Raw genomic sequence first — 72,089 nt, forward strand, 5'->3', positions numbered from 1 at the left:
ACAAGTGGACAAGTAACAACTCATCGTATCGTGTTGTTTAAAATATATATACTTATTCTAAGTCAGATTGTCTAAAAATAACAGCATACTAGCATATATGATGAAAATTTGACTATAAATTCCAAAGACGAGCCATACAGTCTAAAGTTACAGTGCTTCTATAGATCTTTGCTAGGCTAGTGGAAAGGGTACAATGCTTCGGACAATGTCTTTAAAGGTGTGTTTATCCTTTTCTCAGTACTAAATGTCGAATTAGGATCGTGTGAAAGTTAAAATACATGTTGCCATATTTGACTATGAAACTGAAAAGGAGTTGACGGTAAAATATGCAGTCAATGGTATTGCAATGTTTTAATAGTACGAACAACTAATATCCAAATCCTGCAAAAGCTCCTTAGGATATACCATGGGTTGTAAAAAGTAAAAAACAATAATACCGAACTCCAAGAAAAAATCTAAATGGAAACTCCTTAATTAAATGGCAAAATAATAAAAAGCTCAAACACATCATACGAATGGAAAGCAACTGTCATATTCCTGATTGGGTACAGGCATTTTTTTGTGTGTACAAAATGGCGGAATAAACCTGGTTTTGAAGCTAGCTAAACCTCTCACTTGGATAACAGTCGCATAACTTTCCATTATATATGTAACAGGGTTAAATTTTGATTGTAATTTGTGCACTTTGATATCTGTAGTTGGTCAGTTTTCTGTAGTCTAGAACTTATATAAACACAAAAAGATGTGGTATGATTGCCACTGAGACAACTCTCCATTCAAGACACAGGCACTTGTCTCAGAATTTTTTTTTCCTATAAACCTTAACATTAAGGTATATAGGAAAAAATATTTTCTGAGAAAGTGCCTGTGATTCAAGACCCAAAGCAGTGAACATAAACAATTATAGGTCACAGTGCGGCCTTCAATGTGAAGCCTTGACTCGCACCACAATGTAAGCTATAGATGGCCTAAAAAATTACTAATGTGAAACAATTCAGACAGGACAAATTGACGGCCAGATTTATATATAAAAACAATAAACGAAGAACAAATAGTACACTCAGTAACAAGCGGCAACCACTTAAATTACAGGCTCCTGACTTGGGACAGGTACATATAGTATATATGCAGCGAGGTTAAACGTATTTGCTGACATATGCAGCGAGGTTAAACGTATTTGCTGGATCCAAACCCTCCCCCTAACCTGGGACAGTGGTGTTACAGCACAACAGAATAACAAACATTTAAAACTCTTTTGAAATGGGTTTAACTCATCAGACCTTTACCTTGTAACATAAAGTAACTAACCAATGAATACACAGGTAAGATAACACAATTAATCATAAAGGACATCACGAAGAAAATGATAAGGAATTAATAGTATCATCGGACAATTAAAACATAGACTTAACATCAATCAATATACATCCAAAGGAGTTAGATTATAGACGTCATAACAGCATGAAAAGACATGACATTGTACAATGCCAAAATAAAAGTAAGACAGGTTGTAGGACCGTATGGGTTCATAGTACTATAAATATATATATCTATAGCTATGTTTAAGTATAAATAGAACAAATTTTTAAATAGGCCTGTCTGTGTAATTATACATCCCAAAAAAGTTCATTAACAAAAAAAATATATCTAGTAGTGTTTTAATTTATTGATAACAAAATCGATATTAGTACCGATAAAAACAATGTTCAAAGATTTTATTACGATATTAATATGATAACCTTTAAGAATGAGTTTATGCAAAGGGTCAATAAGTTTATTACGGTCGTTTATAAATTTTCGTGCTCTAAAAACAATATTACCGTAAAAAGTAGGATGCGAAATCCCGTTTTTGATAAGTTTTCTACAGGTAAAGCCGAATTGTCTAACCAAATTTTTATATCAATGAAAGAATTTTGTGAATGATTTAAACAATTTGTGGTAACGAAACCCTTGACTCAAATTTACTAGTGATGCACTGATTACGTTCGTTGAAATCTATTACCTCACTACAGACACGGGCATAGCGAACGATTTGGGATATATAAACACCGTAAGATGGAGCCAACGGAGCATTGCCATCAAGAAAAGGAAAATTAACAATAGGGAATGAAAAATCGTCTCTTTTGTCGTAAATTTTAGTGTAAAGTTTACCTTGAGAAATAGAAATATCTAAATCTACGAATGAACAACTACTGCTGTTGACATTAGATTTATTTAAAGTAAGTTCCAGTATTTTTGGAAAATTCTTGATTATCAAACGAAAAAATATCATCAAGATAACGGTAAATGTTTCTATTAAATGTAATATGTACATATTACAAGGTTTGTATTAGCATATAGTGATTCAACGTGCTGTTGCCAGATTACAGATATCTAAATATAATGTATATGACTAGCTATGTATTTTTTTACAGGTAACATTCCTTGTGATGAATATCTGTCTTGCTTGGGGTATGCCCGGACCCTATGAGAAAAAATCTTTTAAAGGTCATCTTTTGTAAAACTATTTAGCCAGCTGGAACCAAACTCGGTAAATCCTTGGTTTGTCCCCTTTATTAAATGTGTCTGACATGTCCTATTTATCCAAGATGACCTCCAGAGTAGGACATAGTTTAACATTAAGCCACATGGGAAACATGCTGATGGTCATCTTTCTCACACTATTTTTCAAACTTGAACCAAACTTTGTAAAAAAAGTTCTTGGGTTGTTCCCTTTTGAAAGGTGTCTGACATGTCCGACCTTCATCCACGATGATCACAAGAACATGATATGTATTTAAATTTTGGCGATTTTTTTTATCAAATAAAACTAAACTTTACATGAATGATGTATGGAATGTCCTTTTCAAAGATTGCTCATTGTGTTCCAATCCGACAGAAAACATTGCCGTCAGCATAGAACATAGATTAATATTGAAACCTAAAAAATATGTAAATGGCCATCTTTTTTGAACCAAACTTTGTTGAAATAGTCCTAAGCTGGTCCTCTTTTCAAAATTTGACTGACATGTCCTACCTTCAACTAATATGGCCACCAGCGCAGGACATAGTTTATAAACATTGCACCCGATTGGAAAAAAATATTAATGATAATTTAAGTTCACCTGACCCAAAAGATAAGCCATCCGTCCGTTAACTTTTCACATTTTGATCAACTATGAAATGACTGAAGCAAATTGAACCAAACTTTATATTGTATAGAAGGTCTTTTTCAAAGATTGCTCATTTTGTTCCGTCAAGCAAAGAACATAGCCGCCAGCACAAACACAGTTCAACATTTGACCCTATGGGGAAAACATGTAAATAGTATTCTTTTCTAAAACTTTTTGGCCAAATAGTCCTTGGATGGTCGCCTGTATAAAATGTGCCATCGCAGGACATAGTTTAACAGTGGATCCTATGGGAAACATGTTAATGATAATTTATTTCAGAAACTGTTTTACCAATTCGAACCAAACTAGATACAAATAGTTCTTCGGTAGTCCCCTATACAAATTGTGTCTGACATGTCCAACCTTTGTCAAAGATGGCCACCAGTGCAGCTAGGATGTGTTTTAACATTGGACCATATGGAAAACATATTTTGATCAACTGCTCTTAAACTCTGAGGCAAATTGAACCAAACTTTACAGGAATAATGCATGGAAGATCCTGTACAAAATGCTCATTTTTTCCGATCTGCCCATAAAACATGACCGCCACCACAGAACATAGTTTAACACTGGACCCTATAGGCAAAACATGCTAATTAGGACAACAAACATGGCGGAGTAATTTTTTTTTTTCTGATTATATATCTGAACGCAGACAAGTCCTGAGTAATACCTTAATCATTTGTGTAGGTTTATCTTCCTATGGAAGTTTGCTTCAGAAGCATTTTGTCCAAGTGAGCGATAGAAGCTCAGCCATCTGAGCCTCTACTTATTTTTCAAGTGTCCTACTAATAAATGTAAAATTATGCATCAAAATATTGCCACGTCAATAATGATGAATGTCGACAAAGTCAAACAGCAAAAATGGAAAACGTGTACAAAACCCAACCAACTAAGAAAACGAAAATCAAGTAGTATAACTATAAATATTAAACTTGATTTTCGTTTGTCTTCGTTTGAATCTATGCAGTATATGGCTCCATCTATTAAAAAATGTAATTGATACTGAGGAAGGTGGACTCCCTGACTGAATAAGTTTCACATTATAATGTACTTATGTACTGTATTTCTTCATGTTGTTACTAAATAGATGTGTTTTGCTTAATTTTTAATGTTAAACGTGCTTTCAGTCCTTTGGGGCATAATTGTGCATTTGCGAATAAAGTAATAAATGTTAATTAAAAGCTTGAGGTAAGGCCCATAACCAAAAGATGGTTCTATTTGCACAAGATAATGAAACAAGACAGCAAAGCTTGTTTGTCTGTAATCCCGACAGCTGATTTTTACACCAAGCAAAGAACTGTACAGATTTTGTAATGTTAATATTACATATATACATTTTTGTACATAATTGTCAAAACCATTAATCATGCGTACAATGTATGTAAAGCAACCGACAGTCCTGTGAAATGGTGTCCATCTAATATGGCGATGTTATACCGAAGTAAGCAAAGCCAAGGCTATGTTGTGATGGGGGTATCCGTCAGTAATATGCCTTTGTGGCGCTCGACTTATTGTGTTGTAAAAGGTGGGCGGGTGGTCGAGCGGCCATATATATCGCTTTGTTTGAGCGAGACTGAAAAAAAAATACTGACGGTTTACTTCAACAATATCTAGCTCAAGTTCGAATTTGAAAAAAAGTTTTGGTACCTTACATGTACATTATTGAAGGTCATTGACAATTTAATTTAAAAAAAAATGTTTATTTGGCCAAGTTGAATGTAGCCTGCTGGCGTCTAGTTGTTATTGTACCATAAGAACAAATTTTGCGAACATTTGATTTTTTCTAAATGACACAAGTGGTAAGCTGCGAAACACGGTAAGGTCTGAACCGGCCTGGAACTAGATACGTTTGTCCACAGTCATTGGATGTACAAAGCATCTTATAAACGTTAACATCTACATAATATCTATTTATATGGTTCCGAAATGTATGAATTGGGGACCACCATAGAAAAACGCATACGAATATGTTAAAGAAAAAAAAATTGTTATCTTAAAACTACCTTAAGTTTGGTCCCCTCTTCACTGAAAATATATATACTTATTCTAAGTCAGATTGTCTAAAAATAACAGCATACTACATGTAGCATATATGATGAAAATTTGACTATAAATTCCAAAGACGAGCCATACAGTCTAAAGTTACAGTGTTTCTATAGATCTTTGCTAGGCTAGTGGAAAGGGTACAATGCTTCGGACAATGTCTTTAAAGGTGTTTATCCTTTTCTCAGTACTAAATGTCGAATTAGGATCGTGTGAAAGTTAAAATACATGTTGCCATATTTGACTATGAAACTGAAAAGGAGTTAACGGTAAAATATGCAGTCAATGGTATTGCAATGTTTTAATAGTACGAACAACTAATATCCAAATCCTGCAAAAGCTCCTTAGGATATACCATGGGTTGTAAAAAGTAAAAAACAATAATACCGAACTCCAAGAAAAAATCTAAATGGAAACTCCTTAATTAAATGGCAAAATAATAAAAAGCTCAAACACATCATACGAATGGAAAGCAACTGTCATATTCCTGATTGGGTACAGGCATTTTTTTGTGTGTACAAAATGGCGGAATAAACCTGGTTTTGAAGCTAGCTAAACCTCTCACTTGGATAACAGTCGCATAACTTTCCATTATATATGTAACAGGGTTAAATTTTGATTGTAATTTGTGCACTTTGATATCTGTAGTTGGTCAGTTTTCTGTAGTCTAGAACTTATATAAACACAAAAAGATGTGGTATGATTGCCAATGAGACAACTCTCCATTCAAGACACAGGCACTTGTCTCAGAATTTTTTTTCCTATAAACCTTAACATTAAGGTAACACCACTGTCCCAGGTTAGGGGGAGGGTTTGGATCCAGCAAATACGTTTAACCTCGCTGCATATGTCAGCAAATACGTTTAACCTCGCTGCATATATACTATATGTACCTGTCCCAAGTCAGGAGCCTGTAATTTAAGTGGTTGCCGCTTGTTACTGAGTGTACTATTTGTTCTTCGTTTATTGTTTTTATATATAAATCTGGCCGTCAATTTGTCCTGTCTGAATTGTTTCACATTAGTAATTTTTTAGGCCATCTATAGCTTACATTGTGGTGCGAGTCATCTAATATGGCGATGTTATACCGAAGTAAGCAAAGCCAAGGCTATGTTGTGATGGGGGTATCCGTCAGTAATATGCCTTTGTGGCGCTCGACTTATTGTGTTGTAAAAGGTGGGCGGGTGGTCGAGCGGCCATATATATCGCTTTGTTTGAGCGAGACTGAAAAAAAAATACTGACGGTTTACTTCAACAATATCTAGCTCAAGTTCGAATTTGAAAAAAAGTTTTGGTACCTTACATGTACATTATTGAAGGTCATTGACAATTTAATTTAAAAAAAAAATGTTTATTTGGCCAAGTTGAATGTAGCCTGCTGGCGTCTAGTTGTTATTGTACCATAAGAACAAATTTTGCGAACATTTGATTTTTTCTAAATGACACAAGTGGTAAGCTGCGAAACACGGTAAGGTCTGAACCGGCCTGGAACTAGATACGTTTGTCCACAGTCATTGGATGTACAAAGCATCTTATAAACGTTAACATCTACATAATATCTATTTATATGGTTCCGAAATGTATGAATTGGGGACCACCATAGAAAAACGCATACGAATATGTTAAAGAAAAAAAAAATTGTTATCTTAAAACTACCTTAAGTTTGGTCCCCTCTTCACTGAACAGGAATTTTAAATGACACATAGTAACATATTATGGGGCCCAATACATTTTTTCTTCCGTTGGTGTCACCACTGCGCTATCAGTTATTTACGCATTATTTATTTAACATTTTCCGGGAAACTCCATGCGATGCATAAAAAATATTGTTCCTTGTGCGTGGACCTTTCTGGATTCATAGCTTCACAGAAGAATGACCTTATAGTAAAGTGGCGGTATCAAACCATAGAAATAAGCCGGATGAACCCATTTGATAATCAATTTCAACATTTCATCTGTGTATCTCGGAAATCGAAGATGCAGCCTCAAGTTCATTACATCATCAAATATACAATTTTATAAGCAAGAATCTGAAACAAACTGTATCAAAATAAAATTAGAAATAAACCATCTAAAAAGCAACAATGCATTTCCTGGATTTTAAATTCGGCTTGAAAAGAAAAATATTTTCGTTATAGTCCTGCTTTAATTTGTTTACAATATTGATTTTTGTTTTTTGCTCAGTCGGGCTCATGCTTTCTTTGTAAACCAAATTTTAAAAACTCGGCTGAACAATTTCGAAGGAGAAATCAGACCAGATGTTCCGTGGAGCCTGTAGTTGTATTTGTGGTGGCACAATGATGCTGAACATCGCTTACACGGTACAACACATCATTACATGTATCATCCGTGTACTGTTTTACCGTAAATGTGGTGATTTGAGCTGGTTGTACTATTAAAAATGTTAACAAATCGCAAAAGTACTAGTAATCAAAATATGCACAAAATGGGAAACAAGTATTATATTTTAAAGAGGAAAAGAAGATTTATATTTATTATTTGATTTTCTCTATTATTAGGTAAGCTTAAAATTTGGATCTTTAACAAGTAATTTTTGTAACTTTCATATTAGAGCTTAAACTGTATTTTTCGTCACTCTTTAACCATCAATAAGCATAAAACTTCTATCAAGAAAGATATTGGTATATCAAACAACTGAAAACTGTTTAGTTTTTGTATTGAAAATCATAGTGGAAATCACTTTTTCCGTAATTTGGCTCTGTCCTCAATATGTGCTGGTGATTCCTGGTATTTTGCTGGTGATAAATAATTATATCACTATAATACCGTAAGAGCAAAATAAAATATTCCTGTAGTGACAAGGAAAGAAGCGTAAAGCGACTGTAAGTTTCTGAGATCCTCTGGATTTGATCTGCTTATTCGAGAATGTATATGGATTTTGTAATATTTAGTTTGTGAAATCCTTATGATGTGAAGATGTCTTTATAGTGATATAATTGCAAATGTTTCAATGTTATGCCGTTTATAAACATTGGCAATTCGCTCTCTGTTAAACCCTATTCTCTTATACTCCCCTGAAGTGGCTCTACATATATGATGGATCATCATAAGACATAGGCAGAGATGCATTTTTAACATGTTTAATGATATACAACAATTTGATTTCATTTTACTTTCTCGTGTGAATTTTTTCTACATTCACATTGGTCATTCGGGTTATTTAGAGAGTTGTCCGTTGATTTGACGTTATATAAAGTTACAGTCGAAGTTGATCAGTTGATCCGAGTAGGTATGGTCCCGGGTCCGTTGATCTGAATTTATCGAACTATCAACAGGAAGGTTATTCAATATTTGCTTTTTTACTAATTCATATGATTTTTTTCAAATTTATTTTTTAATATCTACCAAAATAAAGATGTATGGATATATGGTTATTACATCATTACAGCATTTTAGAAAAGCATGTTGCTCACGGTAACATTTCAATCTTTTCAAATGTAAAAAAAACCATCATTTTTGCATTTTCAAGAGATATACCTTGCAAACACACTTTGAAAAGTATGACAAAAGAAGATAAGAGTTAGTAGAATACACCACATAAACAACCGACGCCAATATCTTATATTTATGAAGATCATAAAAAATTGATAAAACCTGGGTCAGTTAATGAGTAGACTCTTTAAACTCAAGTCAGTTGAGTTGGTCCGTTGAGAGTAAATCAAATCTTAACAGTCTTAATAATTCCATTATGGAATGTATAAATCTATAGATGTTTTGTATGAATAGCCGTATTATACTATGAAAAAGAAATTTATATAACCCATTCATTGTTAAAGAAGGAAATCACACGCATATCCCGACAAATTGAATTGAATAAATATCAAAACAAGCAACTAATGTGTAAGTCAGTTTCCAACATGGCAATGTTTGAATATCATCAATGTTAGAAAATTCTATACTATCACTATATATCTACGTACACCGGACATGGTAGTTAGCTGGCTCACAGTTAATAATTAAGTAGAGGAAGTTCAGAAGACAAGTGTAGCACACCGACAGAAGGCGTCAAAATCAGAACCCACTGCTATGGCAATTCAAGTATAACTAAAGAAATAACCAAGCAAAATGAAGAACTAAAGCACGGACGACACGAACTCCATAAAAACCAGGAGTAACTAAATTCGGTGTTCCGTGATATAATCCACGGTTCTTTCTGTACTAAAAAGGTGAAAACAGATATTCGTAGTTTTAGGTAAAAAAGAAGTTTACTCTGATAAACATCATGTTGATATTTCTCCGCTAAGTAGCCGTAGAACATGTATATGTTTTCATCAACAACTGGATTAAGTTGACTTGTAACTTGTCCCCTTGTTGAGAAGTTTTGTCGTCAAAATGACATTTAAAAGTAAACAAGATGAAAACAAATCATATAATCCACACAGCTGAAGTCATGTTTTACCAATGATATTTAATGTATACTTTGATCACTCGACATGTATACAAAATTAAGTTGACTTGTTGATATTTAGAGAGATATCAACTCAACAAGAACCCATATTTAAGTTAACTTGTAGAAATTTTGTATAGATTTTGACTTAAATATGTCAATGTGATTTATAAACTTTTGACCCATTTAAGCTTCCATAATAGTTGTTCTGCTAGATATAGATACAATAAAATCAGTTATGTCGTCACAGATGATAAGTTTTGGACTTTTTAACACAGATTGTACATGACCAACTGTTTTGTCTTGATAACCATATTAAAGAAGTCTTGATAACCAGATTAAAGAAGTTTTGATAACCAGATTAAAGAAGTCTTAGTAAGCCTTGAAGAATTATACACATTAAATAACACTGTTACTGGTGAAGTCGACAAACAGGAAACTTGGTGCCTTGTCAATGGTAAAATAGAAGGCAAGACTTCATAATTAATTTAGAAGTCCCCGATGTTAATGAAATGTTTCAAAATTTTGTTTTACCCCTACCCCTTCACTCTACATAGCATTAGGAAGAAAAGGCTATTATTTTCTAGAAGAAATTTCATGTCACTACATTTGAAATCTTTTTATAGATATGAGATACAGATAGGGTCGAAAAAATAAGAGCACATAAGAACTATCCCCAACATTTCTTTAAATATATTCTAATAATTCCATCATGTTACAAACACTTAAGACTCCTTGGATTTTGAATATGAATATTTGATGATCAAACCAAAATGATCCGTCTATTAGATTACATTTACTCAGTCTCAGTGATTGGTTGATTGATTGAATGTTGGTTGATAAACGTTCAATGGCAAATATTTCATGCACGTTCTGGACGATGTGTGTATAGAGACCATAGAATTCCTGCAATTCAGTTGTATTTTTTATTTTATTCATGGCTTATTTTTTCGACATAGCTTTGTTATATGGTATGCCGTTATGTGCGTTTTATTTAAATTAATATGCAGTCCATCCGAATTTTTGGCCTTATGCATACGCAATCTATGATCCAAAAAATTATTTTAGTGTATCTTGATGCGGACTTGCTTCTCTAATTGCACGCAATTGTTTGTTTTGTCTCTGTATTACAACGATTTTGTCTGGCTAATTATTACAGTAAATTGCCCGTTTTTAAAAATATAAAAAAAAGAAATGTGATATGATTTCCGATTAGAAAACTATCCACCAGACTTCAAATTAAGTGAATATAAGCAGTGAATTATAGGCCACCGTACGGCCTTCAACAATGAGAAAAACCCATGCCGTATAGTCGGCTATAATAGGCCCCGAGATTTAAAATGTTAAATTATTCAAACGAGAAAACGGACGGCCTAATTTATAACAGAATTTACAACAACAAAAAAACAAATATGACGGACACGAACCAAAGACAATCACTGAACTATGGGCTCCTGACGGGCACATAAAGAATGTGGCAGGGTTAAACATGTTTGAAGGCACCAACAATCTCCCTAACCAGGGACTGACACAGCGGTGCAACAACACAACATAAGAACAAACTGTAAAAATCAGTTACAAATGGCTTTACTTAAAAGATCGTCACCAGGAACAAAAACAACAAACATAAAACAATAGACACAAAGTACCGATATAAGAGTACTATCAGTTACTGAACGCTAGCTATAATTCAAAGTCGTAACGGTAAATTGATATTTTTACGGTATAAGCTTATTCAAAGGGTCGTTTCTTAATTTACGAATTTACTGGCACTATAAACAACCAGGATGCGATATCCCGTTTTTAATATGAATTCTACAGGTACAGTTAAACATTCCAACGAAATCTTGGTATCTATGACAAAATTTGGTAATGATTTCGATTAATTTGTGGTAACGAAATCCCTGTCTTAATAATTTACCAGTTGTTCATAAATTACGTTCATTGAAATCTAAAACGAGACTACAAACAAGGGCATAGCGAACAAGTTGTGAAGTATACACACCGTAAGAAGGGTCCAAAGGAACATCGCCGTCCAAAAATAGAAAATTTACAATCGGGAACGAACTATTCTCTTTTATCGTGAAATTTGGTATAGAGTTTCACGTGTGCAACTGAAATATCTAAATCTAGAAAAGGACAATTATTGATGTCTGTACTAGAAATATTTCGAGTAAGTTTCTGTTGGAAAATTTCTGCAGTAAAATAAGAAATTATCGATTATTTAAATCAGAAATATCATGAAGGTAACGGTAAGTGTTTTGAAATTGATAAATTAGATATGATTTAAACGGATCTTTACTGAGTTGGGCAATAAACTGCCAAACAATATAGGAACAAGTGGGCCAATAAATGAACGCAATTGGTTCTCATAGAAATATCTGCAACCTGTCGATAATCTTTATTGTCGAAACATAGATGCCAAAGAGAAAATGTATAGCTTTAATCATCTCATCATATTTCCAGTAAGTACATCTAGTACTAGAATAGTTCCCTTTTTCTTCACAGAAGAAGGCTTTTAGTCTTAGATGCATGACTTTTTCATTAGTTGTTATTGGCTTTGAACTAGCTGTCAGTAACTGCGAGTACTCTAAGATCTGTACTTAGTGTTTTTTGTTGTTATGATGTATAAGTACCCACCCACGTCCACTCTGTTTTTGTGAGATGTATTTCTATTTGTATCCATCTGATGAGTTAAATCTTTTCAACTGATTTTTATAGTTAGTCTTAAGTTGTACTGTTACACCGCTGCCCCAGGTTAGGGCAGGGTTGGCGCCTTCAAACTAGTTTAAACCCGCTGCATTTGTATGTACCTGTCCTAAGTCAGGAGCCTGTTGTTCTGTGGTTGTCGTTTGTTGATGTGGTTCATAAGTGTTTTTCGTTTCTCGTTTTTTATATACTAGTAGATTAGATCGTTGGTTTTCCTGTTTGAATTGTTTTACACTAGTCATTTTGGGGCCCTTTATAGCTTGCTGTTCGGTGTGAGCCAAGGTTCCGTGTTGAAGGCCGTACTTTGACCTTTAATTGTTTATTTTTTACAGCGGATGACCTTGAGGGCATTCCGGTGTTATGTTGCCGCAGACATTTCTACCCACGTGACTTACGTTTTTGACTGATAACCGAACGTATTTCGTATAAATACGCGGATATTATCGAGTGCAAAATGACATTCCTTATCGCTTGTTATAAATTCATTTCTTCAATGAATACTCATGAAAATATTTTTAAGAACATAAATAAATAATATGAGAATGTTTTGTCGTGAGAAATATATATATTTAAGTAAAAAAATCATTAATATCTATGCAGACGTACTGAAAAATTGTGTTTGCGGATGAATATCTCTTATCGCTTGTTATATATTAATTTCATCAATACATATTCATTAGCAGGAGAAATATGAATGCCTACTCAAATCAAACCTATTAGATAATTGAATTATTACAGAAGAGTGTCCACCATGCACTTGCACTGCACTATCATTAGAATAGTAGAATAGAATGATGGTATATAAAATGGATGACAATTTGTCGGTAGAGTTATTAAGATGATCTGCTATATTTATAACTGTTGTACAAATATTAATATAATATATAACAACAAACCAGATTATACTGATAACAAATGGTTGTCCCATGATTATATCACTTCAATATAATAATTATTACGGTGAGGTTGAATTCTCTGTCATGTATTCATCATCCACACAGGAACTTGTCTAAGAAAAAAAATCTATGTACCTTAACCTAACTCTCAGGTATAGAGATACTTTATTTTTTCTGAAACAAGTGCCTGTGACTATCCATCAGAACTTGCGGTCATCCGATGTTCAGTACTTCAGTACTTTGATTACACATTGTGACTTAGGTGGAGAGTTGTCTCATTGGCACTCGTACCACATCTTCTTATTTATATTTATATGAGTTGCAGCAAACAAATCTGCATCCAGATTTTGCAAGACTATTTATTAAGATAAGATAATATTGTGTATTTAGTGTACAGAGTCGAAAAAATTATAGCTGTCATCCGACTTGAACGGACCATCAAAAGCACGTAATTTCTCCTAAACATCATAGAGATTTTTACACTCCATAAATAGTTAATTCAATTACTTTTATATGCTTTATTACAAAAATTAATAACAAAATGAAATAAACAACGTAATTAAGCCTAATTCACGGGTGTCATTCGATTTATCGAGAAAAATTATCGTGAAAGAATAACTAACGGTCAAGCATTGCGATCGGGTCGTGAAAGATCTTGTATCAGATCGTAAATTCAATGAAGTCTAATTCAAGTTCAAAATCTGTGAAAAATCTGCTGTATTTTCAAAAGGTGGAACAAGTCAGAAAAAAAAAGAATTATGTCTGTCAAAATGATTCAACTTCCTTACTGATAATGTGCACTACGTTAAAGGAAAAATGCAGTACATTTTTGTACTTTTAAGAAAACACAAAAGGCGACACACGATCCTATGAGATTTATTAAGAAAAAAATCAGTTTTTTTTTTATCTATAATTGTCACATTCCAAAATATCCAGTGGCGGATCCAGAGGGGGGCGTACAGGGCGTACGCCCCCTCCCCCATTTACTTTTTTTATTTTAATTTTTTTTTATTTAAGACTATAAAATGATTAATCAGACTAGATTTCGTTAACTTTGCAATTTCCCGTATATTTTATCCGAAAATTCGTTCCTTATAAAGAGATTTGGTCGCAATTACCATGATTACGTGTAATATATTATTGATTATGTCAAAATGACGTGATTCGCTACCGTGTAGTTGATCAGTACGTCGAAAAAACGTCACACAGTCATTTTGAAATTCAAATTACAGTAACACATTGCTATGGCTGGAGATGACAATCATAGCTCCTTCAAAGCGACAAAGGATGGAGCAAGGACTATTTGCTTCTATTTCACAATTCCACCAAACAACAGCAATAATATTTATTTACGAAAACATGCTTAACTCCACACGCCCCAACCCTTTAATAACATTGTTGGATTATGATCTAGTCAGTAATCTCTAGATAGATTAAAGTCTAAGGTACGGACCATTTGATAATCGGGAGCTCGAGGGAGGACGGGGGTCGGAGATATTTTAGAGAAAAACAATTTGGGCCCTGATTTTTGCCTTAAAAACACATTCTGGCTGTATACCTGGGTTGAAAACAATAATAATTGCTATTAGAAAAAAAAGTTCCAACAAAATTATTTAACATTAAATGTATAAAAAAACGGGCGATTTAAAAAAAAAATGTTTGTTCGCATATAAATCCCAGGGCCACCCTCAGAAAATCAAATGGTCCGTGCCTAAACTCTTGTTGATATTTGAATTACTATTCTTGTGTTTCTTAATATTTTTAAAAGGAGTTTAAGCTAGAGAGAGGGATGTGACTGGAATGTCTGTTTCGCCGAATTGGTATACTGGGTACTTTTTTCAAGGACCGACTGCAACCACCCTGCTTGGTGTGTTCTTTATGTTTCCATTTCTCGACTGTCATTCGCAACTTAATTGTCAATTCAGACTCATTCGTGACCTTTGGTTAATTTGGAACCACTTGTTGGGTTAAACATTTCAATCGTACATTTGAATAAAAATTGCTTTTTTATCTTTCTTTGTGTCGGTCGTACTGTAAATGTCATTGAATGATCGTATATCATGTTTACAACAAGAAATCTGTGAGGTTATTCTAACTAACCATACAACAGACGTCAGTCACCGTTGCAACTTTTTGTCTCCCCCTGCGACTTCTGTCGCAAAAAGCGAGACTTAGGGATAGTGACCTGGTGGCTCTGACAAATCCCAAATCAAATATTTTGTACATAGCTTTGGATCCATTAAGTAAGTAAGTCAATTAATGGGAATAATACGGCTTCAAAAATGTCCAACTCTTACACATTAACTATAACATATACATACCCCACGTTAGGAACCGTTAAATTAGCGCATTTTACACTTATTTCATGTTTTTTAAACAAACAAAAAAGGTCAAAAAACAATTTCGCTTCGCTCCGCTCGGCAAAATATTATATTCTACGCCCCCATTTTCAAAAATCTTGGATCTGCCCCTGATATCATGATGTATTTGAAACCTAATCTTTAGTGTGTCAGGTAGTCCAGTAAAACTAAAGTATGTCCATTCTCAATTTTATTATTTTTAAAAAGTATAACTTTGTTGATTAATAATCAAAATTGATCGTAAAGATCAGGCAACTCATTAATATTGTGATCGTGAAAGACAAGGCATAGCCAGGCTTAATGATCAGAAAACAACATTTATTTTACCAAATGATATACTTGTAATTGGTTGAAGTATGTAACTACGTACTATATACGTAAATTAATGCTTTTACTTTTTTTATGATAATAGTCCTGAACTAGAGATTACAAACACCACATATACAGCTTCCTCAGCCTTATTTTTAGACATATATATCCCGAATTCGACTACAGCGGTCATCTCAATACCTGAATCTATGACAAAAGAAATGACTTCAATTTTGAAATTATAAATTTTCCTCACCTTAGCAGCAATTTATCAAATTCATCCGCGTATGGATTATACATTTCTCAACTCGATATTCGCTGCTACTAATTTGTAAAACGTTATCAGTGTCTGAGCAAAAGATTAATGAGCCAGGGCTTTGTGAAAGAACATCACGTCTTTTTCTCAAATAGTTCTTTGGAAAGTACCAAGACCTAATAGATAAATATTCAGTGTCTACTTCACAAATAATACAGGATGATCTTTAGTTGTAGATTCTAGGTGGTGACTCTGTAATCAAAGAACGGTAGATGTGTATTATTTACAGGCACTTATTTATATCCATGGGAAGGTCGACTATCAATATTCTTCTATTATATATGGATAGTCGACCTTCCCATGGATAGAAACAAGTGCCTGTGGTATTATTGAATTTAATCACAGCTTTAATGTTTGTTACTAAACTGTTGTCTCATCAGCAATAATCAAATATCACCTTTTTTATATGTTTATCATGTCAAATTTTGATATTTTCTGTTGCAACCTTAAACTGTAGATTTAAAATAAGTCAGTACTCAGAAAGCTCTGTTACATTCTTTATGTGCCCATCCAATGTCAGGGGCCTGTGAATTTTAGTACTTTTTATTGACTCAGGTCTTTGATATTAGTTTTTAGTAAATTGTATTGTTATTAATTAAGCCGTTAGTTTTTTGTTTGAATTTTAATATCAGGGCCTTTTATAGCCGACACTATGGTATCAGTTTTTCTCATTGTTGAAGACCGTATGGTGACCTATAATTGCTTATATATCTTCCTCCTTTGAACTCTGGTGGATAGTTACTTTCAATGGCAATTAATGACACATCTCATATTTTAAATAAGACAGCAAACTTAAACCATGGAAGCATTATATTGACAGGAACTCCAACAAACCGACTTCAAACGTTTATAGTGCGATGCCGCAAAATCGCTTAAATATCTGTTAATAAACTTGCCATCTTTCAATTAGTTGTATCGATGCATGGGTTCAATCAACGTTTTCGGGATATTCGTGATTGATCGTAATTACGGGATTTGCCGAAGTAACCGGATGTATACATAAATGTCAAGGATATGACATTTAACGACCATGCCAATATTTGGCAAGTGTCAGTTTTTACTAGTTTTTTTATGTTAATAAACAATCGTCAGTTACAAATATTTCACAAATCAATATGGACGTGCACGATTTTTATGATGAAGAATTCGAACTAAATAATCGGTGAAGACATTGAAGAGTTTTATTGCTTTTGTAAATCTGAAACTTGTTCGATAGAAAAGATGATTCCATGTGAAGGACTAGATTGCAAAACAAAATTTTTCCATCCAAAATGTGTCGGATTAAGAGGCAAGATTGACGTTGGCCCTCGAAAATGAATGTGTAATAAAATTGAGAATGGAAATGGGGAATGTGTCAAAGAGACAACAACCCGACCATAGAGCAGACAACAGCCGAAGGCCACCAATGCCGGGGTCTTCAAGTGTAATGAATGTCTTGGTATTGAACCTCCACAATTAAAAACTGGTAGGTTTTATTTTATTTATTCTTACATTGTTCAGGGACAGTCTACACTAACTATTGTTTTCTAATTTTATAAAAACATAATTACATGCCTGTTCAAAACTCCACTACTATTCATGTATTCATTTTGGACTTGGAAGGCTTAATTGCGATCTGAACATTATTTGCTAAAATAGCTTTTTACCTTTAAATGTTTTCTCTCTCAAAATTTAGATTATCATCATGAAAATTACATTGTATCTTTAATTTAAAAGAACATGCAATTAGTGCAAACCAAATATATTAATTATAGGCGTGCACACTGTATCCTATAACAATAATACAAGCAAAAAATCCAGTTTTGTGCATAAAGATGTATTTCTTATTAGAAGTTGAACTTGAAGAGATTTTTCAATCTACATTAGCGGATCTAGGAGTTGGAACCCTAACCCTTTTTTTCGATTATAATTTTTTTTTAATTATGTTAACGTGTTATGGTGGTTGGAACCCAGATTTCAAAATGGCTGGATCCCTACTCGAATCTAGTATTTAATATGAACAGGGTTCTCACTAAGGATTTTTAAAGACGAGTCCAGGGACTCATCATTTTTGGCCATGGTGAGTCCAACAGTAAGAATTCAGATTACTTTTATACTTTTGCTATAAAATGATATGTGTGTTAAGTTTATACAAAATATTTTAATCTTGATGCGTCTTTGGATTCACCAGTTTTGAAAATGGTGAGTCCAGACAGATTTTCATGAGTCCAGACAGATTTCAATGAGTCCAGACAGATTTTCATTAGTCCAGGACTCATGAGCTCGCCTTAGTGAGAACCCTGATGAGGTACATTTGTTTGTTATGCAATAATATTTGTATTTTATAATTTGACAGGTAGAAAGAATTTGACAAAGTCGGATAAAATTGAATCTGCTTCCATTGAAAACAGTAAGTAATTATATTATTCAGTCTGAAACTTTAGTTTTCAATCAATCGTTTCCTGAAATACATATTATTGTCTTCACTTAAAAGATATTTTTAAATAATTATAACTTTGATATGCTCTACATTGCTTGCATACGTTAGTTTTCTGTTCTTAGGTCAATTGCATTTTTGTCAACCTTTTTATAGTCCTGTATATTCATGAAATATTTTGTCTATGGCTATTTAATAAATCAAAAGACCAAGAAAGGGAATTTGTTTTCAAAATAAAGTTAAGAGGAAGAACATTTCTTCATTCAAATGTCTATGGACATTAACCAAACAATAAAAAGATGAAAGAAGGGACTTCTTTTGTTTTTGTTTAATTTGGGTTGTATTTCATCATATACTCTTGACAAACTTGAAAGAGAAAAGGTTGTATATTCAAAAATGTCTGCAATGATATCATTTTTTTGTTTGTTTAGGTTATACACTTACAAAAGCTCAATCAGAGGCAAAAGAACTAGTTCTTTCGACACTCAACAAACTAGAATCAGATTATTTCAACAGATCTAACAGACCTTTTAAAGAATATTTATCAAATATGAAATCGTATCTTTCTGACTCCACATCAGCAAAAACTTTCAAAATGTCAGGAGTTGCTGGAACATTTGTGACCATCTGTTACTGCTGCTGATGACACTAAATTACTTAAATCTGTGAAAATGGAAAGAAAACTGCAAACTTTTCACAACACAAGGATTTCTGATACAATCAGAACAATTTTCATAGAGGTAACAGAAGACCTACAAATGGAGACAAATATACCAATGCTTATGATAATTGGTCAGTTTATTATTCAGAGACTCTTTGTTGAACTTTTAAGGAAACGATGCATTACTTCGGAATCAGAAAACCCAGGCCAAAATGCTCAATGTAAACTTTCAGGGACAGAGGAAAAGGTGCTGAGATACACTTCTGGATACATTTTTAAAAAACTCCTGAAACATTTTAAGAATTTCCAGAAAAATGAAAAAGCAAAGGCGTGTTACTCTATTCTACGCTCACTTCAAAATAAAGAGTCAAGTGTCAATAATTCCAATGTGTTAGCATACACAAAAGAATGGATTGAAATTGTAAACCGTGGAGGGCTTTTCCTTGTTCCTGACAATGTGTATCTTTTTGTTTTCGATCTATGGAACTTATTGTTCACTCAGATTTGACAAACACTGACGACAGTCTACGCATGACCAAGACCCAACTGATGACAAAAATAGAAAACAGTGACAACGTTAATGTTTCTTTTAATGAAATAATACAGGACTTTGATATTGATGAAAACATAAAGTTTTATTTATTTACAAAATTTAGAACATGTTGGATTAATCTGAGGTTAAAAGCATTCTCCAATGTATACATGTTTGTTCTGAAGCAAGAGGACTCAAAACTGTCAAAAAAATCGGAGAAAAGTATGCGACGAGAGCTCAATATGGAAAACTGACTGCCATAAAAAATAGTAAAATATGTACATGTACATGTATTGCTGTAGTGAAATCAATTTCAAAGTGTACTACTATAGTTTATAGAGAAATACATTGCAACATTTGGACATTCTTGTGGTTATATTATTGTCTATTATGTTTCCTCCTTTGCAATATTGATGCATTAAATTGTCCATTATGAAAAACTTGGCAGTTTCCCCTGCTAGCAGCAAGCACACTTGGAGCACCAGAGACCTGAAGTCGAAGGGCATTGTGCTGAAATTGGCGTACTGTTGGATTGTCACAAAATCCTCCCATTCCTCGTTGTTTGCTGAAGTATTACTCTAGGGGATCTTGATTAAATTTTTCACTCAAAAGAAAATGCACACCAGGTAGTGATAACATTTCCTTTCCAAGCATTACAAAGGATTTCACAGAAAAATGAATGAACAAAGTTATCATAAATTTTTTATAATCAAATTACCCAAAAACTTGAAAAGGGAATGAGACAAGGTGCATTGATAAGATACAATATATTTTTTAGTGGTCATTTCTTTTTTTCTTTTCATCATGCAATTATTTAAATTTTCAAAAACAAAATTTACTATCTGATAGTAAACAATTTAAAGATAGTAAACAATTTAAAGATCAAACAGCTGTTTAACGTCCAGTGGCAAGTTAAATGCATATTCAGGACGCGAAAATGTTAATATGACATGAATATAAACATGAATATAAATCTACAATGTAGCTTTGAACTAGACCAATATACTGAGTCTGATTTTTACCTGAAATACGCAATCCTTCCAATGTTTCGCGACTAAGGCAGAGCTGTTTTCTTTCCTTTGCTGTCAGATTGTTGTATAGTTGCCCTTCCATTTCCCAACGGTCCAGGAACCCCATAAATTCATCAATGAGCCACTGGAAAAAACAATTAAAAAAATTGGTTTGTTAAATTCTACCAATCCTAATTAAATCATTATCTTAAGTGTTTCTCATCAATGAAATATATATACAATGTAGATCCGCTCTCTTTATTACACTAAAAAGTATTTGATTGTTCTGAAATATAAGTACCTTAAATCTCCAATCATTGACATCTGTATATGTGCATAATACTGGTTTCCTATGGTAATTCCCGTTTGTAATGTTGTTGACATTCAAACAGTAAAAAAATTGGTCAAACATGCGGTTGAAAGTTTCAGTGGACTTTGTTTCAACACGATTCTGTAGTTGTAAAGCAGCCGCCACACTACTACTCAATACCTTCAACAAAAGAAACATGGCAACAATTTATTTTTGATATGAGTTGAATAATAAATATTTTTTTCAACTGTATGTTGTGTTGGACTTCAGATGTCTTTTTTGTTTCTTTATGTTGTTTGGTTGCTGTCCCATTGATGTAAAGCCCACTTCTCCTTCGATTAATTTTCATTGTGAGGGGAGGGGTGAACTGATTGCCTTTTATTTAAAAAATAAAATTTATATTTATGTGTTTTGTTTTCCTTTGGGGTATGTTGTCGATTCCTGCTATCCCTTTTTATGATTTATGATTTAAGTTAATGCTTAATTGATTTTACGAGGATAACAAACAGCCAAAGGTACTGCGATACTTTTTATGAAATTATGCTGTAAAATGCATGTGTTTTGATATATATTCGCTCATTAAATATCTTTACTAATTATCGGATATGCCTCAACCTAACCGAAAGTTTTTTCAACAATTTAAACATTTCATTTCTCTAACATAATTTGGGTAGCTCAATTATCAAAATATATTAGGGAGGGGTTAAATATCACTAAATCGTTCGTCCCCCTTTTTGTCGAGCCTGCGATATTTTGTCGCGGAAGCAAGATAGCTTTCCTACATTCAGTCGGCGTCGTCGTTGGAGTGAACATTTAAGTTTAGTCTGTCACAGTGGTTAAAGTTTATTTTTTTACATCAATAATTATTTCAAACCGTCATTGAATTTTACAAAACTTAGACAGAAGCTTTTTTATGATCAAAAGTCATGTGCAAATTTTGCAAAAATATTTTTTTTGTCATTTTCCGTATTTTACTGATAAATGACTTTTTTTTTTTTGGCGATAAACATTAGGATACAGTCCGATAAGGTTAATAAATTTCAGACATCAATAACTTTTTGAAACCTTTTCAGAATTTATCAAAATTGGCAGAAGCTGTTTTGAGTTTAAGAGAAAATGTCTGTAACAATTATTTTTATATTTTTCCCTCTTCATGATTTTACTGATAGATGATAGATAAACAATATTAGGTCAATGTCAGAAATAAACTTTTTTTTCTGTATGAGGCTGAGAAACTGGGGATTGGGCGAGGTTGTACCGAGCGCTTCCCCAGTTTTGTGCCGAATACAAAAAAGTTTATATTTTTCTGACATTGACCCAATATTGTTTTATACGGCAACTTAGATAATACATTGATAGCTATTTAGATTGTAACACAAATTTCAAACTTATTTTCATCCCTAAATGAACCCCTGATTGTGGAAAAAGTGATCCATGATGAAATTAACACTGAACAAAATATAGCTTTGTTACTATATTTAGGAAATAAACAGAACTAGTTGCAGTTTAAATGCAGTTAACATCCAGTCTGGGATTAAATTTTGTAGACATATATAAGTGCTAGAATGATATGAAACTTGGACAGAAGCTTCTTTAAGATAAAGAAACAGCACCTGGAGAAAATCTTTTAAAAAAATCATTTTTTACTTTAATTTTGTCCATATCTTACTGATAAATAGACTTATCATTTTACAGTCAACATTACACTTTTATACTGCCAGCAGCAATCGAAGGCGAGACACACAGGTCCTTGGAACCCTTCGCGATTTTTTAAGAATAACAGACCAAGAACTGCACACTTAATATATATAGGCAGGGCTATTTACTAAATTGTATTTACCTGTTTTCTTTTTATTGTAAATTTTCATATTTCTATTGAAATATCATCCTGTTTTCTGTTACAAAAAAAAATCAACAATTGATTCAATTATAAATCCTCACGAAGTCATTTTAGAACACAGGAATATTTGTAAAATGTCAGCAATGAAAATGTCAATAACATTTACATAAACTGGTGTTCGCTATTACTAAGTATTTGTAAAGAAATACATTGAATATTTGACTCTCGAGTTTGTTTAGGAACTTTAAACATTAGCTTTTTATTTTAGATAATGATAGAATGTTAGCATTGAATTTTTACTTTAACCAAGACGTATGTAGACCTGTTCTATATCTCGGAAAGAAAGAATATTTGATTTTTGTTTAAATAAATCTATCAAATGCTGGTGTTTCCTCAAGTTTGTTACGTTTGTTTTCTTGTTTGAATGGTTTTACAAAAGTCATTTTTGTGGCCCTTTATAGCTTGCTGTTCGGTGTGAGCCAAGGCTCCGTGTTGAAGGCCGTACTTTGACCTATAATGGTTTACTTTTACAAATTGTGACTTGGATGGAGAGTTGTCTCATTGGCACTCATACCACATCTTCCTATATCTATTGATAACATTTTAGACTCGCATTTAACTTGCTTACAAATTTCATAATTGACACTTGAAAAATCGTCAAATACCTCAAATATTCATCTTTAATATAATCTTTGAAAAAAAAATGAAAAAATTATGCATGTAGCACGTTAGTATAATCTGGTTAAATTTGTGTGGTCTTTTTACTTATGTGTATTATCTTTCTACAACGGGATTTACTTAATGACAATATACAATTTAAAAATAAAAGTCTCTATTCCCTTTCTATATTTTTTGTTTTTATTGCACAACATATGCCGTGACGTTCTCACCAAACCCTTTGTGTCGTTGTTAAACTGTCCTATTACCAATACACAGTCACATTTGTTGATTTTACGTTGATAAAACATAATTTCGATAACCCACACAATATTAAGTTGTGAGGTCGTCAATTAAACTTACACCCCAGTTCTATTGTTATACTTCACAGTTTCTATTTCTGAAACAAGTGTAAATTGACTTTAGATCTATTGTTACGAATAACAATGGATTTTGACCACAGGGTGTGACCTCGCTGGTTAACTTTAAGTGCCGATCGTGTGACGAGCGGGGTTTAGGGAAACCCCTGCTTCTACATCCCGAAAACACAGTCCATTGTTATTCATAACAATATGAATTGGTTTTTTTTAATAGCATGAACCAGAAACATATATACACATATGTGTATATATGTCTCTGCATGAACATAAGAGATTACGAATAGACGAGTGTTCACTACAAGTTGTTTCTAGTCATATTAAAAAAAACATATTTCAGGAAATTCCAATAGCGAAAAAAATCTTTAGCATCTATTTTGAATTAAAAAAAAATCATTTAAATACAATTTTAATCCCATATGGCAATGTCTTAAAAAAAACATTTTATGTAAATTATACATTAAAACATATAGTTTACATTTGGACTCAGTCTTAATCATAAAAATAAATTTATTAATGTTTGGTTTGTTGAAGATAATGATGGCACCCAGGGGCGGATCAAGCCATTTTTAAAAAGGGGGTGCCAACGCAGGATAAAAAGGAGTTGGGGGTTCCAGCCATATGTCCCCATTCAAAAGAAATGATCGTAAAAAAGGGGTATTCCAACGCTCGGAAACCTCCCCCCCCCCCCCCCCCCCCACTTTGGATTGCCCCCAAAACGGGGAGTTCCTACATATGCAATCTGTATTTTTGTATGTTAAGCGTGTCCAGTCGTTCAGTTTCTAATCCAGACACACCTATTCCTCAGTATGTTCGAAATGAATGTTTGTTTGTTTAATGTTGAGAAGAGGTTGGAGGGTGCTTTTTTATAAAACCGTAAGTTACATGTAAATGATTACCTTTATGGGTTATAAATATTGCGTTATCTTTAGACTCTCCTGCCAAATCCAACGCCTGACTCAAAATGTCGTCCGTCTCATACCCGTCCATATTGACAACTGCATACAGGAGCATGATGTATTTTTTTTTGTATTAAGAATGCAAGATATGGCCAACCTTGACCTGCTGATCCATAATAGCACATGGATTTAACGGGAATTTGTACGACTTTGCCCCCAGCAGAAATATAGAAAAACAGTACATTAACGGGTGTTACACGGACACTTTATAGATGATACACGGACACTTTTTAGTTGTTACACGGACACTTTTTATGAATAGAATCACTCGTGCATGATCAGTGAGTTCATGGGCACTTTAAATTTCAACGATATTTAAACTGAAGGAAAGTGAAAAAAAAGTTTGTTTAAACTGTAACTTACATTAACTTGTATATGGTCATTTAAGTTTCTAAATCTGTTTAATTTTGTTACCTCTTCTAAATGCAAAATGTACTACTTCTTTCTTGAAACGTCGTACAAGTCAGATACAAAACAAAGGTAACAAAAAAACAGGCCGGAAACAAACTGCCGTTTAGTTTTTCTGCACTTGTAGTCAGGTCAAGGTCCTCGGCTATCGCCTCGGACCTTCACCTGACTACTCGTGCAGAAAAACTATCCGGCAATGCTTGTTACCGGCCTGTTTCTTTGTTACCTTTGTATTGTATCTAATACATGCAAAACAGCAACTTTGACGTTTGTAAAATCTACTCACTTGTCAAAGTTCGAATGAAGACCGTCAAAGTAAGGTTACTAGTGGGGTTTCATTTAAACACAAAATTCTTATTAATCATGGTTTGATATTGTCAAAAAAATGCTATCCCTTCTTTTTCATTTAATATTTAATGTAAACAAATATAGGGTTTAGCATCCGGTGTAAGTTAGTTATACACTTCGGGATACGGTGTGTCTGGATAAGAAACCCCTCCGGCCTCCCTCAGTTTATAACTATTACCTAATTTAAATAAACTCATTCATAAAATACTTCGATAATTTTAGAGCATGCAATAGAGTGGCCAGCTGATGTTTCTCTTTGGCGTTACAGATAGACAAAAGAAGAATAAACCGGTTCAAGCCTACCTGCTTATAAGCGGGAAAAATATAACTACCTTAATTTTAGGACAGCAGGATCGATCGGGCCGGAAGGTAAGGATTGTAGTATTCGTTCAGATCAATATGAATAAATTGTCCTTCTGTCTTCAATCATTTAAAATGTTTTTTGCAATATAAATAATGTTTGTGATATTGCATTTTTAAAACATAATTTCTAAAACAATCAGTTAGAATTAACACGTTGTGTTGTTAATTGAGATTATCTTTATCAGCGAATTTAATACACTTGGAAGTTTGAAAATAAATAGAATGGAATAAAACTTGAAAAAAACCTAATATTTTACTAAAATTTAAATTTTTGATAGCCATTTACATCACCAATTTTTAATCGGCAAAGCCTCATTCATCGACCTTAAATCGAACACACCCTTCTACATTTATGAATACATATAACAGGCGTTACACTGTTACATTGCAAAAAAATTTTGAGCAAAAATATCTGAGACAAAAATATTCGATAAAAATAAGAGAAAATAAAAACAATGTAAAAATAAGGAAATGTGGCATAATTGCAAATGAGGCAACTATCAACCTAAGACCTAAGCAAATACACCGTAGACTAGTATCATCTATAACCTTTGCGCATGTAAATAAATCAAAAATCATGCACCCTGTTCATCTAGACTTTTCCCGTCAGACAGTAAGAGGTCAACTACATGAAACTATTTTGACAATTGTGTCTTTAGTCTTTGTTAGTTTGTAATTTTTTTTTATCTGTGTCGATCTGATCCCATCTGATTTTTACAATTCTTATCATGTTGCGCTGTTTTTTTTTCTCTGGTTTTATGACATTTCAGCAAATTATTTTTTAGCAATTTAAAGGGAACTTATTCAGAACAAATGTTTTCTCTCTGTTGCCTGTCAATAATTTTTTTCTTAAAAAATGAGAATCAGGGTAGAATATTATAGAATTTTATCGCACATAATTGTCCGTTAAAGACATGCTCTATGGAACGCCAAGCTGTCTTATGTGGAACTCTGATATTACTTTATGTTGTTTTATTATTACTTGATGATATTTTATCTTTCCTTAATATGGTTTTGACATTACGTAATGATGTTTTGATATAACTCAATATGGAATTGTCATTACTTAATGATATTTCGATATTACACGATATGGTTTCGTATTGACTTGATATAGTTTTGTCATTACTCAATATGGTTTTGTCATTACTCGATGTGGTTTCACCATTATTTAATGTGGTTGTGTCATTAGTCAATGTGGTTTTAACATTACTTGATGTGAATGTGACTTAACGTTATATGTAGTTGTTTCATTACATGATGTGGTTTTGTTATTTCGTAATGATGATTTGCCTATTCTTTATATGGTTTTAAAATTATGCAATGATGTTTCAAAATTTGACGATTTTACACTACATGATGTGTTTGTTTTATTATTTGATGTGGTCCTGTCATTCTTGGATGTGATTATCCCATTACTTGATGAGGTAAAACCACGTGACCAATTCGGAAAAAAATATGTTCTATTTTTAAACAGATTTCAATATATCGTTTTTTTTATGTGCTTTGGATGGGTATCGCTATCCATTGAGTTAAAGTTCAAATTAAAGTTCGAGTGGTTGTTCAGAGTTATTTGGTATGAAAAAGGGGAACGGCAGACAATAATAAGAAAAAAAGTATTAAAAAGTTTACAGTATTTCGGACATAATTGGGATATCCCCAAACCACTTGGTCCTGTTGTTTTTATCCTAAGTTCTCAAACGGAAGCAGTATTTTTGTAATAAATTTATATAATATTCCACGGAACCCTGTGTCTCGCCTGATATTGCTGTTGTAAGTGTAAAAGCGTCATGTTGATCGGCTGTACATTTATCTATACATTTATCGGTAAAAAAAAAAAAAAATGTTTTTCTGTAGATGCTTTTTCTTGAAATTGAGGAATAACTCCTATACAAGTTTTAAAACACTTCATGGAGGTTTACAAATTTATCATGTCAAAACAGTTTAATTCGGTTTTATTTAACTAAAACAAAACTGTATGGTTTTCAACAATGAGCAAAACCCATACCATATAGTAAGCTATAAAAGGTCCCGAAATGAAAAATGTAAAAAAAACTAGAAACCTAACGACCTGTAGATAGATAGATAGATACTTTATTCTCTAAAAACTAAATACAAGTTTACAGAGAAACATACAATATAAATACAGATACAATAGTCGAGGTAAACAAATCCAGTATGATATTTTAAAAGTAATATACATGGCATACATGTTTAGTAACATGTATAATGAAAGGTTAAACTCAATAGTAATAAAAAAAATGGAGATGGAGACGCCGACGCCACTATATATCGACGACGAAATATAGGTTTGTTGTGTCTCACTGCGGCTACATTGATGTCGCAGGCTCGACACAAATCAAAAGACTTGAACTTTATTGTTAGCAAATGAAACACTTCAAATCAACTCACACTGAAGTTACAAGGAAACGGGGGGAGGGGGGCTCGGACTAAGCGACAAAGCATCAATACTATAAAATAAGAATTCTCCGAATTTTTTTTAGCGTAAATGATCATTTGAACTTATACGAATATCAATCATTTATTTGTAATCAATTGAATTCCCTGATCTACCTCGCACTAATTGAAAAATAATCTTTTTGGAATATCTGTTTCATACGTGACGACGGACATGTTCCAGTGGTCGTAACCATAAAACCGTAATCTTTTCCTTGAATGTAAACTACCAAATAAAACCAAATCACTGGGTTTGTACTTTCTCGAATAACACGACGGGTGCCTTTCTGGAGCATCCGAGATCACCCCGATGGATTTATATTACCCAGTCATACCGATCTATTGAAACAGCCAAATGAACTGTTTTGTATGCCACCGTTGCAACTGAAAGTTGAGGGGGGGGGCACATTGTTTTACCCCTGTCCGTCCGTCCGTCTGTCCGTCCCATTATGGGTATATAGTTATTCCGCATAACTCCTCCTACAGTTTGAATCCTAGAAAGTTTTCTCTTTACTGTCTGTTTGTACATATATTGAAGGTGTGCATGTGGTCAGGGTTTTTATTTTTATTATCTTTTGCTCTTTTGGGAGATAATTGAACTTTTTTAGTCATTTTTGGGGTATAAGCGGTTAATTGAGTTGAGTGCGGGGGCATCACTTTGTCTAGTTTACATTTTTTTCTCGTGTTGTGCAGTTACACAACTGTAACAGTCCGATGTAAGGTTAGGATTTAGCGCTCATATACATGTTAAACTCCGCCACGTGCACTTTCTTTATGTACCTGCCCGAAGTCAGGAGCATGAAGTTCAATTGTTGTCGTTGTATAAATGTGTCATTTTTTTTTTGTAGATTGTTTATTTATAAATAAGACCGTTTGTTTTTTCGTTTGAATTTTTTCACATGTTGCATGGTGGCCTTTTGTAGCTGACTATACGGTGTGTTGAAGGCTGTACGGTTGCCTATATATAATTTCTTACATCCACTGCATTTAAACTCTGATGGATAGTTGTCTCATTGTCAATCACACCACATCTAACTTTATTTCAACTTCTATGTTGCGTTTTGTATATACTGTAACATTGTTTATCTTTTGTACGCATACCCCGGAGCCCTCTTTTCGGAAGCCCGAGCAAAAGTCCTTGTTCCGCGATAGAAAATTTAATTACGAACTCATATAAGCTGGCTCGAATTTCAACTCAAAATCTTAATTAATCTAAATGAGACTTAAATTCGAATCTTACTCAAACTCTACCTCAAACAGTGACTCAAATTTAATGCTGTAACTAGAACTCTACCTCAGTTAAATGTGACTCAAACTCGAAGTCCAACTCGAAACTCAATGCTAACTAAAACTTTAATTCTAATAATGACTTGAATTCGAAATCGAAGACTAACTCAAAGTTTAACTAAAACAGTAACCCGAACTTTAATTTGAACTCTTAATTCGATGGATGGCCACACTCATCCAAGGCACATACAACATGGAAATCTATCTAAAAATAGAACAGGTTTTTCCAAATTGGTCACGTGATTTTACCTCATCAAGTAATGGGATAACCACATCAAAGAATGACAGGACCACATTAAATAATGAAACAAACACATCATGTAGTGTAAAATCGTCAAATTTTGAAACATCATTACGTAATGTTAAAACCATATAAAGAATAGGCAAATCATCATTACAAAATAACAATACCACAACATGTAATGAAACAACTACATAACGTTAAGTCACATTCACATCAAGTAATGATAAAAGCACATTGACTAATGACACAACCACATTAATTAATGGTGAAACCACATCGAGTAATGACAAAACCATATTGAGTAATGACAAAACTATATCAAGTCAATACGAAACCATATCGTGTAATATCGAAATATCATTAAGTAATGACTATTCCATATTGAGTTATATCAAAACATTATTACGTAATGCCAAAACCATATTAAGTAAAGACAAAATATCATCAAGTAATAATAAAACAACATAAAGTAATATCAGAGTTCCACATAAGACAGCTGTGGCGTTCCATAATGCTCTGTTACTAGTATTTCAATCTGATATATTGAGTAAAGGATTGTTTCTGCCTTAAACCTTCAAGAAATATTCAAAATGGAAAATTGCATAGAAAACCCCCAAGTTGCAACATCACACGTTTACTATCAAATTATGTTTTAACAAACTGTAGGTTGCATTATAATTGGGTAAATAATGACCGGACACAGTTGACACAGGTGACACAGGTCATTATGTTATGCCCAGAAATCTTTTCATTAAAAGTTGGTATCGTCCAGGTTGTTTCTTCAATAGAATGACCTATCGTTCTGAAAGGAAAAACAATCCATATAGGTATACTAGATTAATTATTTTCTACTTGTATCATTAAAAATACATCGATGTAGCTAATTGCCTGTTAGTAAGTACCTCCTCGATAAAAATGGAAGGAAAAGAAAAATAGTTTTCTTCTATTAGTTTTTGACATGCTGTATTGTATGAATGTTATAATAATTAATGCTTTTTTCTTGTGATTTTGATGATAATCCAGAATTTTGGATTGTTGATCAATACTATCTTTACTTTGGCCTTTTTATAACTTTCTATAAAAGGCATGCATTGGTATTACTCATTGTTGAAGGTATCACGGTGACCAGTAAAAGTTCACATCTTTGTTTTTAAGTCTATGGAATGTTGTCTCATTGGCGATCATACAACCGTGGTATCTGTGATAATAATTGTTCTGTTCATTTGTAATTGTTGTATTTGATGATAATCAAATGTCTGGACTTTATTTCGATAAAAATTACTTACATACTTATACTTACTTACTTACTTACAATATCACCTTTTTATGGTGTATAAATACGCATACTTGTCCGGGTGGAATCTGTCAGATTCAACAGATGTTGTGTTGCATAATTGTCTTTTCTTTTCAACATTCATCAAACTGGTTAATGACAAAATTAAATACCGAATATCACATCGTCTACAACTAAAACCTCTTATCTGCCAAGTCACGATATATTTAAATTCTGCAACGTTTCAAGGAAATCGGGTTTACCACTTTGAAATTCAAAAGGCGTGAAATTTCTATTAAATATCTCTCCGTATTATGTTTTATTGTTCATGTTTATTTTAAAATTATGATACTCTTTAATAGCAATAGTTTCGTGCGCTCAACATCTTTAGTTTTTTCAAACTTTTTTTCATACACAATACTGAAGAGTATAATGGTATGTATCATCAACCGTTTTAAACACTAATGGGATTCAACATATCATATTGTACCAGGACATTTTTGTTTGATTTCTTAATTTTGTTTTCACAATAATTAGTTGATTTTGTATATTTTTCAGAAGACAAGTTCATCATGGGTATCAAATATATTGCTTTTGCTTTGCTGATAGTCCCTGTGTTGACACAAGGTAAGACCGACTATAGTCCACACTTCGGGCTATTTAATTATGTTAATAAAGTGTGAAAATTACATCTTTAGAATCAAATGTTCCATTTTAGCATAAAGGTTAACATTTTCATTTAACTTCAAGGTGAAATGTCGTTATATTGAACTTTCAACTTAAGAAAAACCGTAGTTTTCCGGGTGGTTGTGGAGAAAATTGGGGTTTAGGACACAGGTCAACAAACATGGCTTGTTTGACTAAACTGCTGACATTTGAATAAAAGGTCACATGAGGTGTGAATTGAGAACAAAAACTACCAACATACATAGCCAAAACGTTGGTTAAGGGTCCCACATAGAGGCATACGATACAGTTTCGATTCCACGGTGAATTTTTGACGAAAATTTGCATGCAAGCTATTTTTCACCTAGTCAATTCAAATATGTAATAAAAAATATACCTTCATGCGCTACTTTTAGAGATAAAGTGGGTCGAAATTTTAGACATTTACTCGAAATTTTGGTTTCTTTGACATTTCTGTCTGTTAGAAAGACATACCGAACTTTTAAAACGAGGGGTCCATGAACTCGTTTTCAAGTTAGATCAGTCTGAATGATAAAAATCAGTCGGAAAATGCATCTTTTTTTCCGATCTGTCACAGTTTGACGTCGTGAAAAATAACATTTTACGTTAGCGACGTCATTATCTCCCTAGGCCTGTAACTGTATCGTATGCCCTTAATACAAAAGTTTATGTCGAATAGAAGCACTCTACACGTTGTGTCAATACATAAGACCAGATACTACCACTCATATAGTTTCATAGACATCTGATTAATATGTTAATACGGATTGCACATCTTGGCAACCATCCAATCCATCTACAGATATGACACTTTTCTGTCTTCTATTACAGTCCCACCTGGTCCGCCATTCATCACTGGACCACAGATTATCATAGAAGGTGATTTAGTTACCTTGACCTGTACTGTAACTGGTGGTTCACCCACACCAACGGTCAAATGGTTACGAGACAGCACAGTAATTGATGACACGTATACTATCACTGGAAATCAAGTAGTTAACACGTATTCGTTTACAGCTTCTAGTGGGGAACATTTGGAAGTGTTCGAATGTCAGTCTGCAAATGGTGTTTTACAGAATCCTCTATCTAGAACTAAATTCGTCCAGGTTTATAGTAAGTATAAATATTGAGTTACAACGGATGCCGATGTGAACAAACAGTTCGTACTGGAAAATGTACGGACTTATAAAATATATAATCTCTAAATACAACTAAGTCATGTACAAGATACAGGGGATACTTTATTTACTGAGCATAATAATCATCGTTATTACAAAACAAAATACAATTTTATATTTTGAATTGTAAAAATGTTGACAGTTTGCATCAAACCGCAAAGACCTCTCCTGACTTTTTTTCTGATTTATAAGTCACTGTGTTATGTTTGTTGCAAAAATTCCACGCCAAAAGACAAACAATTAAGGTTTAAATAAATGTTTAAAAAAATATAGTTAATGTATTTAATTTTTGTCGAGCCTGCGACTTTTGTCGCAGAAAGCTCGACATAGGGATAATGATCCGGCGGCGGCGTTAGCTAACTTCTTAAAAGCTTTATATTTTAGAAGCTAGAAGACCTGGATGCTTCATACTTTGTATATAGATGCCTTATAGTTTAGTTTAAACATATTTTATTTGCTAAATATCAGCAAAATGGATGAGACACAAGTAAATCATACTTATGAAGTCTTCTCCATATTACAATACAAGTATATATACAATAATAACATTATGAGCATGCATGTAAAGCTAACAAATTCATTAAATATTATACGAACTATAAATAAAAAGAAAAGAACAAGAAGAATGGAAAAGGAGGAAAAGAAAAAAAAGCAAATTATATTTTCTGTGATGTTGACTTAGGTTTGATGGTGATGATCATCCGTGCCGGTAGCAATAATGTTTTATGAAGGTACTAGAAATCTGTTAGACCTTTTAATAAAATCTTGAACATGTTTGAAAATTAGGAGATTTTGTTCATTCGAAAGTTCAAGATCACCGCAAGTTTATAGTTTAGTATCAATAATAAAGTTTTCAGTAAGCCAATTAAGATTAAGTAAAATTTCTCTACATGTAGTGTATTTTGGGCAAACTAAAAGAAAATGATGAACATCCTCAATATCAGACCCACACTGACACGAAGGATCCAGTATAATGTTAGCTTTGAAAAGGTCAGAGTTCAAAAATGAAGCGGAACATCGCAATTGAGTTAAAATAATATTTAGTTTCCTCGGACCGTACATATAATACGGCGCAACTCTACTCTGAACACTTTCATTTTTCAATTCTCTCTTAAATTTAGATATAGAGTCGGTGTTTCGAATTTTTAAGTCAAGCTTATTCCATTCTCGTATTGTGGATGGAATAAAAGATTCAGTGGTAAGGGAAAGTCTACTATAGATGCCTTATGATATGATGTTTCCGTCTGTCATATGTCCATTGTCCTTGACCTCATTTTCATGGTTCAGTGACTACTTGAAAAAAAAGTCAACATTTTTTGTAATGTTTATTTCTTTCTTATTATGAGTAATAGGGTAACTATATTTAGTATGTGCGTACCTTGCAAGGTCCTCATGCCCGTCAGACAATTTTCATTCGACCTCAACCTCATTTCATGGATCAGTGAACAAGGTTAAGTTTTCGTGGTCAAGTCCATATATCAGATACTATAAGCAGTAGGTCTACTATATTTAGTATATGGAATGATTGTAAGGTGTACATGTCCAACTGGTAGGTGTCATCTGACCTTGACCTCATTTTCATGGTTCAGTGGTCAAAGTTAAGTTTTTGAGTTTTGGTCTTTTTTTCTAATACTATATGCAATAGGTCAACTATATTTGGTGTATGGAAATATTTCATGATGTACATGTCAGTCTCGCAGGTTTTATTTGACCTTGACCTCATTTTCACTGTTCATTTCTCAGTGTTAAGTTTTTGTATTTTGGTCTGTTTTTCTTCAACTATAAGCAATAGATCAAATATATTTGTTGTATGGAAGGATTGTAAGGTGTATATGTCTGTCTGGCAGGTATCATCTGACCTTGACCTCATTTTCATGGTTCATTGGTCAATGTTAAGTTTTCATGGTTAAGTTTGTTTCTTAGATACTATAAGCAATAGGTCAACTATATTTAATGCATACATTGATTGTAAGGTGTACATGTCTGTCTGGCATGGTTCATCTGACCTTGACCTCATTTTCATGGTTCATTGGTCAATGTTAAGTTTTCTTAAGACTGTTTCTTAGAAACTATAAGCAATAGGTCAACTATGTTTGGTTTATTGAATGATTGTAAGGTGTACATGTATTTCTCGTTTGGTTTATCTGACCATGACCTCATTTTCTTGGATCATGTTAAGTTTATGTGTTACTTGTAGTAAAGCTTTATATTTAGGTCTATCAACATAAAATCAATGGTTAGTAAAGAAGGCGAGACATTTCAGCGTGTGCACTCTTGTGTAAGATTGCCGTGAACCAATGCGCTTTAAAGCACTCAGTTGTCGAGAAGCTTTCAAAAAATATTTTCAAAGTGGTAATTGAAATTAAGTTTATAATCAATATCAATGCCTTAAAAATTGGCCATCTCATCACAGGATGTTTATGTTGGTTCAATATAAAAAATCGGTGTCTTTTCAAATGTTTATTTCCAACTGCGATCGCTTGAAATTTATCAGGATTAGCCAGCAAAAATTAAATTTAAACACATTTATTAAAACTGAACTTTCTCTTTTAATAAGTATATATATATATATATATATACAGACCTTCTAAAATTCAAACTGACCATTATTCCGTGCGTTCATCGTGTATCGTGCGTGTTGCGTGCGTGTATCGTGCGTGTATCGTGCGTGTACCAATCGTGCGCTCATCATTCATCGTTCCGTGTATTTTCCGTGTAACGTGCGTGCATCGTGTATTCTTAATCGTGTATGGTGCGTGTATCGTGCGTGTATCGTGCGTTCATCAATCATTCATTCTTAACCGTGTATCGTGCGTTCGTCAATCGTGTATAACTGTGTACATCAGATAACGTGCATTTGTCAAACGTTCATCTCTAATCGGGTAACGTTCATTCATTGCGGTTTTTATATGATAGTCGGTTATAGAGCTCATCAAAGCTTATATTTTATCTCACGGTTAAAGTGTATATATATGTTCCGACTTTAAATAAAATTTACATTCATACTTACTTTCTTGTGAACACTTAATTAACTTCATCGTACATAACGTTCATACAGATTCATGAATGTTTGTGTAAAATTTATTTATTATCTGTAAACATTTCGTGATTATTCAGTGAATCTTGGCTGGGACTGACACATTTTAATATAATGATACATGTTCTACGTACAAACAATAACATGATGACATTTCTACGACAGAACAGTTAAAATTGGAATTTCTATTCAACTGAGCGAAATGGGCTTAAAAATATACTGTTGGCCAACTGTTATTTGTTAAAAAATATTCCGCCAATTAAAAACAACAGTGCTTTTGCAAAATTTAGATGTGGGGTAGCTCCACTAAAAATAGAAACTGGAAAGTATGAAAGAAAAGAAGTCCACGAGATGACATGTGTTGTAGCTCTACTATTGAAGATGAACTTCATGTCATTTTAAAATGCCCATTATATGTAGATTTAAGACAAATTATGATACATTAAGCTAAACATTTTAATGAACATTTTAACCTTTAATTATCAGATAGCGAAAAATTTATATTTTTATTTAATAACGGCAATGTTGCTGCTATAGTTGCCAAAAACATCAACAATGTTTCATTGAAAAGAAACGGCATTTTATTTTCATATAGTACAGGTGGACACTGTAAATTTTAAATGTAAATGAGTAAATATATTTTGTCTTAAAAGTCTCTCATTCTTTTTAAGATTGGTACATACAATGCAAATGTTTTAATGTTTTATGTTTATTTCTGTGATTCTCATTTTATGTTTGTATGTGGTGAGACTATAATAAAATATTGAATCAGTATTAACATGATTAATGTTCAACTTTAGTCATTTCTCCAATGTTGAACAATGCAAGATTATAATTCTTCGCTTATTTGGCAAATTCATATTCTACTAAATATTCAAACATTTAAGTTTTGATAAATACCATTACAAATATAATTTTTGTCTTCGTTTCTGATGGTCACGTGCACGTAAGGTTATTCCATTGAAAAATACAATATACAAGATTGTCGGGTACATGTGGATTGCGGATTAAGATTTTAGATGTCAAACTTGAATTAACAAATTAAACTGAGGCGAATTTAACACGAATATGTATTTTCTCTTCAACAGTGTTTTTATTCTCTGTTCTTTATTTTCATTTAAAATAAGCTGAATATGTTTTGTGGAAAATTGAATACAAATAAACATATGTATTTGAAGGCATTTTTTGAATTAAACAAGTATAAGATCACGCAAATATATCCCGTATTCCTTAAGAAGGATTTTAAATTGAGGAACTTTTTAAACTTGAAATTGTGTTTATGAGTTTAAGATATTCTTTTTTATTTAAATTTTTTGATAAAATAGTTAAATATATTGTATTATCATAACAAGTCTTTATTTAAATGGAATAAACATGGAACACTTTCACAGATTCACTTTTCATTGTGTTCATGGTTGTATATCAAGGACACCGTTTTTAATGTATGTCTAAAAGATTAATATCCGAAAAAATAATTCACAATAGTACTTTGTATTAAAGAATGACGGATTATTTTACCATGGGGGTATTTTTTGTTCCGTTACTGAGGACATTTTTTTTGTCCTTTATGAATCCATATGACAAATTTGACTCCAATAAGGATAAATTTTATCTTATAGAAAAATCGGTAGTTTTTATCCGATAGATTTTGTGTTCATCGTTATCGGATATAAAAGATTGAAAAATACAAACAATTAATTGAAGTTTCGTATGCATCTTACACGATCCAGCAACTTTTGACTAGTATAAAGGGTTGCCTTGGTTTTATAGCTCAAAACGGTATTATTTGTTTTGCTTTACATTTGGTTAAATAATGAAATGTATGTTTCAGAAATTTACACAAGTTTGATTTCGGCTTTGACTCCCGGGGACACTATCGTTTACAGTAAAAGACGAAAATCTTCACATGTACGTTCTTATAAAAAAGAAGTTGTGGTATGATTGCCAATGTTCATCATTATATCATAATTATTGTACTCCCCCTAATAATGAATCTATAATATATGCCACTGGACGTTAAACGATCAACTATTAATTCATCCATCTTATCCTTTTAGTTTTGTGATAATTTGCTTAGCAAATACATGAAACAACAGGGGGCGGATCCAGCCATTTTAAAAAGGGGGGTTCCCAACCCAGGGCAAAAAGGGGGGGGGGGTTCCAACTATATGTCCCCATTCAAATGCATTGATCGTCCAGAAAAAGGGGGGTTCCAACCCCCTGAACCCTCCCCCTGGATCCGTCACTGAACAACTGCAGAGTTTTACTAAAGTTAGATGGCCGATATTATTGCACATATAAAACAGACATTAACATCGATCCCTACGTTTGGATCCCCTCACAAAACAACACTTTATAAAATTCATGATTCTATAACGCTTTTCTGGATTTACTTTCACTAGGAACGCTCAATGCTAAATATTTGAAAGCCAAAGAATGTATAAAATAGATAGGAGTGTAGAGCTATATGACCAATAAAGGGCCTGTACACATTCACAACATTCTGTGTATTTATGTGTCTGTCCAAAGTCAAAAGCACGTAGTTCAGTGGTTTTCGTAACATCAATTCTGTTATATACATGTATTTGGGCTTTTTTTTTTGTGGCAAGATACATGTAGCTTTGAAATAAAGAAGGCCGTTAGTTTGCTCAATTGAATTGTTTCATATTTTTTTCATGTCGGGGCGGGGCCTTTAATAACCGACTTTACAGTTCCCGTATTTTTTCATTATTGAAGGTCGTATAGATATAACTGCTAGCATTCCTCTTGATTTGAACTTTCTTGAATAGTTGACTCACTAGCAATTAAACCACATTTTCTTATTTTTACATAAGCCTTCAATCCATCAAAAGCCAATTTAGTCTGCTGTAGCTGAAACCTACGTTTCTTAAAAAAAAATCTAAATTTATATACTGACAATTTAAGAAATGTTTGTCATAGATATCTGTTCGTGATATAAGTATTAAAATATTTTAGCTATGAAGATGTGTAAACCCTTAAATAAACCCTATTTCTTTGGGCAATACCTACGGGAATTAAAATAATAAAAACCATTATTAGAAAATCGAAATATATATGTGTGTATGACTCGGAGGTGCAATGGAGATCATAAAGTTTGATGGCCACGCGTGAAGTGCGCTGGTCTGCGCCGAAGTGCGATGAGCTGTTCGATGGTTTGCGATTGTTTATATAACGCGGGATACCTAGATTAAAGTCTACAGATGTGCAATTATTATGAGCAGTATATTTGTTTCAATGTCAGTATATAAAGCATTTACTAGTGTTATTGTCTGTGAATGTAATAGTTAAAGTTGCCGCGTACTAATTTAGAGATCGTCCTATTTGATGTTTTGCATGTGGAAATTTTTCTTGCTTCAACACGTATCTTTACTTAATTTGTTCCTCTAATGAGATCATCATTTACCGTTATATAATCATAAGAATAGTTTCACGGTGGACCCGTATGTATTGAGGGAATAATGACACTTCATCGTACGTAAAAACAAATCTTTCGTATATTTCCCGTTTCACAGTCCTACATGTATATTGAATTTTACCCACAACTCAGAAAGTTGACCAGCGCGGGGTATGCTTAAACCTCTTATTCTAGATGTCAGGTAACTTACTCGTGTTTATGTTGGATTGCTGTCTGATTGACGAATATCCGTCATTTTTTATATATATATATATAACAAACAAATTTAAATTATATATATATATATATCCGTATGCTGGTAACATATAAGAAAATTAATAAAAGATAATAACGGTTTCAATTCATCACTTTTACTAGCGCTTTCACTGCTTTTTCAGATCTTCAGGTAATATATATATATTTAAATTTGTTTTTTAGGGATGCATCCAGTTGCACCTTTTCATTTAAAATATATTTCCGTGAAGTAATCTCAAAAGATTACTCACTTCAATAAATAAGGGAAATGAAACCTCTTCTCGACAAAATACTGCCTTGAACTCAATTTTGGTATAAATATAAAGAAGCCACATTTGGTTCTTAAATGGATATTTTTTAAACACCTAAAGCTAGGTAAAGCCTATCTCTTGATATAGGCTCTTAAATTCGGCAACTTTTAGAGACCGACCGTGCTTGGGCTGTATAGCCAGTCAAGGTCGCTAAACTCTCATTATCCATTTAGAGATTTTCTGAAAATACGATGGTTACTGTCTCATTAGAAACTAAAACCTTATCAAATATGGTGGCCTTCGGTTGTCATCTGCTCTTTTCGGGTTGTTGTCTCTTTGACATATTCATCATTTCCATTCTCAATTTTAAAATAACTAAAAATATGATAAACAGTTGTCAGATCAATATTCATTTAACAAGCCAGTGCGTTGATACAGGTTATATTCTACTGAATTTACTATATCCGTTATTATTACGTAATTATATAAGTCCCGTGTCCAGGTAAAAATAACAATTTGTGGTTTGTATGTCAGGTGAAAGTGACAACGGGTGGTATGTATACTAAAATGTTTATCGTCTTCCATTATACATGAGGGTGTGGATAGGGGTTTATAGAATAGAAAATTATTGACCAAAAAATAAAGAATACAAAAAATAACCAGGCAAATATATAGAAAAAAAAATGATGAGGTACTAGAATATATGGAATAAAGAATGATCGACAAAAGGTATAACGATTAGAAAAAAATGCCTAAAATGATAGAATACAGAAATAATGAATCCCTATTCAGACCCTCATAATCTGACGATGACATTTAGCTTTAGGACAATTATGGGCATGTGATACAGTTTTAGAACCACAGTGATTTTTTTTGCAAAAGTTCACATATATACAAGCTAATTTTTACAAAATCAATTTGTATGTGTAATAAAAATTATATCTTCATGTTATAAATTTAAAAGACAAATGGGTTTCAATTATTCGACATTTACTTATAACATTTCGGCTTCTTGGACATTTTTGTCCTTTGAACAGACATCCTTAACTTTTTTGTTTCAAAAGATAAAGATATGCGGATTTCGGTAAAGAGATTAGGAATATCTTCGTTATAAAATTGGGCTCTACATTTGTGTAACAATTCTTTGTTAATATTAAATTTTTGTGAAAAGAAATTGATACAAGAAGAAAAAACAGTATTTTTGTTGTATATTTATCTAGTTAAAAAAAAGTCGGTAATTTCTTCGTAAAAGTTGCAACGAATAATCTTCATACAGTATCAAGCAAAATGTCATGTCTAAAATGAGGGGGCCATAACTGATAACACTTTTTCCTTAAAAAAATGAAAAAATAATTATTTGGATAAGAAAATAACCCAGATATTTAGATATATTAGAATAAAAATATTTTTTTAATTTTTTAAAAATCATTTAATATTCATCGGTTTATGATTAAATGAAAAATATAGAAAATTGTTAAGTTGTTTTTAAGGAAGGAAAATAATGTTTGTCCCGAGAAAAAAGAACCCCCCCCCCCTATAAATGATCATTAATTTACCTAAGTGGGGGCTTAAATTTGGAGACCGTTCGCGAGGCCTGACTGCCATAAACAACAGATAACGAACAGCAAACAGTGGATACACCAATTGATATGTATGAAAGACAACGGCGGACACAAAATGATTGCACTGAATAATTTCAACTACCATTGAGATCGTTTATTTTTCAAATCTCCTTATCAAATTAGAAATGCATTTTAAAAAACCTTGGGATATCTTTTACAGTTTGGAATTGGAATTGGAATTAAAAATTGTATTTCCCAAAGAGTTTCAGGTAAAACCCCGAGAATCTCACCTCCTAGAAATTTGAAGTGCCAGGATGTTTGAAAATATGTATGAATTTTAATACATACTTGAAATTGTATAAGGAATATAAAAAGATTCAGTATGTTTACTGTACAAACAAACAACAGACACCAAGTGATGGATACAATTGTGGCTTATATTGTTTAATTCATTTTTACTGAGAGCAAAATTTGATTGATTGATTATTCAGTGGTTGTTTAAACGTCCAGTGGCAAAAATTTCATGCATATTCAGGACGAAAAGTCGTTTCAGAAGTATATTATGAAGTATTTGGTATTACAAATGTTTAAATTTTCTCATTATTTGGTAAATTTCATTTTCTTAGCTATTTCTAATTAATTTGTACGAATCAGATTTTTCTGACAAATTATATATTTTGCTCTAAATTAACTCATACGATTCTGATAATATAAGGAACATTGTAACTTAAGTAAAAAAAAAAGAGATTATGATTGTTTAATCAGTTGTTATGTAAGTTCGCTCGTGTCAGTCGGATCACTGATTTTCGGCAATATCAAGGAAAAACCGGCACGTTCCAAATATTGTTCAACTACTCATTTAATGGTGATTCTTTTTCTTTAAAAATTGGAATTTATGTAATAAAAATCTATCTATCTCTACCATAGTATGAAAACAGAGTACAAGTAACACGTCCTTTCTAGTCCTTAGTGGCATATTATAAGTCCTTAGCAGTGTTTAGACGTACAGGCAGAAAACAGTCGAAGGCCACCAATGGGTAGAAAATCCCGCACCGAAGGCGTTTTTCAGCTGGTCCCTAAACAAAAATTAATTTTAGTTCAGTGATAATGGACATCATACTAAACTTCGAAACAAACAAATATTTCCTAAATTTCGGAACGTAAACATATGATAATTAATTAGTTAAGGTTACAAATTTAGGCAGATAAAAAGAAAAGGGGGGGGGGGAGTCAATGCATTTGAATGGGGACATATGGATAAAACCACCCTTGTTATCCTGGGCTGAGAACCCTCTTTTTAAAAATGGCTGGAATCGCCACTCTTTAAAACGTAGCAATTTATAAATTATTTATATTAAGTAGAATTATAAAATCGATGAGTTTTATAATTTGACAACACTCATTGATATTGGAAATACTATACTACAATTAATTTATTTAATACATGGAGTGGTTAGTAAAACTGTCGACCAATCAACACAGAAAGCGAGATATCTAAAATTTGTATACCCTTATAGATTTTAATTATCATACATCAATTTTAAATGCAATTCCAAATAAAATGGCTTTGAGAACCGTGTATTAAGCGCTTATCGTTCATTCGTCAATGAATCATTCACCGTGCGTGTATCGTGTGTTCATCATTCATCGTGCATCGTGCGTGTATCGTGCGTTCATCATTCATCATTCATTTTTCGTTAATCCTCCGTGTAACGCTCATCGCTCATCGTGCGTGTATCGTGTATCGTGCATTCACCGTGCGTGTATCGTGCGTGCGTGTATCGTGCGTGTGGTCAGTTTGAATTTTAGAAGGTCTGTATATATATATAGTAACGTTTCGAAATCATCATCACCATACGACAGGGTATTATCTTCAACAGTTATAAATAGTACCATCGTCAATAAAATAAAATATGTCGTTCTTAAAAATATTAGATAATAATGGTCCGAGGATTTGTCCTTGAGAGACACCTTTCTGGATTTCTCTCCAGATGCTGTTTACTCCCCGAAGTTGATTTGTTACCTACGACCTGTAAGATCATTTTGAAGTAATAACACTGATTTAGGTCAAAAACAATAGGCGGATAATTTACTTTAAAAAAATGTCATGTGGTAGACAGTCGAAAGATGCATAAGTATTTATGCCACATACAGATTTTTATCCGGAGCTGTTTTCCAATCTTCAAGGTGTATTAGCAAGGGTGTCTGACAACTATGACCGTTCCTAATTGCACAAAAAGCATGAAATATATGAACAAAAAAATCAGTCAACTGGTCAGACATAACCATGCCTGTAGTGATTATTATGAAGTTGGTCATTCTTTGTGTGTGGTGATACACCTGAGCTTCTTTTTATTCTTTGAATTTCACTTGACTCAATTGTGTTAAATAGGGTGGTTGTTATCTTTAAAAAAAAAGTACCCGTGGATTTGTCATTTGCAACATTTACAAAAAGTGTTGACTTCGTGTAGATTTGTTTGAAAGAAATTGTTTTAGTGTACTATACAATTGTGTACATTTCTGTCCTCCTGCACATCTTTCTTGAAAAATATATATTAACAGATTTTCTCTTTAGTAAATCATAATGTTCCTATTCAAACATGTTAACTGGAACACTAACTACAAAGGGTCAAGGTACACATTTTATCGTTTTGTCTGCAGGGTCACCAAAATCACCAACCCTGACAGGACCAAAGTCGGTAGCTCCAGGAACAACAACAACTTGGACCTGTAGATCGACAGGAGCCTACCCAGCACAGAAAATGACAATGAGAATTGGAAATTCACAGTTCAGCAGCAATCAGTTCACAACAAACGCACAACTTGTCAATGGTTCCTATACTGTAGTCGGCACTCTGACCTATGCACCAACACTAGCCAATAATGGACAGACACTTTCCTGTGATGTTACGCATACAGAAACCTTAACCAATCCACAAACAGTCAGTTTGCAATTAAAAGTTATATGTAAGTTTAACATACTAAATAACTTTAGGTAACATAATTAAATTATTTTAATATTTATAGCATTGTAATTCTTAACGACACTCAAATATCAATTTACATGTATTTTACTAATGTGTTATGTCTTTCATATCTGTCAGTTACATGTATGTAGTATGCTGCTCCATTTATTCAAAAGTCATGGTCGCTGTCAGAGGAGAGTGGATTCAACAACTGCATGATATGTACATACAAAAATTCGTGTCTTGTATTATATTATTTTTATGATGTATTGTGTAATGTGTTATTTTTGTTAATTTTCATGTTTGCCATCCACCCCATTGGGATAAAACCGTGCATTATTTCAAAAAACTATAAACTAAATATTACATGTATAGAAGATGTTGATTTATATTTAATGGGCACACAAACAGCATAGTACATAAGATATTATTTCAGACAAAAACAATAAGGTATCATTCCAGAACACAATTACAAAAAATGTATATACTACATGTGCATGTACATTTAAAATTAGCCATTACGCAGATTATGTGTAAAATATATTTTATCCTGGGAATTTTGTTTTTGTCTTAGCAGTGGCTGATCCATTGGGTTCAGATTTTGGAACGTTTTACTAAAATGCACTTTCGTATATTTGAATCCAGTTGATTTTTCTATTTCTTGTGTAACACTTAGTGATTTGCATTACACTAAAATACACTGTAAAGAGAATACAATTCAAATTACACTAATAATTACATCTATATATTGTAGCCCCACTTTCGGTGACAGCCCCGAACACATTCTACAATCCAGCCGAGACTGAAACGATCAGCCTGATTTGCATTGTCACTGCTGGAAATCCTACTCGGATCAGATGGTACAAAAACAGTCAGCTTTTAATAGTAACTGGTAGATTCTCTGGGGGAACTGTCTCCGGTCCAGCATTGACTATTACAGGTGTCGTTATGAGTGATGCTGGTACTTATATGTGTGAAGCTACAGATGGTGGCGCTACAGTAAGAACCAACAACATCCAGTTGTCTCCAATAGGTATGTTTTGTTTAGGATTTTCTCCTTTCCGATCTGTGTAGATATTTCAAGCCGGTATATTGTGTTTATATCTTTTTCACTTGTACTCCATTGAATGTTTGGAACAACTTTGTCATTACAACTTCGTGAATGATTTAGATTTTATTCTAAGTTATTTGTTTTAAGGCAGAAGTATTTTATCACCGTGTTATTGATCTCCGAAAATGTATTCAACGGACATTTTTCAGTGTTCCAGACCTGCAAATCATTACTCTTTTAGAGAAATATTTTAGGTAATTTTTTATCATTTTTTACTCAAATTTCGCCATTATTCTATATCTTAAATTAATCGTCATGAAAAAAAAAACAGGGTTGCATTTATTAGTATTTACATGTATCAGAATGCAGTAAAATGTTGAAATAAAGTATAATGCTTTCATACAATAGGCGAAGATGAATTTTAAGACAACTTTTTGTCTCGGTATCTTGTTAAATTACTTCAAAATGGTGAACTTCATGCTTAGTTTCTAAATGCATATAAAATTTATGTTTATAATTTATTATTATGGTGCCAAAATCTGTTTAATTTGAAATTTCGTTGTTTTGGGATCCTAAACAGGACTCTAACGCGGCATTGACTCATGGGTCTCCTGTTCGGATCCCTTTACAGAATATCTAGTTAAATAGTTTATTATGTTAAAATGTGTCCTACTAGTGCTTTCATTTTATAATGTATATCACTTTTAATATTTTGAAGTATATTTTTTAGAACCACACGAGTTTAATTAACATTTGTACTTATTACAAACTATTGCTTATTAGTTTTTAGCTTTGCAAATTTATGTGTTAATTCTGCTATTATTGGTTTACTAGTCTTGTGCATTTGATGATAAAGTTAAGCATGATTGTATGATGTTATTTGTTACGTTTGTACTTTTAGTATGTCGGTTTTAAAAGCTTATGTTTTACTGTATTTGTATGCCTTTTACCGATTTTAAATAAGAACTTTTTTATTTATTTGAATTGCATCCGAAGATCCCTTGGGTAATGATTTAATTCATATAAATATACTCTTATTATTAGAAAAAATTGAAAGCTCTGAGGTGTGGTTTAAGCTTCTCTTGAAAATGAAAATAGCAATTTGACTCGTATTTTTTTTTAATATTTTTTGTTTTATTAGAACGATCTATATCTGAGTTCGACATTATTACGTCTATCCTCGATGGTTACAACAAACTTGTCAGACCCATCGATCCTGTAAACAACGTAACACACTCTCTGATTCCAAAAGAAACGATCGAATTTGTAAGTATAGTACACTACACAAGTGTTTATGACATTTAAAAAGTAATAGGAAAACGACATAAGATAGAATACAATTAGGTTTCTTTTGGGCTCTTTTGTGCTTTTTTTTGGTCGGGTTGTTGTCTCTTTGACACATTCCCCGTTTCCATTCTCAATTCTAAGTTCTGATTTCAATTTTTTTGAATTTCACATTCAAACTTGTATGTGCTTTTATTTGTTAACTTTTCTCCGATCTCCTTTGATTATAAATGTCTACCAATTGTATTTCATACACGACAATTTTCCAATGTGCTTTAGGGTTCATATTTGGTTTCGCTCCTTCGATTTTCATCTATCTAGCAATACTAAAGGGTTTAAGCAAATTTGCTCTCATCTTTTGTTTACCTTTGGAACTAATTGTACTGGAGAATACTTAGGGAGCTACCATTTTATTTTTATGGGGGGGGGGCTAGGATGAAAAATTTTGTACTGCCTTTTCATTTTTCCCTCTATTCGGTCTTGCCTTTTTATTTTTTACTCTTATTCGGTCCTGCTTTTTTTTTTAGTTTATCCTGACTTTTTTATTTAACTCAATTGTCATCCTGCCTTTTTTTTTCCAAATAATCTCATCCTGCCTTTTTTTTTACTCAAAACTCCTGTCCTGCCTATCCCCCCCCCCCCCCCCCCATAAAAATCAAATGGTAGCTCCCTTATCGATTTATAAAAAAAATGGCGCCCATTTCAACCACACTTCACACGAACGCACATATAAAAGTTCGACTGAAATTTGAAAGGAATGGACTATTATTATCACAAATTGACAAGAAATAAACCAACAGGTTGTAATTCCGTATGCCTTTTAATGATAGATTTTTTCTCTTTGTTTTAGAAAAAAATTATTTTGTTTTGAAAAATAATATAAACATCAGTAAGACATTTTAGAAACGCTGAACATTCGTGATTTTTCATTTGAATTATTTTCATTGTCATTTCTGTAAAATGTTATATAATATAATCATTGTTAGTGTCCTTAACAAAAACGGTTTTATGTATCATATTTCTGTTAAAAAAGACTTCACAATTTTGAAGATGTTAATTTTATAAATACAATGGTGATAATTATGAAAAGTTTTTAATATACAGTCATACACTACCGTGAAAGTACTTTAATTCGTGGGTATCAATTTTGCTACAAATGTACATTGAATTGTAAAATTAATTCTTATCAAAAGCAAGCCCAGCATGAAATTGTTATTTCCCATACAAGAATTATGAGGATATAAAATGAACACTTTATCATAGCATATCATCACCGGAAATCTGACTTTCATCGATCAAAAATATTTTTTATGATAATTAAAAGATCAGAAGTTGTACAGTTTAGGTTTTTGTCGAGCCTGCGACTTTTGTCGCAGAAAGCTCGACATAGGGATAGTGATCCGGCGGCGGCGGCGTTAGCTAACTTCTTAAAAGCTTTATATTTTAGAAGGTGGAAGGTCTGGATGCTTCATACTTTGTATATGGATGCCTCATGTTACGAAGTTTCTGTCAGTCACATGTCCAATGTCCTTGACCTCATTTTCATGGTTCAGTGACTACTTGAAAAAAAAGTTCAGATTTTTTGTAATGTTAAATTCTCTCTTATTATAAGTAATAGGATAACTATATTTGGTATGTGCGTACCTTGCAAGGTCCTCATGCCCGTCAGACAGTTTTCACTTGACCTCGACCTCATTTCATGGATCAGTGAACAAGGTTAAGTTTTGGTGGTCAAGTCCATATCTCAGATACTATAAGCAATAGGTCTAGTATATTCGGTGTATGGAAGGACTGTAAGGTGTACATGTCCAACTGGCAGGTGTCATCTGACCTTGACCTCATTTTCATGGTTCAATGGTTATAGTTAAGTTTTTGTGTTTTGGTCTGTTTGTCTTATACTGTATGCAATAGGTCTTCTATATTTGGTGTATGGAATGATTGTAAGGTGTACATGTCTAGCGGGCAGGTATCATCTGACCTTGACCTCATTTTCATGGTTCAGTGGTCAAAGTTAAGTTTTTGAGTTTTGGTCTTTTTTTCTAATACTATATGCAATAGTTCAACTATATTTGGTGTATGGAAATATTTTATGATCTATTTGTCAGTCACGCAGGTTTTATTTGACCTTGACCTCATTTTCAAGGTTCATTCTTAAGTGTTAAGTTTTTGTGTTTTGGTCTGTTTTTTTTAAACTATAAGCAATAGGTCAACTGTATTTGTTGTATGGAAGAATTGTTAGCTGTACATGCCTGCCTAGCATGGTTCATCTAACCTTGACCTCATTTTCATGGTTCATTGGTCAATGTTTAGTTTATTTGGTTAATGTTAAATTTATGTGACAGTTGTAATAAAGCTTTATATTTAGGACTATCAACATAATATCAATGATTAGTAAAGAAGGCGAGACATTTCAGCGTGTGCACTCTTGTTAAAGATTAAATGGGTATAATTCTGCCTGCAGTTGTAGTTCATAGTGCATTTGCCCTGAGACTACTATCATAGTAGTCTCAGATTTGCCGATATTCAATATATTCTCTAGATTATATCGGTAGTCAAACCTAATTGGGAATCTTTTCATGTCTTGATTTGGACAATAGTTGTTATTTATATTTCGTTGGACACTTAAATTCATGGATAAAGTCATCCACGGAAACCACGAAAATTGGTTACACTTAAATTCGTGGATAAAGTCGTCCACGAAAACCACGAAAATTGGTTCCCCACGAATAAAAGTACTTTCACAGTATTTTTGTCTCGCCTTGACGGGGTCAAAAAGCGAGACATAGGTATGCTGTTTCGTCGGCGGCGGCGTCAACAATGTATTAGTTTGTGATTAGGTCTAGTTCATGGTGAACCACTAGTGGTAGGTCAATGATATTTGGTATGCAGTTGTATTAGCATTGGCACATCTCATTACCATGGAGATTATTTGGCCCCGCCCCCTCAGTCAAGGTCTATTGACTTTGAAACTTTTCATAGTTTACATGTATTTGTTTGTGATTAGGTCAATTTATGGGGAACCACTGGTGGTAGGTCAATGATATTTGGTATGCAGTTGTATAAGCATTGGCATATCTCATTTCCATGGAGATTATTTGGCTTCGCCCCCTTAGTCATGGTCTATAGACTTTGAAATTTTTGCTAAGTTAACATGTATTAGTTTGTGATTAGGTCAGTTCAAGGGGAACCATTAGTGGTAGGCCAATGTTAATTGGTGTTCAGTTGTATAAGCAATAGCACATCTCATTTCCATGGAGAATATTTGGCCCTGCCCCCTCAGTCATGGTTTATTTACTTTGAAACTTTTGCTTAGTTTACATGTATTAGTTTGTGATTAGATCAGTTTAAGGTGAACTGCTAATGTTAAGTCAATGATATTTGGTATGCAAATTTATTGGCATTTGCAAGTATTGTTTCCATGGAGATTATATAGCCCCACCCCTGATCATGGTTCATTGACTTTGAAACTTTTACATAGTTTACAAGTTAATGTTTGTGTTTAGGTTTGTTTAAAGGGAACGACTTATAATAAGTCAATGGTATTTGGTATGCAGTTGTATTAGCATTGGCACATCTCCTTCCATGGAAATTGTTTAGCCATGTACCTTCAGTCATGGTTCATCGACTTTGAATATTTGCATAACTTGCATGTTAAAGTATTGCTATTTTAATTTCAACATTTGCATTATCAAAATTACAAAAAGGCGAGACGTATCTCTGTGATAACAGTTTTATTTATGTATTATTACATGATTAATTTACTTTAAAAACCAGGATCCCAAGACATTGCGTTTTGAAGCCATGCAGTGCATTTCATGGAACGACCCACGACTTTCATGGCCAAGAGGACAACCAAGAGTTAGCTTACCTTCATCTGTGATCTGGTTACCAGATATAGTTATGTTAGGACAGTAAGTATTAGTAGGTTAATACCAGATATTGTTATGTTAGGACAGTAAGTATTAGTTAGTGCAAGCTACTGTAATGTTAGGACAGTAATTATTAGTTAGTACCAAATATTGTTATGTTAGGACAGTAGTATTAATAGGTCAAGTACCAGATACTGTTATGTTAGGACAGTAATTATTAGTTCTTTAAAGGTTTATGTGGAGCAGGATCTTATTACCGTTCCGGTGCACGAGATCACCCTCTGTTTTAGGTGTGGTTCGTGTTGCTCAATCTAATTAGCTGAGTTAAATAGATTTATGTTTGTCTTTTAGTCTCTTTATGCCCCCGTCGCTAGGCAAAGGGGGCATTAAGTGCTACCTTTTAGGCAAAAGGGGCAATAAGTGTTACCTTTGTCCGCCCGTCCGTCGCGTACGTCCTGTTCTCTAACTTTAATTTGCCTCAACCAAATGTTATTAAACTTATACACAATGCTAACTATCACAAAACACAGATCAAGTTCGAAATTGGGTGGCGTCACTTTTACCATTCATGAGTTATGCCCACCTTTTTTAACATAAAATTTGATGAATTTTTCGTTTTCGTTCTCTAACTTTAGTTTGCTTCAACCAAATGTTATGAAACTTGTATACAATGCTTATATTCACAAAACGGTCTTAACTACGTGAATCCTGCATCTGTATGTTGAAGCTGATTCGTGCATATTTACAAGCGGGGGCATCTGCGGCCCATAGACACATTCTCCATTTATTTTTTACATGGCGTTGTCATGAGATTGGATGAGATTGGTTATTTATTGAAATCATAGCTTAGATTTAGCTTATAAGTTCAGGAGAATATTTGGCAAATATAAGTAGGTACAAGATCAAGCTCATTGTATTTTATTTTGTAGCCTCCACATTTTTTTAGCACACTTTAATGAGTGTTTCTAGCTTGATGTTCAGTTTTAACGCTGATATATATTATTTTCGTTGCAGTGAAGTTATGCACGATTTTGAGGCCAAGGCGATAGTTATGAAAAACGGAGACGTGACGTATTGTCCACAGGATGTAATTAGATCCACAAATTGTGAGGAAAAGTCGGGTTCAGTTTGGGAATGCAACTTCAAATTCCTATCATGGTCCTACGACAAAGTTATGTTGGACATTCACTTCCCATCAGTCCTAACTAGACCGTCCATCGATATGTCCATCTACTATGAACATGATTACTATGAAATCGTTAGTCAGTGTCCAGTACGACGTGAGATGCGCTATCCCTGCCGAGTTGGTATCTTCCCTGAACTGACATACACATTTGTTATCAGACGTCGTAGATCCTACTGCAGAAACCTCAATGCAAGCCCAACTTGTAATTAGAATAAGTTTAAGTAATACTGTGATTGCAGCGAATGGTCGGCCATCTTAATCAACAGGACTTGTGTTGATCATTGTCCTCTCCAATGAAATATAGACAATTTTAGTATAAGCTAGGCATTGATATTGGTTACAAAAATGCAGTTAGAAGTATTAATATTTTTCGTTTGAAAATGTGATAAATTAGTTCATAGTGCTGCAATTAATAAACTGTCAGAATATATTATTTTCTAGTTAGTACATAAGTACGTTCCTATAACAGTTACATTGATATAGTTGATCTGTTGTAAAGTGTATAATTATATAATATTAAACATAAATAATGGTTTTTTTTGTATATGTGCCCATAACTCTGTCCTCTTATTCCTAAAACTAAGACACTGTGCCATTGTGTACAACATACCAAGTTTACTTAGTCAATTTAGAAAGGGATATTGTTTTGATGCACTTTAGACAACAATAAGATACCAGTAAGGGAGAGGCTACTCATCAAAGCAAATATGATATTTGTTACGTTTGAAATGTAAAATACTCTTCTTTATAAAATCTTTTTGCTAATATATTGCATTTACATAAGGGCATTTTCGGTTTGAATTTTTGATTGATTGATTGTAGTTTGTTTAACGTCCAGTTGTGAATTTTGGACAAACATGGTGTTGTGAATACTTGTTCATTGATACGGAAGTCCATTATTCATTGGGAGAACTATTTTATAAACATTAAAATAAACATGCATATTTAATTCATGTTCGTTTGCTCCGTGCACATACCCTTTTCATAGTTGGAAGAGCATGTATATATAGTTGTCCTGTTAGATTTAGATACAATAAAATCAGTTATTTTCGTCACAGATAATAAGTTTCGGACTTTTTAACACAAATTGTACATGACCAACTGTTTTGTCTTGATAAACAGATTTAAGAAGTCTTGAGTAAGCCTTGAAGAATTATACACGTTGGATAACACTGTTACTGGTGAAGGAACCAGATTAAAGAAGTCTTGGTAAGCCTTGAAGAATTATACACATTGAATAACACTGTTACTGGTGAAGTCGACAAACAGAAAACTTGGTGCCTTGTCAATGGTAAAATAGAAGGCAAGACTTCATAATTAATAGAAGTCCCGATGTTAATGAAATGTTTCAAAAAAGTTTTTTACCCCAACCCCTTCACTCAACATAGCATTAGTTTGAAAAGACTGTTATTTTCTAGAAGAATTTTTTCATGTCACTACATTTGAAATATTTTTATCGATATGAGATACAGATAGGGTCGAAAAATACGAGCACAAAAGAACTATGCCCAATATTTCTTTAAATGTATTTCTAATAATTCCATCATGTTACAAACACTTAGACTCCTTGGATTGTGAATATGAATCATTGATTATCAAACCAAAATGATCCGTCTATTAGATTACATTGACTCAGTCTCGAAGTGATTGGTTCATAAACGTTCAGTTGCAAATATTTCATGCATGTTATGGACGATGTGTGTATAGAGGCCGTAGATTTCCTGCAATTTAGTTGTATTGTTTATATTATTCATGGCGTATTTTTTGACATAGCTTTTTATATGGTATGCCGTAATGTGCGGATTCAGGCGGGGGCGTGGCGGGGGTGCACTCCCCCCCCCCAAAAAAAATTTGCAAAGCATCGGTTGTCCTCAGCTTAAAAAAAATATTATACAAAAAATGTTTGCGAACATTCAAGTTTGCGCCCCCTAAACTAAAGTCCTGGATCCCCCCCGGTTTTACTGAAATTAATATGATTCCATATCCGAATCTTGGCCTTGTGCATACGCAATTTATGATCCATAAATTATTTTGGTGTATCTTGATGCGGACTTGCTTGTCTAATTGCACGCAATTGTTTGTTTTTTCTCTTCAGGTATAACAACGATTTTGTCTGGCTAATTATTACAGTAAATTGCCCGTTTAATATAAAAATAAAGAAATGTGATATGAATGCCAATGAGAAAACTATCCACCAGACTTCAAATAAGGTGAATTATAGGCAACCGTACGACCTTCAACAATGAGAAAACCCATGCCGTATAGTCGGATATAAAAGCCTCCGACATGGGAAAAATGTGAAATAATTAAAACGAGAAAACGGACGGCCTAATTTAAAACAAAATTTACAAAAAAAAAACATATAGGACGGACACGAATCAAAGACGATCACTTAACTACGGGCTCCTGACAGGCACATAAAGAATGTGGTGGGGTTAAACATGTTTGAAGGCACCAACCATTTCCCTAACCTGGGACTGCCACAGTGGTGCAACAACACAACATAAAAACAAACTGTAAATATCAGTTACAATTGGTTCAACTTAAAAGATCGTCACCAGGATCAAAAACAACAAACAAAACAATAGACGCAAAGCACCGATACAAGAGTAATAGCAGTTACTGAAAGCTTGCTGTAATTCAAAGCCGTAACGGTAAATTGATATTTTTAAAGTATAAGCTTATTTAAAGGTTCATTTCTTAATTTACGGGCACTATAACCGTAAAAATCAGGATGCGATATCCCGTTTTTGTTTCGCCTTGACGGAGTCAAACAGCGAGACATAGGTATGCTGTTTCCGGCAGCGGCGTCAACAATGTATTAGTTTGTGATTGGGTCTAGTTTATAGTGAACCACTAGTAGTAGGTCAATGGTATTTGGTATGCAGTTGTATAATAATTGACACATCTCATTACCATGGAGATTATTTGGCCCCGCCCCCTCAGCCATGGTCTATTGACTTTGAAACTTTGCTTAGTTTACATGTATTAGTTTGTGATTAGGTCTAGTTCATAGTGAACCACTAGTGGTAGGTCAATGATATTTAGTATGCAGTTTGTATTTGCATTGGCACATCTCATTTCCATGGAGATTATTTGGCCCCGCCCCCTCAGTCATGGTCTATTGACTTGGAAACTTTAGCTTAGTTTTAATGTATGAGTTTGTGGTTAGGTCAGTTTAAGGGGAACCGTTAGTGGTAGGTCAATGATAATTGGTATACACTTGTATAAACATTAGCACATTTCACTTCCATGGATATTATTTGGCCCCGCCCCCTCATTCATGGTCTATTGACTTTGAAACTTTTGCTTAGTGATCATGTATTAGTTTGTGATTAGGTCACTTTTAAGATGAACCACTAATGTTAAGTCATTGATATTTAGTATGCAAATGTATTGGCATTGGCAAGTTTCATTTCCTTGGAGATTATATAACCCCAACCCCTCATTATGGTTCATTGGCCGTTTGAAACTTTTACATAGTTTACAAGTTAATGTTTGTGTTTAGGGTTGTTTAAAGGGAACGACTTATGAAAAGTCAATGGTATTTGGTATGCAGTTGAATTAGCATTGGCACATCTCATTCCATGGAGATTGTTTAGCCCTGTACCTTCAGTCATGGTTCATTGACTTTGAATATTTGCATAACTTACATGTTAAAGTATTGCTACTTTAATTTCAACATTTGTATTATCAAAATAACAAATAGGGAGACACATCTCTGTGTTAACAGTTTATTAATATGAATTCTAAAGGTACAGTTAAACATTCCAACCAAATCTTTGTATCTTTGACAAAATTTGGTAAAGGTTTCGATAAATCTGTGGTAACGAAATCCCTATCTTAATAATTTACCATTTGTACATAAATTACGTTCATTGAAATCTAAAACGAGACTTCAAATAAGGGAATAGCGAACAAGCTGTGAAGTATACACACCGTAAGAAGGGGCCAAAGGAACATCGCCGTCCAAAAATAGAAAATTAACAATCGGGAACGAACAATTCTCTTTTATCGTCAATTTTGGTATAGAGTTTCCCGTGTGCAACTGAAATATCTAAATCGAGAAAAGGACAATTATTGCTGTCTGTACTAGAAATATTTCGAGTAAGTTTCTGTTGAAAAATTTCTGCAGTAAAATAAGAAATTTATCGATTTTTTAAATCAGAAATATCATGAAGGTAATGGTAAGTGTTTTGAAATTGATCAATTAGATATGATTTAAACAGATCTTTACGGAGTTCGGCAATAAACTGTCAAACAATACAGGAACAAGTGGGCCAATAAAGGAACGCAATTGGTGCTCATAGAAATATCTACAACCTGTCGATAATCTTTATTGCCGAAATACAGATGTTGTCAAACAGAAAATGTATAGCTTTAATCATCTCATCATATTTCCAGTGAGTACATCTAGTACTGGTATATTTCCCTTTTTCATTACAGAAGAAGGCTTTTAGTCTAGGATGCATGACTTTTTTTATTAGTTTTTATTGTCTTTGAACTAGCTGTCAGTAACTGCGAGTACTCTAAGATCTGTACTTAGTGTTTTTTTTTTGTTAGGATGTATCAATACCCATCCACGTCCACTCTGTGTTTTTGTGAGATGTATTTCTATTTGTATCCATCTGATGAGTTAAGCCTTTTTTAACTGATTTTTGAAAGTTTGTTCTTATGTTGTACTGTTACACCACTGTCCCAGATTAGGGGGAGGGTTGGGGCCTCCAACTAGTTTAAACCCGCTGCATTTGTATGCACCTGTCTTAAGTCAGGAGCCTGTTGTTCAGTGGTTGTCGTTTGTTGATGTGGTTCATAAGTGTTTCTCGTTTCTCGTTTTTTTATATCGAATGGACCGTTGGTTTTCCTGTTTGAATTGTTTTACACTAATCATTTTGGGGCCCTTTATAGCTTGCTGTTCGGTGTGAGCCAATGCTCCGTGTTGAAGGCCGTACTTTGACCTACAATTGTTTACTTTTTACACACTGTGACTTGGATGGAGAGTTGTCTCATTGGCACTCATACCACATCTTATTTATATTTGTATGAGTGGCAGCAAATAAATCTGCATCCAGATTTTTTCAAGACTATTTAATAAGATAAGAGAACTTCTGTTTGATAATATTGTGTGGTAGTTTAGTGTACAGAGTCGAAAAAATATAGCTGTCATCCGAATTGAACGGACCATTAAAAGCACGTAATTTCTCCAAAACATCCATGGAGTTTTTTTACACTCCAAAACTTGTTTATTCAATAACTTTTATTTGCTGTATTACAAAAATTAATAACAAATACACAATGTAATTAAGCCTAATTCACGGGTGTCATTCGGTTTGTCGAGAAAAATGATAGTGAAAGAATAACTAACGGTCAAGCATTGCGATCGGGTCGTGAAAGATCTTGTATCAGATCGTGAATTCAATGAAGTCTAATTCATGACAAGTTCAAAATCTGTGAAAAATCTGCTGTAATTTTAAAAGGTGGAACAAATCAGAAAAAAAGAAATATGTCTGTCAAAATGATTCAACTTCCTTACTGATAATGTGCACTACGTTAAAGAAAAAATGCAGTACATTTTTTGTACTTTTAAGAAAACACAAAAGGCGACATACGATCATATGAGATTCATTAAGCTATAATGGTCACATTTCAATATATCATGATGTATTTGAGATTTAATCTTTAGTGTGTCAGGTAGTCCAGTAAAATTAAAGTATGTTTAACTTATTACTTGAAAAAGTTCTTTTTTTTTTAAAAGTATAACTTTGTTGATTTTTAATCAAAATTGACAGTGAAGATCAGGCAACTCATTATTGCAAATACAATACAATACAAAGTTTTTTTATTGTCAATTATGACGCCCAATAATTTGAGCAGTACAATTAAGTTCAATTTCATACAAGTGATTACATATTGATTACATTGATTATTAACAATTAAACAAAATCAAGTCTTTCTCAGCAGAATAATTTCTACAGGAATAATATGTAAAGTTTTACAATATAATATAGATGGACAAACTACCGGTGACTAAACTGTATCTAGAATTAAATTTCTCTCTTTGAATAAAGTACACAATAATAAACTTACTTTTTTAATTATAACATTATCCTCAGATGACATTAACCATATTAATTTTGATTTATTTGGGAGGCTTTTAAAGTTTTTGTTAACCTTATTTAAGTAATTTAAATATTCAGATCTTTTATTTTCTAAAACAGGACACTGAAGAAGAAAATGAATTTCATCTTCAACTTCAGTGTTGCATAATTTACATATTCTATCCTCCACTCGAAGCCCCACATATCTGCCTCTTTCAATTTCTAATTTATGTGCACTGACTCTGAACTTAGTGAGCAGTCGCCTATCATCCTCATTCAAAATTAATAAGTATTTTTCCATACAAATATTTTCTTTAAATAATCTGTAAGTTCTTAGTTTATTTCCATGCTGTTTATTTTGTCTATCATTGTAAAGTTCAGATTTCCAAATACAAGAATATTTCTGTTTTAATTTCCGGTAAATTAGTGATTTTAAATCCATCTTTGAATTTTTAACAAGTTTAAGATCTATATCAAGATATTTCATAAGAATAACAATACAACTATACCAACTATTTTTGTTTTAACTATTTAGTGATCTAGAGACATTCAGAGCTTCAGAGAGAAGGATATCATCAGACTTTAATACATATTTATAATATCTAAACATATTTAAAATTACTTCAAGAAATAAGGGATATCTTCCCATTTCACCCAATAAAGCTATATTTGTAGATTTCTTACCTAAACCCATAGAAAATTTACAGAATTTGACATGAATACTTTCTTGTTTCATGTCCTTGCATAGTTTAAATAGATTATGTTCATTTTTATTTAGTTTATTTATTACTGAAGCTCCCCATATTTCACTCCCATATAACAACACAGGTTTCACAGTATGATCAAATATATGTGAAAGTGTGTTAATTTTAGGTTTATATAAGTTAAAACTTTTTTTATATTTAAATAAAGCTTTCAATCCCCTTTTATATAAATCTTCTTTAGCCTCTGTAAAGCTACCACTTGCACTTACATAAATTCCTAAATATTTATAACCCCTAGCCCTTTCAATAGGTACATTATTAACATTAAATATTTTTTCATACAGTTTTCCTGTTTTATTAAATACTACTGATTTAGTTTTCTTTATATTTATTTGGAGCCCCCATTTATCACAGTAGTGTATATAGTTTATCAATACACTTCTGTAAACCATCAGCTGTTTCTGACATCAATACTAAGTCATCTGCATACAATAAGCAATTAAGCTGTAAGGAATTTAAAATAGCAGGTTTACAGGTCTCATCAAATGAGTCAAGAATATCATTTATAAAAAATTTAAATAAAGTGGGACTTAGATTATCCCCTTGTTTGACTCCTATGTTAGATGTAAAGTTTTCAGTCATAGAATATTTGTCTACCTTTACACAAAGTTCAATATTATTATACATATCTTTTAGAGTGTTATAAAATAAATCACTGACTCCAATATTTCTCAGTTTATAAAAAAGTCCATCATGACTAACAGTGTCAAAGGCTCTTCTTAGGTCAACAAAGCATGTAAAGAATTTTTTATCGCCTTGTTGAGTATACTTTTCTATAAGAGTTCTCAAAACTAAATGATGATCACTGGTGCGCTTGCCTTTACAGAAACCAATTTGTTCCGGTTTAATAATATTTCTACTTGCCAAACACTTCTCTAAACGAATATTTAAAATTTTCACAAATAACTTGCCTAAACAACTTCCAATGGTAATTCCTCTATAATTTGAAGGGTCGTCTTTTGAACCACTTTTAAATAAAGGAACTATATATCCTTTTGCCCAAATTTTGGGAAAATTTCCTGAGTTTAAGATACTATTAAACAATTTTTGAAAACAAGGAACTAAATATATTTGACTGGACTTTAACATTTCGTTTAAAATTGAGTCAAGATATTGTGATCGTGAAAGACAAGGCATAGCCAGGCTTAATGATCAGAAAACAACATTTATTTTACCAAATGATATACTTGTAATTGGTTGAAGTATGTAACTACGTACTTTATACGTAAATTAAAGCTTTCACTTTTTTGGATGATAATAATCCTGAAGTAGAGATTACAGACACCACATATACAGCTTCCTCAACCTTATTTTTAGACATATATATCCCGACTACAGCGGTCATCTCAATACCCGAGTCTATGACAAACGAAATGATTTCAATTTTGAAATTATAAATTTTCCTCACCTTAGCAGCAATTTATCAACTTCATCCGCGTATGGATTATACATTTCTAATCTCGATATTCGGGAGCTTGCAGCTGCTACTAATTTGTAAAACGTTATCAGTGTCTGAGCAAAAAATTAACGAGCCAGGGTTTTGTGAAAGAACGTAATGTCTTTTTCTCAAATAGTTCTTTGGAAAGTACTAATACCTAATTATAGATAAATATTAAGTGTCTACTTCACAAATAATACAGGATGATCTTGAGTTATAGATTCTAGGTGGTGACTCTGTGTAATCAAAGTGCTGGATAGCACCTGTGGAAAGTATGCAACGGTAGATGTGTATTATTTACAGGCACTTATTTATATCCATGGGAAGGTCGACTATCAATATACTTCTATTATATATGAATAGTCGAGCTTCCCATGGATAGAAACAAGTGCCTGTGGTATTATTGAATTTAATCACAGCTTTGACGTTTGTTACTAAATCATTGTCTCATCGGCAATAATCAAAGATAACTTTTTTTCATATGTTTATCATGTAAAATTTTGATATTTTCTGTTGCAACCTTAAACTGTAGATTTTAAATACTTCAGTACTCAGAAAGCTCTGTTACATTCTTTTTGTGCCCATCCCATATCAGGGGCCTGTGATTTTAGTACTTTTTATTGACTCAGGTCCTTCATATTAGTTTTTAGTAAATTGTATTGTTATTAGTTAAGCCGTTAGTTTTCTTGTTTGAATTGTTTCACATTTTTCATATCAGGGCCTTTTATAGCCAACAATATGGTATGAGTTTTTCTCATTGTTGAAGACCGTATGGTAACCTATAATTGCTTATATATCTTCCTCCTTTGAACTCTGGTGGATAGTTGTTTCATTATCAATGAATGTCACATCTATTTCAAATAAGACGGCAAACTTAAACCAAAACAATCGTAGTGAAAGTGAATTTATATGAAAGTATTTAATCAACAATGGCAATATGTAGACAGGAATAAAAAGTTAATATACACTAGATTTGTAGAGGTACTTATAACCCTGTAATACATTTTAGTTGCTGCTGTGAAATTCAGCATTGAGGCAAAGACATTTTGAGATTTTTGGTTTTCAGTCATTCATTTTATATAATCATGGCCTCTGTGTTGAATTGACACATTGTTAATGATAGGTCAATCTGAAAGAATTATACTAACCCAGGAACAAAGTGTGAGGTTTGCATACTGTAAATTCTGAAATTGAATGTCAATGTCAGCATGATGCTTCTGCGTACAAAATTTTGTCAAAAGTGCTTCAGTACAAAAGTTATGCACCAAACACAAACCAGACACTGTTTAACTATCATAGGGGTCAAACGAGAAAGGTCAGAATGATCTGACTTTGGTATATGACAAACCCAAAGCTCATAATGCAACTGCATACCATGTTAGGTAACCAAAATTTTAAGGTACAAAAGATATGACCCAGATACGATTGGACAAGGTTTTACTATCACGGGTATCAAAGGACAAAGTCAAGGTCAGAGTGATCCGAATTTGGGATATGACACGTCCAAAGACCATGATGCAACTGCCTACCGAGTTTGATAAACCAAAGTTTTAAAGTACAAACTTTATGAACCGGACACAAATTAGATAAAGTCAACTATCATAATGGTCAAGGGTAAAAGTCAAGGTCAGAGTAGACTGACTTTAGTATGTTTTACAGTACAAAAGTTGTGAGCAGAACACGAATTAGACATGGTATTACTATCAAAGGGGTCGAAGTATAAGGTCAGAACCACCTGACTTTGATATGACACACCCCAGCCTTAGATGCAATTGCATACTAAGTATGGTTAACCGAAGTTTTATAGTACAAAAATAATGAACCGGACACGAAGCCAGACGGATAGACAGGCGGACATGGTTATTCCTAAATAACTCAATTTTTTTTTTTGGGGGGGGGGGGGGAGTGTATTAAGCAATCTGAGAAATATGCCAGAATATCAACAATCTACTCATAATAACATATATCTCATTAAAAGGAAAAACAATTCTCAGTAAAACTGTTTTTGAGTCATTTAATCTAAGTACTTTTAATTGTCAACATATAATGTTTACAGCTATTTTGGTGTTTCTAAGATCGAATTCTGAGACTCCCAAGTTCTTAATTTGGTAGGAAATAACTCTCAAGCTATCACATTTTTTTGTATTCTTGTTAAACTATTTCTATGTGTTCTTAGTTTACTTTTCTAAGCCGCAAGTTCATTCACAGTCTAGTAATTTCATAAACTCTGTTAATTTTGTTTTTAAGCTTTATTGTATATTTAATGTATGCAATGATTATAGAGCTACCAGATTTTTTTTCCTTCTTTCGAAAGCATTATATAAACAACAAACAAATTGAAATTTAACTGATTATTTGTAATTGAATTTATTCAACATTATATATATATATATATATATATATATATATATATATACAGAACTGAAGGACCCCCCTCCCCCTCCCAAATTATATATATGAGGGTCTGGATGGGGGTCCTTCAATTCTTTTAAGCAACTTTTCTCTATTCTTTATAAATTTTGACCTATTTTTCTCTATTCTTTAAATTTTTAGCTCTTTATTCTGCACATTTTGTACATTATTCTTTATTCAGTAAACACCATCCAGACCCTCATATATTAAAAAACAAGCACCAACAAGTGAAAAGTATAACAGCTCAATGAACATTACTTGGGGAAAATACTGCCAATTGAATTGCATGTATGTTGGTGTTGATATTCAATGCACTTTACTTATAGAAATAAATGCCATGATGATAGACATATTTTTAATTTTGAAGTGGAATGAAAACTGAGTAGGGACACGTTTATATATGACTTAATTCCACGAGGCGCTTATAATCATACAACCAATTAAATATTTATTTACAGTGCTCCAGCTTGAAACAAAAAAGGAGCAGGGCACTTTTTTGGAGGGGGTTTAAAATTATAGAATCAGTTATTGAAAAATGAGAAATTTAAACTCGTGCGCACGACTTGCAAACTGGTGCGCATGACTTTCAAACTGGCGCGCACTACTATCAAAATGGTGCGCACGACTCCCAAAAAATGGTGCACACGACTTTCAAAAATGGTGCGCACGACTTTCAAAATGGTGCGCACTACTTTCAAAAACTGGTGCGTACGACTTTGAATCTCGTGCGCACCATTTTGAAAGGCGCACCATTTTTGAAAGTCGTGCAAACAAGTTTTTGAAAGTCGTGCGCACCATTTTTCAAACACGTGCGCACCAGATTAAATCTCCGTCAAACGAAAATATTTATATTTACATGGAACTTTAGGGGCTCCGTACATAATGACATATATACTTTCCCGATAGAATACAAAATAAGTCAAATATAAATACAAGGGTATACATAATGAAAACAACACGATAAAAGCCTCATGTGTCCGACCCACCGCATAAAGAACGCCAAAAAAAACCTGAAAGCTGGATGCACATATACCGAACCACTTCAAGAGTCATACAATCAAATGGAACACAATAGTACAAAGAAAAATAAAGGTAGAACTGTAAAGTAATTCAAATGCTGCACAGAGTCAGCACCTAGAATCAAATATGTTTCACTTCAAACGTTCGTAAAACTTCTTCAGAACTTATATATGATGTATAGTTCAGTGCCAGCTAACAAAGAATCCAAGGTAAAGTGTTAATCTCTTATTCATATATACTTCGAAATGACAATTACATATTATTCAATAGAATCTCGATGAATTTGAAGGAACCATCCGAAAACAGTTGTAAATTTGTAAATGATTGATTTACTTTCAATTCATATATCATTTTACCGAGCTTCACCCCTTATGAAGTCAGAGATGGATTTTTATATCTATTTCTTTTCTTTTTTTTTTTTTAGTTTTGGGGGTGCTGGGCCGTAGCTGCATATATGGTAAATGCATAAACTTTTTTCAAATGCCACTCCTAATGTTGTCATGGTACTCAACCCTTTTCAGAATCCTGCAACTGGAAGAGTTAATTACTAAAATGTTTTAAATCTACAATGCAAACCTATCTTACGACTTCTATGATAAATACTGTGTCGGGTCTTTTCTGTTACTTATTTATGGCGTAACTGTACATCGCATAAATTCACGTCAATCGTTTTATACCAAACTAACTGTTCCAAGTATAGATAAATCTTCTTTCTTTAAATCATTTTAAGAAACTTGTATTCTTACGGAACCTAAAATATTTTACAGTTCATGACAAATTTATGAAGACAAAAGCGTTGAAAATAATATATGATGGGAGGGAGAGTATTAAGTGGCTTTGACTTTATTAAAATAAGAAGATGTGGTATGATTGCCAATGAGACAACTCTCCATCACAGACCAAAACAACGTAGAAGTTAACAGCTATAGGTCACCGTACGGCCATTAACAATGAGCAAAATCTATACAGCATAGTAAGCTAAAAAAAGGCCTCGAAATGACAAATGTCAAACAATTCAAACGAGAAAACTAAAGGCCTGATTCAAAACAATAAACGAAAAACAAACATAATATACAACAACAAACGACAACCACTGAATTACAGGCTCCTGACTTGGGACAGAACATCAGGACATACAGAATATGGCGGGGTTAAACATATTTGCTTGTGCCAAATTCCTCCCCCTCCCCTCCCCCCCCCCCCCCCCCCAAAAAAAAAATAAAAACCATCCTATCATGGGACAGTGATGTAATAGTACAACCTAACACACAACCAGTTAAAAAGGGGTCAACTTATCGGATTAAAAAGTCAGATATTAAAACAAATGAAAAACTATATCCTATATCGTATAAAAGATTGCAAAAAGGAATTATAATAAAATAAACTACTCGGAAAAGTTAATCTTATATTCAAACGGTTTTTTTAAACGGTAAAATACAGAATGTCCCATCTTCTTTTTGGCGTTTATGATTAGTTCGCTCGCTTTAGCTAAAAGCGTTAAATTATATAAAGTTCATATGCATTGGTAAAAAGAATACAAAACCTAAATTCAGTATAGAAATAAACGTGCATGTTCCCATACGAAATTTTACATAACGTTTATATATAGCTAACGACAATTTTAACACTGACATTCTACCTCTATAGTAATGTCACGGCGGGTCACAAATAAATACAGGTCTAAATATGGGCCAATATGTATGTATATACTTCGCCAAAAAAGTGAAAACATTAATTTACGTTCTACACTGCTACTTTTGAGTAGGTACTATTTCTGTAATAAAAATATGTAGTGCTGGAAATTTACTTTTGATATCTAGTACTGTTTCTTTACTTTAAAATTATTGTAATATTTAGGTACCTGTATATTACAGTACTTGATTTGTACTAAAAAAATTGGTACAGAAATAATACCAACAGTGATCGCAATATTCCATGTTTGAAATCATAACTTTAAGAGATTAGAAATAGATAAACTGCTGAAAATGTAACGGTGTAACCAAAAATCTGTAGTACTTAAATTTCAAGTACAAATCAAGTACTGAAAAATACCGGTACCTAAATATTACAATAATTTTAAAGTAACAAAATAGTACTAAATATTAAAAGTAGATTTCCAGTACTACAGATTTTTGGTACAGAAATAGTACCTATGCAAAAGTAGCTGTGTAGTAAATAATTACAAACTTCAACCAATTACAAGTATATCAATTGGTAAAAAAAAATATTTTCTGGTCATTAATATAAAAACAAATATGACAGACGTGAACCTACGACAACCACTGAACTACATGCCTGGTCACGCCTTGTCTATCACGATCAAAATAATGCGTTGAATGATCTTTCACGGTCAGTTTTGATAAAAAATTAAAAAAAAATACTTTTTTCAATAATAATATGAAATTTTTCAAGTAGTAACATGCTTTTATTTTAATGAACTATCTGATAGACTAAAGATTAAGTTTCAAATATATCATGATATATTGGAATGTGACCATTATAGATACAAAACGTGTTTTTTTCTTAACGATTCTCATAGGATTGTGTGTCGCCTTTTATGCTTTCCTAAAAAGTACTGCATTTTTTCTTGAACTTAGTGAACAGAATTATTCAGGAAGTTGAATCATGTTGACAGATTTCTGAATTATTCCACCTTTTGAAAATACAGCAGATTTTTCACAGATTTTGAAGTAGAATTACACTTAATTGCATTCACGATCCGATACCAGATCTTTCACGACCGATCGCATAGCAATGCTTGACCACAGTTAGTTATTCTTTCACGATAATTTTTACTCGATGTACCGAATGATAGCCGTGTTATCAGTATTATGGAATGTATATATGTAGCATTATCGAAAAAAAAAGATAGAAATAATAAATTTTACAAACAGGCAACGCCCAGAAAAACATTTAGTATGACTAAATAATCAAGCAATCTCGATATTACCTTATTAGCATAAACGCTTAAGGATTACTAACGTTTTAAATGGAATGATCATGTTTTAAATATTTAAATAAAAACTTATCAAAAAATTTCGAAGTACTAGGTATATTTAGATATAAACTCACTCGTTGAATTAGTTGAGTATGGCTGCGATTTATTGAATAATAGTAGTGTAGCAATACTGAACTGTTGGAAAAACTTCAGCGTGAAACTACAAAAAATTGTTACAGACCTCCCTTTTTATTGCAACAGTGAAATCTTATATTCTGAACAGACTGGTTGCTTAAATACATTATTCAAGGTTAGTTGATGACTTAAATTACAAACAAAATGTCAGAAAAATTCATATGTTTAACACAGTATTATAGTAGTAGTATAGTACGCTATCAAATCATTATTTAAAAACTTCGTGCTTTTTTTCAGTAGTTCACCACAGGAAAACAAGTAAATTGGTCATTTACTAAATTATAATCCCCTTAAGCCCACCTGACATAAGAATCAAGCAACTTTGTATAACAGTTGGTCATTATTTTGACATAATCATCCACAGGGGGCTTAGTTTTAAATATTATCCGATGTTCCGAGTGTGGCTAACCATCGTGTTAGAGTTCGAGTTAAAGTTCGAGTTGAAGTTCAAGTGATACTTCTAGTTGGATTAGAGTTCGAGCTGAAGTTCGAGTTGGCGTTCAAGTTGCGTTTCTAGTTACACTTTGAGTTAAAATTCTACTTCGAGTCACAATTCAAGTTAGATTTCGAGTTAAACCTACAGGTAGAAATCGTGGTATTCAATTGGAGATCGAATGTCAATGACTTTTACATTATTTATTAAAAAAGTTAAGACTTTGGGTACACCAAGGGAACAAATTAAAATTCAAAACTGCTGTCAAATAAGTATATTTCAATTTCTGTCCTCAGTTTGTTGCCATGAGTATAATAGTGACACTTATACTGAATCTGGTATTTTCATGATTGTTTTCCATTTATATTTGTATATTGGTTTTTTGCTTTTTCAAGTTAATGCGATGCATATCAGCAAATACGATTTATCAAAAACGAAGTCTATGTAGATATAAAGAGATGTGGTAAGAGTGCCAATGAGACAACTCTCCATCCAAGTCACAATTTATAAAAGTAAACCATTTTAGGTCAAAGTACGGTCTTCAACACGGAGCCTTGGCTAACACCGCACAGCAAGCTATAAAGGGCCCCAAAAATTACTAGTGTAAAACCATTCAAACGGGAAAACCAACGGTCTAATCTATATAAAAAACGAGAAACGAGAAACACTTATGAACCACATAAACCAACGACAACTTCTGATGTTCCTTTTTTTTTAAAGGCCATACCACGCTTAGATCATAGGAAGGCATCCATCTATACCCTTTTCTCCTGAAACATGCAGATGGTAACTGATTAAAATTTACTTGTGTATAATTGACAATTACAGGACGTTTGATTTTTGCTTCTATGGCTGCTTTCACTCTTGATATAAGCAAATCTGTGAAAGTTTGATTTTCAGACGATTTCTGTTGTCTTTTTAGAAGAATTGTAAACATTTCATAAAATAAGTAACAAACATGAAGAATTGTTCAAACTGTAACGTTAAGCAACCAACAATCAATCAATCAATCAAACTGTAAGAATAACATCTGTTGCACCCACAAGACGTAATATTTTGTGATTTTTAGTTTATAATTATTCAATTTGATCAATGATACACATAAGGTCAGACACACGTTTAACCAAATTAAGAAGTATTCTTTAATAAAACAATTTTGTTTCCACTTCATTTGAACTCTGGTGAACAGTTATCTCAATGGCAATCATACCACATCTCCTTATTTTTACAAAGATAATTTAATTTTATATTCTTTACCAAGAGACACACACGAAACAATTGTTAAGACAAATTACAGCAATAAAGATTAATGGCATTTTATTTGTTATCATTAATATTGAATTTTAACCGCTTAATTCATCAATGTTTAAACATTGTCTCTACGGTAACTTGCCTTATTTATACTAGTGCAAGGAAAACTATGACTTACTGGTCAATTGAGTATCTGTAGATACAGACCACATGCATTGTTATCTTATTGATAGGATAGATATATTTGTACAAGTGCATTGTATATGTTTACATGCTAGCTACACAGACAACTTGGAAAGGAGCATCTTATTGATAAGATAAATATATTTGTATAAGTGCATTGTATATGTTTATATGCTAGTTACACAGACAACTTGGAAAGGAGCATCTTATTGTTAAGATAAATATATTTGTATAAGTGCATTGTATATGTTTACATGCTAGCTACACAGACAACTTAGAAAGGAGCAAACTAAAAGAATTCGACAGCGGGACAAATACTCATTGTGAAAATATCTCAGTGCTAGTAGTCGAACATTCTTCTCAAATGCACATCTGCATATAAGGACCTATCACAATATTAAGTTTCATGTACATACAATTAACAATGCAAAATAACTTGTGCTTGCAAAAGGTAAATACTGAAACAAATTTAAATGAGTGTTATTCTGTAGAAAACAATCAGTGCATGGAAATTACTTTGCTGTAAATTAGTGCAGGATGAACATGGTCATTAATTTATTTGTAGGGACACAGCTACAAAAAACTCGATAAACTTGTAACACTTTACCCACATTCACAAAGAATTAAAAAAAAAATTAAAAAAAAACTTAAGTAGCTAAACATAAGTACGTTGTAGTTCTAATCAATACGACAGAATATTATTTGCTCCGAAAGGATATGGCCAAACATTCAACGGGGTAAAATTCGTCTTGAAATAAACCTGCAAATATTTATGATTCTTATTCTAATACGGTTCCTCGCTTGGAACAGTCAGATAGCGAGGGGGGGGGGGGGGGGTTAATCTAGATTTTTAGATTTTCGAACTAACAAACCTCCCCCTTTTATCTCTATCAATGGAGTAACAAAAAGTAAATATGAGAATACAGATCAGTTTCCAAAAGCACTTATCACTAAAAATTAATTATCAAAGAAATATGTTCAGTTCCTGTATGCAAGCTTAACGTACTTGACCGATACGAAAGAAATGCTGTTCAACTTACAGGATGTTTGCTAATCCTTCATCAATTGTCCTATATGCCAATACCAAATCTACGTTTTAATCAAAATAAGCTTGTGATAATACCCTAAATTATTCCAGCTTAACAAGGAGATAGTTTTATATGAATTGCCTTTTGTAGATGTCGATATGAGTTTTAGTAGACCAAAAAATAAAAAGTTCGAATGAAAGATCGATTCTGATTGACTGAATTCATAATCAACCTCAAATTAAATACTAGCTTTTCAAAACAAAGTGAAAGGAGTCAATGTGCACAAGAAATAATAACACGAATAATCAAGTCCTTATATTCCGCTCACTACGATCTTGACGCTGGCGCTGTAATTATTCGAAATTAATTAAGTTACACTGATTTTATCTGCACAGCTCGGGTGACCCTACTTGACCCGAGCAATGGAGGAATAGTTCGGGTTAAAGGGTCATTCCGACCGAGCAAATTAAATAATATATACCGATTTGATAGGCCAATAACTGTTTTAACACATGAAGCCATAAATTTAAATGAACGTTTTGGAAATATGCGTACGATATTCAATCCACGGCGGCACCTGGGAAAGTTATCTTGTAGGGTAAAGAAAGGGGGGATACGCCTTTAAGTACGTCCTCCTTTGGTTGGAAAATATATAATGTTTTAGCCTAAAATCGACGAAAATCTTTGTATGAATTGACGTCCCTATGCCTTTATGCCTTTGAAAAATCCTGTATCCGCCCCTAAAGATAAGAATACATTTGAACTATGCAGCATTATATCTGAGGTAGTTAATGCACACCTTTGCTATGCATAGCACAGTAAGAACAAAGATTTTGCCAATGTCATGTGTAAACGGATTTTTTTTATATAGCACAATAAGAACAAAGATTTTGCCTATGTCATGTGTTAACGGATTTTTTATATTGCACAGTAAGAGCAAAGATTTTGCCTATGTCACGTGTTAACGGATTTTTTATATAGCACAGTAAGAACAAAGAGAATTTGCCTATGTCAGTCCTACAACTATGCCCAGGAATTTGCATCAAAATGATGTTGGATGGAAAAAAAGTTGATCACCAGCACCACTTAGAAAACACAAAATTTTCAAATAAATTTGTCAAGCCAATTATAAGTTTGTTACTTGATGAATACCACATGTTTAGTTTTCTTGATAATTGGTGGTAATTGTTGAATGATTGAATTAATAGTAAATACAAATGTTAATATTTAGTTAATTACAAGTGTAAACATGTAATACAAATTAAAAATTATAGGAAGACAAATAAAAATTCATTTTTTAAACGCCCGTTTACGGGACGTATTAAAGTATACCGTTGTCCGTCCGTCCGTCCGTCTGTCTGTCCGTCCGTCGTCAACATGTCGGACATTAACTCAAAAAACGCTTTAACCAATTTGCATAAAACTTTGGCGAATTGTTTATATCTATAGACGTGAGCTCCGTTTCGTTTTTTATAAATTTTAGATTTTACATTTCCGATTTATGGGGTTTTATTCATTAAAAAAAGGGGGATTTTCCAGTTTTCGGACAATAACTCAAGAATGCTTCCACCAACTTGCAAGAAATTGTGGTGAATTGTTTATATCTATTGACATGAGCTCCCTTTTGATTTTTATAAATTTTAGATTTTATGTTTTCGAGTTACAGGGTTTTATATATAGAAAAAGGGGGATTTTCCAGTTTTCGGGCAAAAACTCAAAAATGCTTTCAGCAGTTCTTATGAAACTTTGGTGAATTGTTTATATCTATTGATGTAAGCTCCCTTTAGAATTTTATAAATTTTACATTTTAGATTTCTGAGTTATGGGGTTTTATTCATTAAAAAAGGGGGGATTTTCCAGTTTTTGGACAATAACTCAAAAATGCTGTCAGCAATTCTCATGAAACTTTGGTGAATTGTTTACATCTATTGATCTAAGCTCCCTTTTGATTTTCATAAATTTCTAATATGACATTGAGAATTAATTGAACTTTATTTGTTTATAGTCTGACAACAGATTTACTAAGTATTGCGCAGTGTATTGCACAACAGCAAGAAATCTTTAATTGAATACAAATTCAATTCATATAACCAATTTCAAGTTCTTTGACTACATTTATTCAGAAACCTATAATATGTCAAATATTTAATTACAATCCAAATTCAGACCTGTATCAAGCTTGAATATTGTGTCCATTTTTGCCCCCAACTGTTCAGGGTTGGACCTCTGCGGTCGTATCCAGCTACACTC

The 72,089-nt window shown here is 32.9% G+C and overlaps 1 protein-coding gene across 1 annotated transcript; it reads left to right on the forward strand.

The window, feature by feature from the left end:
• Window positions 1–25,947: 25,947 nt before the first annotated feature.
• On the forward strand, window positions 25,948–52,586 carry LOC127729318 (cell adhesion molecule 2-like). The gene is made up of 8 exons (XM_052237076.1): window positions 25,948–26,083; window positions 31,897–31,965; window positions 32,857–33,138; window positions 44,385–44,690; window positions 45,444–45,722; window positions 46,882–47,006; window positions 50,799–50,935; window positions 51,908–52,586. Exons 2-8 carry the CDS (start codon window positions 31,911–31,913, stop codon window positions 52,287–52,289), a joined length of 1,566 nt encoding a protein of 521 aa, XP_052093036.1. The 5' UTR covers window positions 25,948–26,083; window positions 31,897–31,910; the 3' UTR covers window positions 52,290–52,586.
• Window positions 52,587–72,089: the final 19,503 nt, after the last annotated feature.

Source organism: Mytilus californianus, unplaced genomic scaffold, assembly GCF_021869535.1.
Source record: "Mytilus californianus isolate M0D057914Y unplaced genomic scaffold, xbMytCali1.0.p SCAF_2, whole genome shotgun sequence".
Taxonomy (NCBI): Eukaryota; Metazoa; Mollusca; class Bivalvia; order Mytilida; family Mytilidae; genus Mytilus; species Mytilus californianus.

What these genes read in the sequence shown, in the direction of transcription:
- LOC127729318 (XM_052237076.1), top strand. Translation starts at nt 31,911, where the DNA reads ATGGGTATCAAATATATTGCTTTTGCTTTGCTGATAGTCCCTGTGTTG. An exon ending in AGTCCCTGTGTTGACACAAG is followed by an intron (nt 31,966 to 32,856) that starts GTAAGACCGACT and finishes CTTCTATTACAG; the next exon opens with TCCCACCTGGTCCGCCATTC. An exon ending in TAAATTCGTCCAGGTTTATA is followed by an intron (nt 33,139 to 44,384) that starts GTAAGTATAAAT and finishes TTTTGTCTGCAG; the next exon opens with GGTCACCAAAATCACCAACC.